This window comes from Schistocerca piceifrons, chromosome 1, assembly GCF_021461385.2.
Source record: "Schistocerca piceifrons isolate TAMUIC-IGC-003096 chromosome 1, iqSchPice1.1, whole genome shotgun sequence".
Classification (NCBI taxonomy): domain Eukaryota; kingdom Metazoa; phylum Arthropoda; class Insecta; order Orthoptera; family Acrididae; genus Schistocerca; species Schistocerca piceifrons.
Genome location: NC_060138.1, coordinates 752384373 through 752456461, shown reverse-complemented (window position 1 = coordinate 752456461; position 72089 = coordinate 752384373). Strand labels below are relative to the sequence as shown.

The 72089-nt window shown below is 39.0% G+C and overlaps 1 long non-coding RNA gene and 1 pseudogene across 1 annotated transcript; one reads left to right on the top strand and one right to left on the bottom strand.

The window, feature by feature from the left end:
* Positions 1-14633: 14633 nt before the first annotated feature.
* LOC124712712 lies at positions 14634-37622 on the top strand. Its single transcript, XR_007005603.1, has 4 exons — positions 14634-14683; positions 18797-18949; positions 23461-23551; positions 37318-37622. It is a non-coding gene; the product is annotated as an uncharacterized LOC124712712 (long non-coding RNA).
* LOC124724679 lies at positions 29738-29855 on the bottom strand (annotated as a pseudogene).
* Positions 37623-72089: the final 34467 nt, after the last annotated feature.

Genomic DNA, 72089 nt, shown 5'->3' with positions numbered 1-72089 from the left:
ACAGATCTCTACATATCACTTGATCCTTGTGACTTTACTCATTCCAAAATGCAAACAAAGAAGAATAATCACAGTGAAAGTATTTTATATGCCAGATTACGTGTTTTTACCAAATTTGAACTTTCTATCTTAACTCTGTGCAGGTCACAAAGAACTCTGTAACACATGTAGTAACTTCAGAAATCCTTACATTACCTTCTCGAAATACGGGTATGTGTGGGAGGGAGAGAAGTGAATGCTGCCTGGCTGAATGTACAGGGACTGGATGATGACAAGACAAGGCTGCCAGGTGCAACATCATGATGGTGTGGGGGAGGGAGGGGGACGGAATGGGAAGCAGAAAAGGAGAGGAGCAGAGATGCAGAAAAGACCAGTAAGTGGGTTGGGACAGAGCAGTGCCCAATGAGGGCAAACGGATGTTAATTGAGAGAAGGTGATAGCACAGACGGGCAGAAAGTGTTGGGTGGAGTGTATGGGGACAGAAGCTGACCATAGGTTAAGGCCAGGATGATTTCTGGAGCAGAGTGTGTCGTAAGGATAATTCCCATCAGTTCTGAAAAGCTGGTGGTGGAGAAGTGGACCCAGATGGTCTGGGTTGTGAAGCAGCTGTTGCAATCGAGCATGTTATGTTCAGTTGCATGTTGTGCCACAGGGTGGTTCACTTTGCTCTTGGCCACAGTTTGATGGCGGCCATTCATCCTAGTGGACAGTGTAGTGGGACGAAATTAAGCGTCACCCATCCACCAAAGTCAGCCCAGTTTGCAGGTGACTATAAGTTTAATTTAGTTTTGTTTATGTGTTTTCTTATTATTTGTAATAAGATGTGAATTATCTAAAAGTTTTGTATTTTTTTTATGTGTTTCATGTACGGAGAGATCGGCGCAACGAACGGGGACAGCATCTTCGTTGCCGCGACCAGAGAGGGAATTGCTGGCCGCTATACGTCGCGGGTCGACAGCCAGGGAGCAACAGAAGATCCTGGAACCGAGTTGTTGCGTCGTGTTTCTAAAAATTAAAAATGAATTTTTATACTCTTTTTGTACAACAATGACATCAAATAGATCTTAGTCTTATTGAAATGTTAGTCACTGTCTGTCAACGCTCAAGTTCACATCTGTATGTGTAGGAAGCTAATAAAATAGTGTATGCTACTAAAGTTGAAACACGTGTCTTGAAGATTTATTTATGAAGAGTTATGTGAACGGATTAATAATATATTTGACAAGATTATTGATTCAGACAGCGTTGGCAGAAACTTTGAATCTAAAAAGTTTATTTAATGTGTGATTCTGATATCGATTAGGTCAAGATAATGGGTGTCGATATAATTTTCTGAGGAGAAACAAACGAAATTTAAATTGGGAAAAGGTTACGAAAACCAATTGGCCCAAGTGATGTAATTCTCTGCACACGACTCAACTGATGTTTTACAGTTTCGTTCAAGAACCATTCTATGACAATTTAAAAAGAATATGAATCATTTTTGAAGTGGGTTGTAACTGACGTAGGTGACGAAGTCTGCACATGGTCATATATCAAACAAAAACCTAAATACGTCGTTACACCGCACCGTGGCGACCTTAGAAACAGGACTTGTGTGCAACTAAGGCACACAGGTACGAAACAAGAAATCAAGAGTCCTTCGGAAGTCAACGCGAGTTTTCGTGGAGCGTTCACCAGCCAGCGGCGACTTCGTGGGTGTGGGCATCTGACGGAGCCGCAGCCAAGCAGTACGGTCACGCAGTTGTTCCACGAGAAGGCGCATCTGTTGGGCAGCAGCTGAACGCTGCAAACCCCGACAACCTTTTTTCTCCCTAAACTAATAGGCCCAGTACGTCAGCTGCGGGGCGTTCCTCCGGCTGGTATTAGAGGTGTTGCTGAGGGCTTCGCCTGTCTACGGCGGTGCCGGGCGTGGTTGCAGCCAGCGACGTTTCCGGTGTTCGACTCAGCGTCCTGCCGGTTGCGGAAGCGGGGTCGCAGCATCTCAGCGGCTGCATCGACGGCTGTTACATCTGCAGCCCATAGCAGCACACTGATCATCGAGAACTACAAATTACAATATTAGTGTCCGGTGAGTTTGTTTCAAGTTGGAAGTGGAGTGTTGTACATAGGAAGTGTGCTTTTATAGGATTGTTGATTACAAGTCTGCGTGTGTAAATAGTTAATATCTTACAATAATGTCGGGAAGTGAAATGTCAGACGAAGAGCAATCTATGTCCGATAGGAGCATGAGATCCCTTTTTAGGGCGATAGCTAAATTAAAACAATCTAACGGGGATTTCCTAGCTGAATTAAAACAGTCTAACGAAGAATCTACTGCTAGATTAAAAGAGGAATTAAAACAGTCTAACGAAGAATCTATGGCTAGATTAAAACAGTCTAACGAAGAATCTATGGCTAGATTAAGACAATCTAACGAGGAATCTACTGCTAGATTGAAACAGGAACTAAAACAGGAATTAAAACAGTCTAACGAGGAATCTACTGCTAGACTTAAAGGGGAGCTAACAAAATCAACAGACAGGTTGCAGGAATATCTTAATGAAACCAGTCGAGAATTAAGTGATAAAATAGAGTCTTCTAAAGTTGAAATGCAGGAAAAATTAGTAGGACTTAGTAATAAGATTGCTGATAATTGTAAAAGGTTAGAAGAACATATCCAGGAATCGCGCGAGGAAAAAGCTCGCATGCGACACGATATTACTGACTTATCCGAGAGACTAGATAGTGTCAATATCTTAGTTGTAAATGAAATACAGAAAAATAACGATATGTTACGAGATGAATTTTCTATGCAAACAGAAACTGTTCGCAGAGAATTATTGAAATCTATTAAAGAGGTCTCTACCAAACCTGTAGAGATTTCTTCAATAGATAATGTAGAATTAGAGACATTAACTCATCAAGTAGAAAAGGACCATACCGAAATCGAAAACATGAAATTTTTAATTACTGAGATATGCAGTAATCTTGAGACTGCCAAAGATAATAATATTGACGAAGGTACAGAGCGTTCACATCGTGAACACAGTGAAGAATCGATATTAGCTAATCGCGTATCCAATACAGAAATGCGGATACAGGAAATTACGAAACGGCTATCGGAATTAGATAATAACGAGAACATTTCAGGTAGCAGAGGTAATAACATAATCAGAGACAACAGTCGCATCGAATTTGCTAGCGCGGATGGCAACAATATGAATAAGGCAGTCACGGCAAGCCAATCCGATGCAACTCCTTCTCTGCCAGCTAAACAAAATCCGACTATTTCTCTCGCAGAATGTCTGGATGACATAACAACAAATTCAAATGTAGCAAGTCGATTTCCTGTATTCAAACCAGGAGGCGAACTGCACCCTATAATCTTTATAAAAGCTTTTGAAACATCATTATCTCCTAAATGGAGTAATGAAAAACGCATTCAATTTGTAATAGGACATTTAGAAGCAGAAGCTGCGGAATGGGCAGTACTGCATAGAAATGAATTCAGGGATTGGGATGATTTTGTTAAGCAGTTTAAACAAAATTATTGGTCAAGGGGAAAACAACAACACTTAACTTTAGAGTTGTTAGACCCTCCTCCATATTCTAAACGGTGGGGAGGTTATAGGAATTATTTTGAATGGCATTTAAACCGTGCTAAATTAATTGAAGAACCAATTATTGAAAGTCATTTAATACGAGTCCTAATTAGTAGGTTACCGTATTACATAAAGGAAAGAATGATAGAAAGAGAATGGTCACAGCCGTGCGAATTGTTAGGATATTTAGAGCAGTTAGATATACTTAATAGAGAAAGGGAAGACGAGAAGTTTAGATTTGGTAGAAATGACAATCCTCGAAATAATAATAATAATAATTCAGAACCACGAAAAGCTAATAACAACAATCATAGCCGGTTCTGTTATATAAAACGTCAATCTAAAGATAAAGAGAGCCAACAAAATCGTGGTAATAACCCTAAAGTGCGGAAATTACACAGTAACGATCATGAGATAAATCATCCTCAAGTAATTAATGAAGGTCAAGTGGTAGGTGACGTCATCATAGAACGTTCGGAAAACTAGTAAAGTCCTTTAGTACGGGTCAACTAAAGGGAACTATTGGTCAAGATTATCCAAGACCCAATTGCAATTTATCATTAAGCTGCCAAAAGGACGATGACTGGCAACAAGATTTACTTCAGGAAGACAATCAGATAAGGGAGAATGTAACATATAAACCCGTTATTAAAGGTTATATTAAAGACACCGAAGTAAATATTATAGTTGATTCGGGTAGCGAAGTAAGTATTTTATCCAAAGAATTATTTCAGCTTAAAAGGAAATATTGGAATTTCCCGACTTTACCTGTAACTGGGGTGAAAATTATAGGAGTTACTGGTAAAAGAAGTCAAAATATTACTGAAGAAGTTTATGTAACTTTTGAAATTGCTAAACAATTAATTGCTCACTCTGTACTCGTCGTAGCCAACTTAAATGTGGCCATAATTTTAGGTATAGATTGGCTGTGTAAATATAAAGCTATATTAGATTTTAAAGACTCTTCCTTAACCATCCATAAGGAGGCATGTACTTTTAAAGTGAGGTTTTCTAACAGTCAAGTACCTGAAAATTGCTATGAATCCTTACAGATTAGGTACGCACCGACCATGAATCTATTAACAGATTTTAGTGATCTTGGGTATGCAGTATACCAATGTCAGGCTAGTAATAGTATCGAAACCGAAGAGAAAGATAACCCAAAGGGGGATTTATATGGAAGAAACTTTGCTCTTAGGTCAAAAGGAATTTTGCATATTTTAAATTTACTCGGATAGTAGGAACCAAAGGGGATGGTTAATAGTTTTAGGGACCATGGGCGTCCAGAGCTATATGGCTCACGAGAACATAGCAGAGTGCCTTTAATAGAGGTTTGCAATAGTGTTAATATAGAACACACCAAACGGGGCTCTCTCGCTTGTTTCTCCTAAATAAATGGCCATTACCCAACAAGGTGTCCGAAGGTAAAGAAAGCCGTGCCGAGATTCTAAAGAGAGTTTTGCTTGATTTCTTCTTGACCTCAGGCATAAATAAGGCATTAGGGAAGAGAATGATGTAAAGTAAATAGTACTATTAGTTATTGTGAGAAACTTATTAGTAATATACATTCTTAGAAAGAATAACTCTAGTAAATAAATGAAACTATAACTAATCTATCACAATTTGAACGCTCTGTCCTAATGTACAACGTTAAAGAACGTACTAAATTAGTATTTATTAGCAACTATTAACTGAAGAGGAGCAATCTCCCTATATTCGGTTACGAATTACCATAAGAGCACAATTAAGAGTAAATGACAAATAGTCACAACGATATCGTATTAAAAGGATTAAATCTCTCTAATAGCAAGGACTCTAGGTTACGTAAAATGTGAGGAAAATGTATTAACAGCTAAATATTGTATATTGAACAGTTTTAATTCCGGTTAAAACCTGACAAACTGAGCTTGTGGGTGGGGTATGTAGTGGGACGAAATTAAGCGTCACCCATCCACCAAAGTCAGCCCAGTTTGCAGGTGACTATAAGTTTAATTTAGTTTTGTTTATGTGTTTTCTTATTATTTGTAATAAGATGTGAATTATCTAAAAGTTTTGTATTTTTTTTATGTGTTTCATGTACGGAGAGATCGGCGCAACGAACGGGGACAGCATCTTCGTTGCCGCGACCAGAGAGGGAATTGCTGGCCGCTATACGTCGCGGGTCGACAGCCAGGGAGCAACAGAAGATCCTGGAACCGAGTTGTTGCGTCGTGTTTCTAAAAATTAAAAATGAATTTTTATACTCTTTTTGTACAACAATGACATCAAATAGATCTTAGTCTTATTGAAATGTTAGTCACTGTCTGTCAACGCTCAAGTTCACATCTGTATGTGTAGGAAGCTAATAAAATAGTGTATGCTACTAAAGTTGAAACACGTGTCTTGAAGATTTATTTATGAAGAGTTATGTGAACGGATTAATAATATATTTGACAAGATTATTGATTCAGACAGCGTTGGCAGAAACTTTGAATCTAAAAAGTTTATTTAATGTGTGATTCTGATATCGATTAGGTCAAGATAATGGGTGTCGATATAATTTTCTGAGGAGAAACAAACGAAATTTAAATTGGGAAAAGGTTACGAAAACCAATTGGCCCAAGTGATGTAATTCTCTGCACACGACTCAACTGATGTTTTACAGTTTCGTTCAAGAACCATTCTATGACAATTTAAAAAGAATATGAATCATTTTTGAAGTGGGTTGTAACTGACGTAGGTGACGAAGTCTGCACATGGTCATATATCAAACGAAAACCTAAATACGTCGTTACACCGCAACAGCTGGTTGGTAATCACACCAATATAAAAAGCCATGCAATGACTGCAGCAGAGCTGGTATATGATACAGCTACTATCACAGGTATTCTGGTCTCTGCTAGGAACAATATACCTGTGGCAGAACTGGAATAGAAAGTGTCACAGGCTTATCCTGTCCCATCAGAGGCCGTATCACCTGTAAAAGAACCCATGTATTATCCAGCTCTGCTGCAATCATTGCACAGCTTTTTATATTGGTATGACTACCAACCATTTGTCTACCAGGATAAATGGCCACCACCAAACTGTGGCCAAGAGAAAAGTGGACCACCCAGTGACACAACATGTAGCTCAACATAAAATGCTTGATTTCAATAACTACTTCATAACCCAGGTGATTTGACTCCTCCCTTGAGGTGTTTCTCTTGTTGTGAGTTGATTTTAAGTGATTGATATATTGCGAAATGCCAAGACTTTACTCATTCCCTGTAATAACAGTTACCTTCTTCTCCAAATTTCCCAGTCACCATCTTGTTTTCCCTTGGTGATGTGCTCCTGTTATGCAGTGCCATGTATTTAATTGTTGACTTCTTTTCCAATTCCAGAGAGGCGAGGGCTATAAGAGAGGTTCTACATTTAAACAACTCACTATGAAATCACAAAACATGGTTTTTGTAGATCTTCTATATTCAAATAAGTTCTCAACTCACAACAGCTGATAATTAACAAAATTATGGACTATTGGGTGGAGTAGTAAATAAGTAGCTTAAGAGGAAGTCTAGTGAGTAAGCTGTGTAGGTTAAATGCGGCCTCTCAACTGTGTGATTTAAGTCACTGGTCACTGAACACTCCATTAGTGGAAACTGGTTGCATAAATATGATATGATGTTCAGTCTGCTTGGGAACCTGTGTAGACTAGTTTTAAGTGGAGAAAAAAAGGGGGGGGGGGGAAAATCTTCCAGTAGAAGGAGGTTGTGCACTGCCACTCCTATTTTGTGAGTAAGTCTGTGGGAGTATAGTGGTAAATCATGACAGCAGATGCTGACAACTGGCAAGTGTGAGGTGTTGGCATTACATTAATAGTAAAAGGGCCATTTATTCATTGTGAGATGAGCCAGGGTTGGCTCTGCAAAACCTGCCAGCACAGTGGTAAGACACAATTCTTACAATACAGGCAAGGGGATTTCTCTATTGACAGGCTTTTGTGGTATTATCAAAAATGACTAGAAGCTGTACACTGGCATAAGAAGTGTGATGCTATCTGGATATAAATAGCAGCCATTTTGTAGCAGATTCATTCGCAGCCCAGCAGTATTCTTAGGATGGGGAGGCTGTGCCTGATAAATGGATGACACGTCACTACCAGCAGCAGTCATGAGTTCGGGCTTCTGTCATGTTATCAGCTTCCTGTCCTAAGTCTATCTTCCAGACTTGGTACCACAGTGTGGCAAGGCTATCCCAGCGCAATTCCATTAGTGAGCTGTACTCCTGTTCAGGGAGCACTGGGTTGACTCCCAGGCAAGGCAGCCAGCATCCACTGCCACCGGTGCAGGCACTGCCACGCCACAACATCACCCAATGGGACACAGCCCCCCACCTAGGAGCCAGCAACCATTGCAAGAATTCTGGGTGCCTTCAAGCACCACTGATGCCGTTCGCTTGTAGCACACCTCATGTAACCGGGTTGCATGCCACATACTGATCACTGGCGTCAGCAGTCCTGGGCACGCATATGTCAGCGAGCCGTCTGGGCACTAGCTGTCACCTTGCCGGCCATGCAATCCTCACCACATGCTGAGAGGAGCATGTTCACTGCTCTGTGTTGGGAGAGTGCAAATGTCTGCACCGAGCGAGGTGGCGCAGTGGTGTGTTACACACTGGACTCGCATTCGGGAGGACGACGGTTCAATCCCGTCTCCAGCCATCCTGATTTAGGTTTTCCGTGATTTCCCTAAATCGTTTCAGGCAAATGCCGGGATGGTTCCTTTGAAAGGGCACGGCCGATTTCCTTCCCAATCCTTCCCTAACCCGAGCTTGCACTCCGTCTCTAATGACCTCGTTGTCGACGGGACGTTAAACACTAACCTAACCTAACCTAACCAAATGTCTGCATGTCTGCATGAAATAAAGTGTTTACTTTGATAGCCATGTTTCTCCCACCTCCAGCCAGCAACCCCTCCACAGTCATCTGCTGCAAGTCATACTGCACTGAAACCACCCCACTAACCCAGGTTTCAGCTGTAATACATTGATATAAAAAAGTGAGAATCAGGAATTAACAGCTTTCTGTTACAAAAATGTGGCACTGCTATATTCACTAACAGTTTTAACAAAGAGAAGTTGCAATTTAATATCCTCTGTTGAATATCAGCCCTTCTCTATTTACAAGTGCTTCAGTTTATTCTTAAATTATTATCGGTCTTAAAATCATATGGTAACCTATTAAAAAGAATGTCTGTCTGAAGCCTTTTTATAACTTGTAAATCTGCAAAAGTTTTCCCTTCTCCATGTGTTGTAGTTCTGTACATCATTATTCATTGCATTAAGTTCTGGATTTTCACAGACATGATTCTTGCAGGATTTACATAGAGTATATGGCAAGTATTTTATATCTCCTGAAAATTGCTCTATAAGGCTCTCCCTTGTTTACCTTATCTACCACTTGTATTGCCTTTCTTTGTAGTCTAAAAAGCCCGGCTGATTAGATTTCAGGTGTCACACCTTAGGTATTGATACCATATTGCTAATGTGATCCACCAGTTTGGAATATATTTACCTTAAAATATCATGGTTCAAGAAGGCTGAGACCCCATTATACTGAATACATATTTATAGAGACTTTCTTGCAAACATGATATATATGCTCCTACTATGACAGGTGTTCATTGACAGTTATTCATAAAATTTAATGTTTATTTCTATATCTGAGTGCCAGTGAAGGTGTAAATGGAATGACGTTTACATTTACATTATAGTGAAGCAGACACTGTATTGTCACTGCCTTCACTTTATTTACTAGTAGCTTATTTACAGTAAGGTAAGTTGACACAATATTGTAGCTGATTTCATTATTGTTGACAGCAGTTTTCATGTCACTGCTCCAGCTGACAAAGGATGTCCACCCACATGGCTTATGACCTTGCAATTTTGGGGTTGAATTAATTATTAACATTCACAAGAAACAGAAAAGGACTTAATAGACTTCCCTGAGGGATTTCACATTGAAATATCACATAGGCTGATTTAATTTGTTTAGTCCTATTATAAGATGTCTCAAAACACTGTCTGCTGTGTTTTAAATAGAAGGTAAATAGTTTTAGAGCTACTCCTCTCATCCTATAGCCTTGTAGTTTATGCAATAAAATGACATTATTCACAGCATCAAAAGCTTTACTCATATCCAGGAAAATACCTGTTATTTTTTTCTCCTTTATTCAGTTTGTGTGTTATTTCTTGTATCTTCTTCTGTCTATCCATAGTGGACATTGGTGCCCACATGACACATGTTTATTCTAAAAACTGCATTATGTAGTAGTTGATCTGCACTTTGTAATCCAGTCTACTGGTTTATGTTATCCAACCAAGCTATTCTCCTTCACCCTTCTCCTCTTTGACCCTGGATCTTCCCTTCTATTACCAGTTGCAGAATAATATATTGATGTTTCTTGAGACATAACCTAGGTATGCACTTTTTATTGTTTTAAATTATGTTAACATTTTTTGCTATTTGGGTAGTCTTGTATTTCATGTATAAAGTTTTCTGTTCCTGTTGTAGTGGACATAACTTTCCTGGAACAATATGTAGCTTGTTGACTAGATTATATTTGATGAAATGAATTCCTGTACAGAGAGGACTGCTATTTGTACAAACATTGAGTATTCCAAAATATACAAGCACTAGTGAACCCAGTTATGCTTTGCAGTTGCTAAATATGTATTGGAATTGGATATATTTTCTAATCTGGGGTATCCCTGGGAATTGTGTCAGAATGCAAATTTCAGCTCCTCACTGCAGCTTTGCCCACTTTGAAGGAATGGAATTTGATACTATAATTAATAGTAAAGAATGCAAATGAAAAAGATTTGTTTGTTTTCATTTTTTGTTTTTAAAGTTTTTAGTTTTTTATACATAATACAATTACAAAATCTCAGAATACACAACTTTTTGTTTTTGGCTGCTGTGTGGTAAGAGTATAAACAGGTTTTCTGAACTACCAGTTCGTGAAAGGACACACACAACTGACAATATGAGAAACATTCTGATCATAAATCAGTTACAGTGTATTTGAATGTCTGACCTTGAGTCTTCTTTACCGTTACTACAAATAAAACCTTGAGTCACTTAAACTGAATGGGTAAATCAGCTGGGATTATTGGTATGTGTGGTATGAGAAAACATTTCCAATTGCTGGATCTGTGAAGATATTAGCTTCGATGATATTATATCACGTACTTTTAATCAGTGAATGAGTAGCATTACAAAGTTTTGGATGATTCAGATTGCATAGTAGTATTCTAATCATAAGTTGATAAGCTGTAAATACAACTTTCCTAATATTCCAGTTTTCTGTGAAAACAAATTGTGAGGAGGAAAACAAAGCTGCGCATTGTTGTGTATGCAATTTTTATTTAAAATTGCATTTAGGGAGAAACAATGTATATGGGGGAAACAATTTCTCTGATTGTTTAAATACTCTGTTATTACAGTCAAAACCAAGTGTGATAAAAAAAAGTGAAACTGCACATTTTCAGAACACAGCACGACATATTCTTTCTTGCAGTCAGTTTTAAGTGAAAGCCTGTACATTGTTCTTAAAAAAATATATACCCTATGTCCATCCAAACATATATTAAAGTATCATGTAAAAATTTAAAGTAAATTAATCAAGAAATTTTTAATATTTTTCTAATAATATTGCCCCTTTATATATAAGTATAGATTGCAAATGTATTTTGAGAATATTTGAGAAATTATAAATAATAAATAATACTGGTGGGGCAGTTCAAATTTGCAATCTACAGCATGCCAGCCTTGGATGCTAACCACTATGCCATGCTGCACAAACCACAGCTCTTGACATTTCTCTCTTTCTTGGTGAAACAGCAGTCTGCTGTTCTAGAAGTTCTTATGGTAACTGACTATACCAACCTGGACCTAGGCCTTGTAAATAATCCTTTGAATGGCTGTGTTAGCAGATCATCATGTTCTGGTCATCTTGTCACATCCTCTTCACCATGATGAGCATCAAAGGTTACTCCCTCTGAAGAAAGCTTCATGATCATTGAGGAGGTGTTCAGTTTCCTGAATGAGAAGGCCGTACCACTTATCTGCATCTCATGATTATGGTAGGACTTCATACAGAGAGCATGGATGATGTCTTTGTGATTTTGTTTTCTTGATGAAGAGTCATAATCCATCCGCACCACTTATCTGCATCTCATGTTTATGGTAGGACTTCATACAGAGAGCATGGATGATGTCTTTGTGATTTTGTTTTCTTGATGAAGAGTCATAATCCATCCGCACCACTTATCTGCATCTCATGTTTATGGTAGGGCTTCACACAGAGAGCATGGATGGTGTCTTTGTGATTTTGTTTTCTTGATGATGAGTCATAATGCTCAGCTTAATACATGATGTATGATAAGAAGTGAAGGATTTGATACAACCCAAAGTAGTGGTGCAGTAATTTTTCCAATAGGCCCACGTTCTGCATAGGCATAAAAATAGATACCAGATCTCCCAGGCTGTATCTCACAGGCCAGTGATTGGCATTATAGCACACACGAACTTCCTCAAGGGCAGCCAGGGTCCATATGTGAGCCAGCTGTCTTGCTTCTTTGGTCCTGGTGATGAGTAATATCATCCAGCTGAAATGGAAATAGTGTATCTATTGTTGTTTTGATCTTCTGACTGTGGAGAAAAAATTCCGTGAATTCTGTAGCATCTTCTTTTGCCATGTTCTTACGAATGTCACTACAGGCAGTATTGTATCTTAATATCTCTGTTTGACATCATTGTACAATGAGAGCATATCTCCCAATATCTTTTTAAAGCATTTTGTGAGGCCACTTGTCTATGGGTGATAGGCAGTTGTCATCCTGTGGCTGACATCACAACATGAAATTACCTTTGATACTAGCCCCAACAGAAAAACTTTTCCTTGATCAAAAGTGAAATGAAATGATCATATGGCTTTTATTGGCCGGGATATCCCCTTCAGGGTTTAGCCACTGTATTGCAAGTCTCTTTAGTTGATGCCACTTTGGCGACTTGTGAGCCAATGATGATGAAAATGATTCTGCGATCAGAAATAATTACATAACGGGTTCACCTCTCTGAACTGACACATTCTACAAGGAATTTTCAACTTCTGGAGCTTCAGCATTTGGCATAGCTCCTGTGACAGCATAGCGGGCAAGGTAGTCAGTATAAACTATTATCCATCCATAACCCATTTGCCGAATTCAGGAACTTCCCCAAGAAGTTGATTCCAGTTTTGTGGAATGTTTCTGCAGCAGGTGGAATTGATACTGGACATTCCACAGATGATGCATCTGTTGGTGGCATTTCTTACAGGGCTCACATAGTGTCTAATGGATCAGTGAAGACCTGGCCAATGACACCTGCATCTGGTTCTGTATAGAGTCTTCATGAATCTCTGGTGACAATATGTTGGAGCCATGGACACACTTCAGGATGGCTACTCATAGATGAACTGGGATGATGAGCAACCACTTCCACCTCATTATATCATATGTTCTCTTATACAACATCCCATTTATTAATTGAAATTCTCCTGTAGTTAGTTCCTCCTTCTTCAAGGCTTCTGCAGTTTTCAGCCATGCTGGACCTTCCCTCTGTTCATCAACAGTGTCATTTAATGCTGTGATTACTGAGATATCACCCACACTGCTGTGTTCTGTTAGAGGATTCTTTGAAAGGCAGTCAGCATCCTTGAGTTTGCTTCTACTTTTTTGTATCACTGTAACATCACACTCCAGTGGCCTCAGTGCCCATCTCACCAGTCAAACTGAAGGTTCCTTCAGGTTAGTTAGCCATCATAGGGAATGGTGATCCATCACAACAGTGAATAATTTGCCAAATAAATATGGCCGGAACTTGTTGATGGCCCAAACTATTGCCAGGCAGTCCTTCTCAGCTTTACAGTAGTTCCTCACAGACTGGGGGAGCATTTTGGAACCATAAGCTATCACATTTTAAGCACCTTCCTGAATTTGCACTAGAATTGCACCTATCCCATAACTGCTATCGCTGATGTGAAGTACAGTCTCAGCATTCTCATCATGTGATGCTAGGACTAGAGAAGGTGTCAGCATCTCCTTAAGGACATGGAAAGATCTTTCTTGCACCTTGTTCCAGAAAAATTTGGCATTTACGTGCAGCAGTTTTGGCACAGCCGACATGAGCACTGGCGAATTGGTGGATGATCCCCAGTGTTGATAAGATGTTTTACCATGGGCTGGTTTGTCTGTTTCCTCTCCACTGCAGATCTGAAACCATCCAAAAATTAGTGCTGGATGCTAACACTTGCTAACATTATTCTTTAGGCATGACAGATCCTGTTGGCAGTTCAACTGTAACTTGCTCCCCTGCATTGTCTGTAGTGACAGCAGAGCATGATTCTTCAGAAATGAAACTAAACTGCACTTGCCGTACTAATTTGGCTGTCCCTATGCACACATTTTTAGGGGTGGGGTGTGGTTGCTCATGACAATTAGTGGGGCAAAATATTGTTCTTGATCAGCTTCAGTGCTTATTATTGTCTCTGGCATGCAGATTTCTTATGCGAGGCTGAGTAGCTTCACGCAACTGACTGAAGCTTCACAGTTTAAATAAGCATTTTGTGTGACAACTGGGACTCATCTCACTGATGATGGTGAGATAACAACAACTTCAATGGCCAACAACTGCTCAGAGCAATCTTCGTTATGTATGTTATTAGGCCAGCTTTGTCAGTCTGGGGCTCTGATCTTCCACAGTCTATGACTGCTTGTGATGCCTGCAAGAAGTTCCATCTGAGAATAACATCAGTACTACATTCTGTTAAACAAAAAAATTTGAAGGACTGTGTTCTGTCATCGACAGTTATTCTTGTGATATATATTCCTGTCAGTTCCTTCAGCAAAATTGCTTTTGTGTCATGGAATTCCTTCTTTAGCTGGTGACAATAAGTATTTGAAATTACAGAAAAAGAAGGCAATTGTTGACAAGCGCACGCATAGCTTGGCCATCAAAGATGATGCTGTGAGATTTCCTATCATCTCAGTAACTGTCCCCCATGGAATTCTGTGTGGTAGAGGGAGGCATTTTTTAGGTGTGTCACAACTTAACTAATTTTCTTCGTGCAGTCCTTTACTAACTTAGATTAAATATCATCCCATCTGCAAGACATTTTAACTCAAAGTTTTGAAATGACAGCTTGGAGATCCATCTGTGCAATACAATGGATGAAAGCATGATTGGCAAGTGTTTTCAATATTAAAACTGGGAGCCCAGTCACACATTTCAATTGTACTGAGCTTTGGTATGAATTACTCACACACTTCTTTTGGGTAATTTGTTATACCATTGTTTTCTTTTAACTTAATGTATTTGTGTTCATGATATGCCTTCTTCCACACTATTTATAGATTATTTCCCAGGCTGTTTTACTAATACTTTGCTTTCAGGTTAGTCAAAGAGTGTGTCTATTTTTTCCTGAATAGTTTGCATTTTGTTAAAACATGTTATAATTTAGTATTTCTTAATCATACAAAACAATTTTTCATGTCCTCTTTCAGTTCAATGATTTCAGGAGGGAACTTCTCAGTTTCATGATTTATAACTTTATTTAATTCTTTTACTGCAGGACACATTTAGTTTAAAGTTTTATTGAATAAGTTATAGGACTTTCCCATTTCTCATTAATATCAGTTGCATTGTATACTGGTTCCATTTTTCATTCTCTAATACTCTCTTTGATTAATTATAACTGAATTTTATTTTGTATATAAACATGTCAGTTTTTATGATGTCTGCATCCCCTACATAAATTTCCATGGTAAGATATCAGTAGTCAGATTTGTAGTTTTTTAAGGTTAAATGTACTTTCTCTAACACGTTCCACATCATTACAAAGTGTCGTATTCATTATCTATGGAACAAGTACTAATCTAATCTAATCTAATCTAACCTCCCACGTCCATGAGAACTTAATCAGTGCATTTTTTTGTACCATACCTATAGTAATTCTTATGGAAGCTAAGTTTATGTGATTATAATTATAACACTATAATAAATCATCATAACACAGATAATTAACATTATTATTTATGTGTCTGTATTGATGTTTTCAGCAAACAGCATGTATTTTTTGTTTGCTAATGCCTTCTCCAGTAATTTCTCTAGTCAATTAAAAACTCCTTCAGTACTGCTTTCAGGAAACTTATAAAGGATTGCTATAACAAGGCTGTTTTCCCTAGTTTTAAGTTTATTGCTACAACTGCAAGTGCCATTTTGGTCCTCAGGTCATCAATTAATTTCACTTTTTCACATTCTGTATTACTTCTGCTATAGCTGTCTGCCCCACCATGTTGTATATTAATAACTTTGCAGACAATATTAACAGTTACCTCAGACTTTTCACAGATGATGCAGTAGTCTGTAAAGAGGTACCCTGTGAAAGAAGCTGCACAAATATTCAGTCAGATCTTGATAAGATTTCAAAGTGGTGCGAATATTGACAAATTAGTTTCCTGTGACTATAACATAAATAAGACACAATTGAAATTAGTCAACTCATGCAAAAACTTGGATGTAGCAATTTGTAGTGATACGAAATGGAATGATCACATTGTCTCAGTCATATGTAAAGCAGGTGACAGATGTGGTTCAGTGGTGAAATGCTAGGGAAATTTAATCAGTTATAAAGGAGACTACCATCAAATGGGGTGATTTCACATAATTTTGAGGTTGTTTTCACCATAACATGCATAGATTATGTTATATAGCATTGTTTGTTAAAGAAGGGGTGAGGCATTTGTGTAGTGAATAAAATATGCTAAAAACAGAAAGTCAGAATCAGAATCAGAATTTTTATTGTCCTATAACATACAGAGTTAAATCATAATATTTAATGTACAGGGGACTCATCAATAATGCGATTACAATTTATGTATATTACAGAAACAATAATTATTAATTTATAATTTACAGAGACTGTGTGTAGCCTAACAACAGTATTACTGGAAAAAGAGAGAATAATTAATACAGTCATTTATTAGACATAAAACTTCTAAGCTTAATTAACAAAACACTAGCTTTCTTGCACAGATTGTCTCATTATCATTAAGAATTTCTTCTAAGGAATAATAACATTTGTGTACTAACAATTGTCATAGTTTTTGCTTTATTTGCCCCATCTCCATGCTGAGAATTTTTTTTCTTTTTTAGAATGTTGTAAATTTTAATGCAAACATCTTTAATCTTTGAGCGGGAAACATGAAATTCTCCTTGTTCCTAGTACTGTATTGATGTTTAAAGTTATTGTCTATGAATAACTTGGAGTTACAGTATACAAAAATAATCAGATCATAAATGTATGAACATGGAGCACTTAATACTTTTAAATTTCTTAACAGTGGCTGACAGGATACTTTCAGTTTTGCATTAGCTATATTTCTAACAATTGATTTTTGTAATTTTATTTCTAGTAATTTTGCTTGTGCCTCCCCAAAAAAACCTTATAACTGATTCAAAGTAGCTGTGGTAAACTATTTTTCTTGTCTCCACGCTAGTTGAATATGACAGAATCTTCATTGCAAATGTCAGGCTGTTTAATTTATTTGCTAAATACTTTATGTGTGAAGACCAGGATAGATTTTGGTCCAAATGCATGCCTAAAAATTTAACACAGTCTGCTTCTTTCAGTTCTTGGTTTCTACGACTAATGTGGAATTCTTTTATCTTACAATTTTTAGTTTTAAACAGCAGCAAATGTGTTTTCCCAATATTCAGTTTTATATCTTTCTATTTTATACAGGAGCAAATGATGGATTGCACAATCAAATGTTTCCATAAGGTCACAGAATAATCCTCCAACTTTTCTTGACTTGTTTAAGGCAGAAGTGATTTTTTTCACAAAATCATTTATGGCCTCTATTGTACACTTGCGTTTTTGAAACCCATATGATTAACTGAAATTATGTTTTATTTCTCTATATTTTTTTAAGTTTGAGTGACACCTCTTTTTCAAATATTTTTGAAAAAATTGGGAGAATAGAGATTGGGTGGTAGTTCCCCATATCTTCTCTTGAGCTTTTTTTAAACAAAGGTTTATCTCTGCATACATCTAGAAAGTGGCCTTCTTTGAGTAATTTATTAATTATTGAGCAAAGAGGATGAGCTATTATCCTGGCAGCTGCTGTAACTACTGTGTGTACCTACATTTGCCTGAGACAGACAAATAAAGTGGCCAAAATCATCCCATGGATTGGGATGATTGTATGTACATGCATTTCTTGAATCTTTATCCAAAGTTACAATGTATATGGGATGGAAATCAGATGTAATTTGAGGTTTCCTAAGAAAAAAATCTGCATTCTTCCATTTGAGTTTAGTGACTTTTAACACATTTTAAGAATGTCCATCACTACAAATAAGTGACAAGGATTGTGGTAACGAATTTTATATATTAAAGGTCAATTTTTTAACAAGATAAATTGCAAACTTTTAAAGTTCTAAATTGAAATATTAAGAATAGAAACAAAGCAAAAAAATTCTACTAAAAGATCAAAGTCAGTTTTCTTACTCAACATTCAAAATTAATTTTCATACACTTCAATCATTGGCCATAAAGTTACGATGACCTATTAGTCTAAAGCATATCTTCTCTAAAAATAAACATCATTCTCTTCTCAGCTGTTGCAGGAAATACTCACAAAACTTGTTCTTTTGGTATTGTGTCCTCATCAGGGACATTGGGAAAAACAAAAACATTTCTGTTGTTGTGTGTGTACAAGAATTTCATACATACTTCCCGTGAACCAACATTTGTGGCCACTCCAACATACTGCTTCGTGCACTCCTTGTTCACGGATGTGTATTTATAGTCTGCAACAAGACAAGCCTCTTCTTTCATCAATGAAACTTCATTGTCTGATGGGCCATTTTCACTTTCACTGCTGCTAGAAGCACTATCACTTGTTTTCACACTGTTTTCATATTCCTGGAAGTCATGGCCCATAACTGATTTCCCAGGAGGAATGTCTAATTTGCAGCCATGAGAACTAGCAAGTATATTTGGAGGATATCAAATTTCTTTGAGTACTTCTTCAAACCTGGAAGTTCATGCCTCTGCATTACTTTGCCAACCCTCCTTATCATTAGGCAGTTTCTGTAAGACAAGACCTTTATCAAATGGTGTGACACACACTTTTTATGTTTTCAGTAGAGTTTCCTGAAATCTTAGTGAGTGCTTCAGAAGAGATGGAAAACCATCCTTGGAAATGATCCCATGAGAGTATTTTTTCCATTTAATTAATACAGCTTGCCATGCAGTTTTCATCGGTCTCAAGAAGCCTACATCCAACAACTGGAGAAGGTGGGTATTATTACAGGGAAGAAGAAGGTATGAAATATCATTCCACTCACACTCTTCAATAACACTTAAAGACATGTGACTGGATAAGTTGTCTCTAATCATCATTGTTGGCCCATTTTGCTTCTTCAAATAGGGCAAAGTGACTGTGTAAAGAACTAGTCTTCAAATATCAGTAGATCAAACCATCCACTCTTACTCCTATTGAAATATGTTTCCTATGAACCATCTTCTTGCCACCCACATTTTAACTGTAACTTTGTTCTCTTTGCTGTGAGCTCTTTTAATATTTTCACTTAGTTGAATGGAGATATCTTCTGAAGGTTGTTCGAGGAATAAATGCACCCTTCTTCTTCTGGTAAACTGCTAGAAAATGTCTTCTCTTTTCAGCCACAGTTATGAAGGTAGTTTGTCACTAAATATCTAATATCAAGTATAGTGAAAGGAAATCCTGAATGTACACCCCTCAAGATATTTTGGTTCTAAATTTCTTCTTTATCCCCATTTAATACTGGCTGTTTTCCCAATTTTTTCGGAAGTATTTCCCATACTTTATTTTGTAGAGTCAATCTAGGTATGCCACACAAGTCACTCATTTTTCTATAAGATAATTTTCTGTACTAAATATCATGGCTGCTTTATCTATTAGTTTCGGATCATAATCACACTGTATTTTAGCACCTTTCTTGCTTTTATACATTTTTGACATTGTCCAAAATCATCCTAGGCAGTACACAATTTTGTAAAAACTATTGGTATTTTATAATTTTACACGAAAAACTTGACAAGCGTGGACAGCAGTTGTCTCAATCTCATAGTCTACTGATCTCGTTGACAACTGCAGTTATAATATTTTTCTGCTGGTCTCAAGAATATAAATTTTCCCCTTGATGATACTGAGTGAACTTTCAGCAATGAGACTCATTTGACATAAAATAAAAGTTATGGAACACAGGAAATACAATCTCACACTTAAAATAATTCTAGTAGTGGTAGTGGTACTACTAGTAGTAGTAGTAATAGAAATCTCTTTTTACAAGGATATAGGACATGTCAAAGTATTTACAATTTTAGACTAATTTTAAAATAAGCTAATTCATATACACATACATTTACAGACTTCTAGTTAGAGACAATCATTAGATTTACTCCTGGTATACAACACTTTTTTACAAATAACTTATTAAATAATGTAATGCCACACTGTTCACTCGCATCTCACTATCAGTCACTGCACACACTATACACACATTGTTCCATAACACTTCACTCACTACACACACACAATTTTCTGTACCACAACTTCCCATTTGCTATCCTCAAAAACTGAGTCAGCATCCCTCTATAATGAGCAAGATGTTGAGCTCAGAAAGAGGAAGAGGTGTTAGTATTATGCAATACATAGCTTGGTGGTAAGTTTTCCCAGAAAAGGAAAAAAGAAGGAAAAAACATTATGTGAAAGTGTTATGTGGAAGTTACGTGGAATGTTGGATGTTTTATAATCATTGTTATTATTTATTTGTATAACATTTTTTACCAAACCCCTACTCTATTTTATGTAAGTAATCCTTCAATGTATAAAATGTATTGCATAACAGGTACTTTTTAGCTGCCCTTTTAAATAAGTTTTCTTTTGCAATTTCTTTTATCTATTTTGGTAATTTATTGTACAGTTTTATTCCTTGGTAGAAAATGTTGTTTTGAATTTTATGTCTACTTTTTCTTGGCAAATGTAAGATGGCTCTAGCTCTTGTTCGATAGTCATGGACAAAACTGTTTGTGTAGTAATTACCAATGTTATTTTTGATGTGTACAACTGACTGGTAAATGTATTCACACAGAGCAGTTAAAATCGCCAGTGTTTTGAACAGATCTTTTCAATGAGCTCAGCTGCCATTTTTGGTTATGGTTCTTATGGCTCTTTTCTGGAATTTGAAAATTGTGTTCTTATTTTGTGCATTTTCCAAAAAAGTATGCCGTTGCTAAGAATTGAGTGTACATATGAATAGTATGTAACAAAAAGACACTGCATGTTACATAATGATGATAGGATTCTAAGGGCATAACATGCTGATGACATTCTGTTTGCAAGTACCGGCACCTTTGTGTGTTCACACCACTTCAACTGAGAATCAATATTCATTCCTAGAAATTTTGCATTTGTTACACAGTCTATAGAGATGCCATCTACATTTAATTTAACATTGTAATTTTCCCTCTTCAAACTGAAATTCATGGCATTAGTTTTCTTTATGTTCAATGTCACTTTATAACTTATTGACCAACTGTAAACTTCCTTGAGAGCTTCATTTGCTTTCTCTGCAAGTAGTTCTCTTGTTTCCTCAGTGACTATAATGTTGCTGTCATCAGCGAAGAGAGTTTTTTCACCATGAGTAACACTACTGGGAAAGTCATTGATGTATATCAGGATTAGTATTACTCCTAATACGCTACCTTGCAGAACCCCTATATTAATGTACGAGGGCCGTTCAGAAAGTAACCTCCGGTTGATTTAAAAAAATACACCAAGTTAAATAAAAATATTTTAATATATACATCTTACAACTACATCTTTGCACTATTTTTCTACATAGTCTCCATAGCGATTGAGGCACTTATCGTATCTCTTCACAAGCTTTGAAATTCCTTCTGCATAAAAATCACCCGCTTGTGCCTGGAGCCAGCCTGTGACCGCATCTTTGAGCTCTTCGTCGTCATCAAACCGCTGTGACCCGAGCCATTTCTTCAAATGCATGAAGAGGTGATAATCACTTGGCGCCAGGTCTGGGCTGTAAGGTGGATGGTTGATAACGTCCCACTTGAAGGACTCAAGAAGGGCCGTTGTTCTGCGAGGAGAGTGAGGACGGGCGTTATCGTGCAAAAAAACGATACCGGAAGTCAGCATACCACGGCATTTGTTCTGTATAGCCCGTCGTAACTTTTTTATTGTTTCACAGTACACGTCTTGTACCACGGCATTTGTTCTGTATAGCCCGTCGTAACTTTTTTATTGTTTCACAGTACACGTCTTGATTAATGGTCGTACCACGTTCCATGAATTCAACCAACAACACCCCATTGGCATCCCAAAACACCGTTGCCATCAGTTTTCTGGCAGAAAAATCTTGCGAGGCTTTTCTTGGTTTGGTAGGCGAATTTCAATGTGCCCACATCTTTGATTGTTCTTTTGTCTCAGGGTTCACGTACTTAATCCAGGTTTCGTCACCGGTCACGATTCTGTTTAACAATGGTTCTCCTTCGTCCTCATAACGTGACAGAAAGTCTAATGCAGAGGCCATTCTTTGTGTTTTGTGGTGGTCGGTAAGAATTTTGGGCACCCATCGTGCACAGAACTTACGGTAACCCAATCTTGCTGTCACTATCTCGTACAAGAGAGTCTTATAAATCTGTGGAAAACCAGTAGACAACTCCGACATTGAGAAACGTCGATTTTCACGAACTTTTGCATCAACTGTCTGAACGAGTTCGTCAGTCACCAATGATGGTCTACCACTCCTCTCTTCATCATGAACATTTTCTCGTCCACTTTTAAATAAACGTACCCATTCACGGACAACTCCTTCACTCATAACTCTTGGTCCGTACACGGCACAAAGCTCACGATGAATAGCTGCTGCAGAATATCCTTTGGCTGTAAAAAACCTTATGACAGCACGCACTTCACATTTGGCGGGGTTTTCTATTGCAGCACACATTTCAAACTGCCACAAAAACTAAACTAGCGCAGGTACGACGTTCACTCGACCACGGCTTGATGCCGACTGACCTGTTGAGTGCGTGAACGCACAGATGGCGTCGCTACTCCCCCCACAACCCGCACTGTGACCAATCGGAGGTTACTTTCTGAACTGCCCTCATATTTTGGTTCTGATAAGTGATGTGTGGGAGTGAAAATTAGGGGCAATTTGTTGCTATGCAGCAGGAAAGTTCAAATAAAACAGACTGTTCAAAATCTCCCCAGTGTCCAAAATCACCCAGTTTCACAATACATACAAGACACTTATGTGACCCAGCTCTGAATATTGCTCAAGTGTGGGACCTATACCAAATAGGAGTAACAGGGGATACTGAATGGATACAGAAAAGGGCAGCATGACTGATCACAGGTTTGTTTGACCCATGGGATACTGACACTAAGACGCTGAAAGAACTGCAATGACAGTACTTGCAGATAGGCACAAACCATCCTGTGAAAACCTATTTGGTAAGTTTCTAGACCCAACTGTACGTGATGAAACTAGGAATATATTACAGTTGCCTATTGCTTCAATAGGAATTGTGAAAGACAAGACAAGTCAGAAAGATTTAAGCAATCATTCTTCCTGTGATCCATATGTGAGTGGAACAGGAGAAAGCCTTAATAACTGGTACAATACTGCCATATACTTCAGAGTGATTTGCAGAGTACATATGTAGATTTCTGTATCTTTCTATGGAATGAGTTTAACAGTTTGTAGTTATTTATATGTCCGTATGATTCATCTTCTTTGCAGCCGAATCCACTCATTATGAAGAAATGTGGTTAAGGTTCATTTAGGTATAGCCCAAATGCTCAGCTTTATTTATTATATACTGAACATTCTGGTAAGTTATTTTAAATTTGTTTCCTAAAGTAACACAATCACTTGTAGTGGTTAATTTTCTACCCTTTACTCTAAAAATATATACCTATTGCCTTTTTCATGAAGAAGTTTGTTTATCCTGCCACACATAAGATTTTTTTCCTTTGTAATTTTGCTGCATTCTATGTTTAGTATATAAACATCTGTCCATTTTGCGTATATCTACTATTCTACATTTTTTAAAAGAAGCACGCATCAGTTACATTTTAATGTTTGTTTTTCATATCTCCTTACTGACACAAATTGTACATTTGGTTGTACCTATGAAGTTGAACTGTTTCGATTGTGTTCCAATATTTATTACCTCCTAAGAATTTTTTCAGACTTTTTAAGTAATTTTGTGCCTCATTTTTTGAATCATTGGCACTAGCTATGCGTATGATATGTTCGTAGTCTCTTTCACTTTTCTCTGCAGTAAACTTTTTTGTACCTGCTCCTGCAACCAAAGGAATGAAGTATGTAGGGGAGGGGGAGGGAGGAGATCAGAGGTGATGTTCTCATTTCCATTTCTGAAATACATCACACGTCATCTGTTCCTGACATTCCCAGCTTTATTAATTTTATTTATTTATTCATTCATTCAGAGATCATCTGACAATGATATAGGATTTATCAATGGAAATAAATAGCTCAGAAATATATACACACAAAGAATATATGAGAATGCTTTTATGAGGATTGGACAGGTAGTTCACCATTGCACTGATGAAGGGACGATCCTGGTATTTGCCTGAAATTATTTAGCAAAACACAGAAAATGTAAATCAGGATGACCGGATAGAAACTTTATCCTATCAAATATGAGGTCAGTGTCTTAACAACAGTACAACCTCATTCAGTTGGAACCTATCATACAAAGTACTTTGATATACACACAATTTGCTCCAGGTAACTTACAGTTTTGCTCTTCATGCTGCATGCATCAATGATGCCCACTGGTGACTCCTGAATCACAGACGAGTGCTATAACTCTTGAGCTAACTCCATTTCGTTTGGAAAAATGACTACAAGCCTGTAAACATAACACTATGTCCTGTACATGCCTTTATGTCTTCCCCTCCGTCCACCTGAAAAACTGAGTGCGACACGGGTCTCGTAATACTAGGACCCGTGTTGTGTGGCACCATAGGCTGCTGCTGGCCGAGTGACTGCAAGTCGCGAGCAACGCGGCGGAAGTCCTTATCAGCGCTCATTAGAAACCAGAAGTGTGCTTTGATAGAATTAAATGATAAGAGCGCTAAATCTCCATAAGAATAACACAGACCGGAAGTGAATTCTTCTGCAACACGGGTCAAGTAAATATAAGGCACGCTCTGAGGCAGTGAAAAATTCTAAGTCCGAATCAAGGTCACGCGCAGTGAGACGCTTACAGCGCCAGAGACTAAGTCCGAATCAAGGTCAAGCACTATAACACGCTTACACGAACCGATAACGTATTCCACAAATGCAGTAGCAGTAGCATCATAACACGCAAAACCTGCCCACCATCCCCACTCCTACACACAGTAGGCCTCCCAAAAAACAATTGTTTAATATAAAAACCTATATTAATCACCCTGATAAGGATACCTCACTTACCGTGAGGCCATTTCATAGGATGGTTTTCGGCTGTGTGTCTGAGCAGGACTTTGAGGGTTTTATTCTATTGAGGTTATAACATCTTAACCTAAGAATAAATAAGATGTTAAGTTGTTTTAATTGGTTAAAAAAAAAAAAAAAATTTCACGAGCGGTCTGGCGCGACCAAAAACCACCACAATGAAACTTTAAACATAAGAATATTTTATCAACGACAACTCTAATACAGACCAAAACCAAAAAATAAGAGAATTAAATAATGAAACTTTAAACATAAGAATATTTTATCAACGACAACTCTAATACAGACCGAAACCAAAAAATAAGAGAATTAAATAAATACAGGGTTATTACAAATGATTGAAGTGATTTCACAGCTCTACAATAACTTTATTATTTGAGATATTTTCACAATGCTTTGCACAAACATACAAAAACTCAAAAAGTTTTTTTAGGCATTCACAAATGTTCAATATGTGCCCCTTTAGTGATTCGGCAGACATCAAGCTGATAATCAAGTTCCTCCCACACTCGGCACAGCATGTCCCCATCAAGGAGTTCGAAAGCATCGTTGATGCGAGCTCGCAGTTCTGGCACGTTTCTTGGTAGAGGAGGTTTAAACACTGAAAATTTCACATAACCCCACAGAAAGAAATCGCATGGGGTTAAGTCGGGAGAGCGTGGAGGCCATGACATGAATTGTTGATCATGATCTCCACCACGACCGATCCATCGGTTTTCCAATCTCCTGTTTAAGAAATGCTTCTGCTTTAGCCTTTTCCTTAAGATTTTCCAAACCGTCGGCTGTGGTACGTTTGGCTCCCTGCTTGCTTTCTTCGTCGACTTCCGTGGGCTACGCGTGAAACTTGCCTGCACGCATTCAACTGTTGCTTCGCTCACTGCAGGCCGACCCGTTGATTTCCCCTTACAGAGGCATCCAGAAGCTTTAAACTGCGCATACCATCACCGAATGCAGTTAGCAGTTGGTGGATCTTTGTTGAACTTCTTCCTGAAGTGTCGTTGCACTGTTATGACTGACTGACGTGAGTGCATTTCAAGCACGACATACGCTTTCTCGGCTCCTGTCGCCATTTTGTCTCACTGCGCTCTCGAGTGCTCTGGTGGCAGAAACCTGAAGTGCGGCTTCAGCCGAACAAAACTTTATGAGTTTTTCTACATATCTGTAGTGTGTCGTGACCATATGTCAATGAATGGAGCTACAGTGAATTTATGAAATCGTTTCAATCATTTGTAATAGCCCTGTAGAAAACCCGCCCACCTCCCCAGGGGACGTAACCCCTGCAACCCACAGGAAAGAACGCAATAAACAACAGAAAAACAATTATTCTGCAACACGGGTCTCGTAGTACTAGGACCCGTGTTGTGTTGCACCGTAGGCTGCTGCTGGCCGAGTGACTGCAAGCCGCGAGCAACGCGGCGGAAGTCCTTATCAGCGCTCATTAAAAACCAGAAGTGTGCTTTGATAGAATTAAATGATAAGAGCGCTAAATCTCCATAAGAATAACACAGACCGGAAGTGAATTCTTCTGCAACACGGGTCAAGTAAGTATAAGGCACGCTCTGAGGCAGTGAAAAATTCTAGGTCCGAATCAAGGTCATGCGCAGTGAGACGCGTACAGCGCCAGAGACTAAGTCTGAATCAAGGTCACGCACTATAACACGCTTACACGAACCGATAATGTATTCTACAAATGCAGTAGCAGTAGCGTGTTATGACGCTACTGCTACTGCATTTGTGAGTGAGAATGACAAGGCATTTGTATCAAGCACCAGATATCTTGCTACATGATTTTATTGCAAAAGCATTGAAATGTGAAAAAGTATTATGTTATCCCCTAACATTATTAACCACTACTCTGAGTTCTATAAGTAATATTTGATAGTGTAGTATGCATTACTTATGAAGAATAGTTGGCCTGCCTTTTTAAACAGATGTATTTTAGTAACCTTTTGCCATCTGCTTGGGCAATTTATTATACAATTTTATTCCCCGATAAAAAATGTTGTTTTGAGTTTTTGTTTATTTTTTCTTGGTGAATACAATTTGAAACTGGCTCTTGTTCCAAGTTTATGTGTAGAACTATTGGTGAAGTACGTTAGTAAATGCACTCACTTGGTGCAGTAAGGTTGCCCAGTTTTTTAAATGATTCATAGGAATGAACGTACAACTACTTCTAATTATTCTTCTCACAGCATTTTTCTGCAGTTTAAAAATTGTGTCCATGCTTTGCATCTTCAATCCTCAGAAAATAATCCTGTAGCTAAGAACTGCATGTATGGAGGAACAGTATGACACCAGATGATATTGGCTGCTACAAAAAAATGACAGAACACTAAGAGCAAAAAATCTCAATGGCATTCTTTTTGGCAACATCTTTATGTGTTCATTCCATGTTAATTGACAATTAATGTTCATCCCTAAAACTTCAAGTTTGTTACAAAAACTATACATTTATCATCTCTGCTTAAAGCAACAGAATTATTTTCCCTCTTTATGCTGTAGTACTTACTGTTTTCTTTTTTTTTTTAATTTACGTTCAATGTTAATCTATTACATACTGACCAATTGTAAATGTGGTGACATCATGCAGTTACATTTATTTATTTATTTTCTGTCCATATAACAAAAAGATTTCAGACATTGTCAGGAAAATTTAGATTACATTACACATATACAGTAAAATATTTACATTCTTTCATAACAACATATGGATCAGACACTTGTCTGTACACATTATTTTGCAAAAGGGCACTACAAGTAGATTCCTCTATAGTGTAACACGATTTAGCTTATATTTATAATAGTACAGTACACATAATACAGTGTATAATTACATTCTCTCATACCACTGATAGATTGGAGACATTGTCTATATACACTGTTTTCCAAGATGGCACTACAATTTAAAGTCCTCTATAGAGTAACAACACTTCTCTATTAATAATTGCTTCAGTCTACTCTTTAGCATATCTAGATTTACTTTCTTGAGTTCACAGGGTGGTGCATTGTAGAAAATTGCTCCCATTCTGTGTGGGCTGTGGTCCACTGCCTTTTTATTGGTCACAATTCTATGAAAATTTTCCCTTCCCCATGTATCATAGTTGTGTACATTACTGTTTCTTATATTAAATTCAGGATTTTGTTTCACAAACATGACTGTCTGCAGTATATACATGGAGTATACCATAAGAATTTTATATTTTCTAAAGATGTCTCTACAAGGCTCTCTCTTCTTTACCTTGGCTACCATTCTTACTGCCTTTTTTTGTAATCTAAAAAGTCTATCTATATGAACTGCTGATGCCCCACCCCATATCTCAATACCATACTGAAGGTGCGGATGAATTAACCCAAAATATATTTGCCTTAAAGTATCATGGTCCAAGAAGGCTGAGACCCATTTCAGTAGATACACATTTCTACAGATTTTCTTGCAAATATTATCTACATGTTCTTTCCATGATAATTGTCCATCAACAACGATGCCCAAAAATTTACGTGAATTTGCGTATGCAAGACCCAATGGGGATATAAATACAGTATCAGTTATGGCAGCATTATAACTGTGGATGAACTTCATTATTGTCCATCAACAACGATGCCCAAAAATTTATGTGAATTTGCGTATGCAAGACCCAATGGGGATATAAATACAGTATCAGTTATGGCAGCATTATAACTGTGGATGAACTTCATTATTACCATTTTGTCTTTATTTACAAGAAGCTTGTTTGCTGTAAGGTATGCAGACAGAGTATTGGAACTGATCTCGGTACCGTTAGCTGCAGACTGCATGTCACTGCCACAGTTGATGAAGGATATGTCATTGGCATAGCTTACAACCATGCAATTTTGGGGTTCAAATAAGTTATTTACATATACAAGGAACAGAAAAGGCCCTAGTATACTTCCTTGAGGCATGCCACATTGAAGTGGCCTGAAGTTTGATTTAGTTGTTAGGAGCTGCTCATTATTTTGATAAGTTAGCTTTACATAGAGTTGTGTTGCACATACTGTGCGCATGTGTTTACGAACAACTGCACCGTTAAACATTTCGCACCAGCCACCAGAGGTGCTGTGTTTTATATAAGTGTGTTTTGGTTTTGTCATTCTTTGCTTATACTTTTTATATTTTTTTATCTTCCATACATGAAGTTAGTCCATGTATAGTAATGAGACAGATCTGATGTTTGTTCCCTGCATGTTAAGTTATTTACAATCTCAAGCTTGGAACGATCGAACAAGCTATGTATTTTTTGGCCATCTCCTGTGGCTCTGTTTCTTTTTTTTTTTTTTAAAAAAAAAAAAAAAAAAAAAAAAAAAAAAAAAAAAAAAAAAAAACAACTCCTCCTAAACAGGCCATGAAGGCCCAACGGTACTGACTGGCTGCCGTGTCATCCTCAGCCCATAGGCGTCACTGGATGCGGATATGTGGTCAGCGCACCGCTCTCCTGGCTGTATGTCATATGTCAGTTTCTGAGACCAGAGCCGCTACTTCTCAATCAAGTAGCTCCTCAGTTTGCCTTACAAGGGCTGAGTGCACCCCGCTTGCCAACAGCACTCGGCAGACCGGATGGTCACCCATCCAAGTGCTAGCCCAGCCCAACAGCGCTTAACTTTGGTGATCTGACGGGAACCGGTGTTACCACTGCAGCAAGGCCATTGGCTGTGTTAAATAAAACTAATATTAATTGTTTGAGGGAGTTTTTGTGTAGTCTAGCTCTGCTGTATTAAGTACACACAGGTTCTACTGGTCGAACAATAGTCTGCACAATTTGTACTGACAAAGTAGTGACCCTGACGTGATTTATTTGTGCAGTCTCATTGGATTACCGAGCACTTATGGAAGAGATTTGCAGAATGACTGATGTGAATCCCACCATGTCATGATTGGCTGTGAGACTACCACCTTTCTGGCCACATAATCCAGCTTTGTGGTTTGCACAGGTGGAGGCCAGTTTTTTCTATTCTGAAATTTTAGTGAATGCCAATTAGATCACTAGTATGCTGCAGAAGTGCAAGATATAATTACCTCACAACCAGAGGCTAACTATTATGACTGTATTAAAGCAGAATTCATTTGGCAAGTGTCAGCACTGCAGGAAGAGCGATTCCATCAGGTTCTCACTCAGTAAGCTATTGGCAACAGAAAACCTTCACAGTACTAATAATAATAATAATAATAAAGATTTTATTGTCTTTAGGCCATTACAGCAATTGACAACATCAAATGAAGTTCCAATTTATAATGCAGTGTGATAAGGTATTGACTACTGAAATATTTTAGCTTATATTCCAATAAATGTACAGTGGGTCATCTGTTGGATTACTGCATTTTACAGTTGAAGAATTCATTGATATCATAGAACGGGTGGGCAATAAACCATTCATGCAGTCTTTCTTTGAATGTATGTTCAGGAAGATCCTGGTGGGACCTAATGAGCAGAGTAGACATAGAAGCCATCCCAGATGGCTTGCTGCCCACAACATGGAGCTGTTGTTTGCCACTTCCTGTCAAAGCAGTTATAGTGTTCCAGTCTGACATGCCATTGGACGTAGTAGCAGAGTTGGTAAATAAAATCAAGGATGTGATGACGACAGCTGCTGTGAGCACAATTACTGCACAGTGTGATAGCAAGATGCCAACTGTCTCACATGCAGCTTATGATACCTTAGCACTCAAGGTAGATCTATTAATGCAAAAGATTGGTGAATTGTTATCTCAATGTGACCTGGGCAATGACAGAAGCTGGAATCAATACTGCCGACACTTGTGCAGCAGAACATTGATGACCTCTTCTGCAACTGAGCCTGAGCAGAAATGTGCCTTCTGGTATCACCAAAAATTCAGGGAGCAAACATGCAGATACACAACCTCCGGCGCATACCCAAATGGCAGCAACAGTTGGAAGTAGGTGCCTTGTCTGATTGCCGATCAGTGTCTCCACGCCTGTTAGTTAGTTATAGGCTATCCAGCTGGAAAGATTTTATAGAAACTGGATCCAATTTGTACATTTACCCACAGATATGTTGACAGGAAGCGACCCTGCATATATTGTGTCTGACCACTGTGAACAATTTGCTCATAACAATGTGCAGCACTCTGCACTTGGAACTAGACCACAGGCTTAGCAGTGTCCAGATTTTGGCAGGTTCCACTATAATACAGTTGGCTGACAGTGAGTACATGGAGTTGCTGCATGGATTTCTGTCTTTGACATGACCCCTTTGGGCACCTGAGGAGGCAAGGCATGACACTGTCCACTACACATAGATGACCGATGGTCCCACCACATCTTGAAGACCATAACGTTTGGCACCAGCTTCTCTTGCAACTGTGAAAGCAGAGTTTGACATTATGGTTTGTGAAGGTGTAATGTGGCCTTCCAACAGCCCATAGTCCTCAACACTACATCTGGTACCGAAACAGGATGGTGCATGGTAGGCTTCTGATGATTACAGAGCCCTGAATGCCAGAACAATGCCTGTCAGATGTCTAGTGCAGTTGTTACATGACTGCAAATATGTGTTGAGTGGTGGTGTTATTTTTAGCATCCTGGACTGCACAAAAGCACACACACGTATCCTGGTAGCTGAACGAGACAATCCCAGATAGCAGTCAACACTGCTTTTGATTTTTTTGAGAGCAAATTTATGACTTTTGGACTCAGGAATGACACTCAAACATGGAAGTGCTTCATTGACTCAGTGCTACAGGACCTAACTTTTTCTTTTGCTTACCTGGACGAAATTTTAGTTTTTTATCATCAGCAGAGTAACAATGGCAGCATATAACAGACGTGTTTAAGCAGTTGGCATCATCCTAAACACTGCTAAATGTTTCTTTGGCCAGCTCCAAGTGGATTTCCTAGGGCATAGGATAACAGCAGCAAACTACCATCCCCACAAAAGCTATGGAGTGCATATGACAGAGAACTTCTGGTTGTTTATGAGTCTGTCAAGTACTTCAGGCCTCACCTGCAAGCAGAGACTTTATTATCTACACTGACCGCAAACCGCTAACTAACACCATTCATCAGAACAATATGAACTGTTCACCTAGGCAACACAGTCAGCTAATGTTCATCTTGCAATTCAACATAGATGTGCAACACATCTCCGGCATTGACAATGTGGTGGCTGATTGTTTGTCTCTGGTTGGAAGCATTACTAGTACGATCGATTATGCCAAACTCGCTGCCACTCAACTATCACATCAAGAACTACAAGGACTTTTATCAGCAGGAACATTGGCATTGGATATCCAGCTTATCCAAATTACAGGGAGTATGACAAGCCATTCATACCTATTGCCATCAGAAGGAACATCTTTATTATGCTACACGAATTGAGTCATCCTAGAATTTGATCAACAAACTGCCTAATGATGAATGGTTATGTGTGGCTGGGACTACAGAAAGACTACCGTGAATTGGTGAGGTATTGTCTTAAATGTCAATGCAGGAAGATATACTGCCACATCCAAGCACCAATAGGTAACTTTTCGATTATGTCGGCTCATTTCAGTCTTGTTCACATTGACTTTGTCAGTCCATTATCATCATCTGACCGTCAATGTTGCACACTTACAATGATAGATCGTTACACCCACTGGCTGGAAGCTGCACTGGTGGGCAACTTTACAGCAGAAACTCTAGCTTTCACTTTCATATTTTATTGGGTGTAATTCTTTGGCTTCCATTACATGTCACAATAGACGGAGGATGGAAATTTGAATACCACCTATTTAGACAAATTGCAGAGTTTGTGGCACAGCTCTCCACAAGATGACCAGCCATCACCCGGCCAGTAACAGGGCGACTGAGAGATGGCACTGCTCACTTAAGGCAGCACTAGTCTGCCACAACACTGAGTGGACTAAGGCCCTTCCCATTGTACTACTAGGCCTCAGAAACACGTTCAAATCAGATCTAGGTACTTCTTCCGCAGAACTGGTCCATGGCGAGATGTTGAGGCTTCCAGGAGAGTTCATAAAAACAAACATTCTGTCACAACCTATGGGTGATCAAACAGAATTCTTTCACCAACTGCAAGAACACATGATCTGAATCCACCCACACCAGTCTCATAGATATGGTAGAGCTACCACCTTCATGCGTCAAGAATTGAAAATTTGTTCACATGTCATGTTATGCACAGAAGGCACCAAACTGTCATTGCAGCCACCATATTGAGGACACTACCATGTAGTCACGAGGGGAGACAAGACAGTTGACATTCCAACTAACAATAATTGACCACTGTTTCTATAGATGGGGTTAAACTGGCTTATATCTTCCAAGAAGCAACATTGTCAGAACTTCCAAGCCTATGGACTGACCCACCAACTGCCTCATCAATGCCTTCACAGCCACCAGCGCAGATTACATCATCAGCAGACCTGCCAACACATACCTCAAGATCCGGTAGTCGCATTCACTTTCCAGCCCGCTATTATTTGGAATACCATACTACTTTCATCGTGAGGGCTAATGTAGCAACATTGTACTGTTACGTAGTGTTGTATCACACATGCTGTGTGTATATGTTTAAAGACAATCACACCATCAAACATTTCATGCCAACCACCAAGGCTGCTGTGTTTTGCTTTTGTTATTCTTTGATTATGCTTTTTATATTTTTGTATCTCCCATGTATGTAGTTAGTTCATGCATAGTTACGGAATAATTCTGATGTTTGTTACCTGCATGTTAAGTAATTTTTCATTGCAAGCTCAGGATGATCGAACAAGCCTGTGGCTTGACAAATAAAGCTAATGTTAATTGTTTGAGGGAGTTTTTGTGTAGTCTGCTTCCATCGTATTAAGTACACACAGGTTCTAATGGTTGAACGACAATCTGCACAGCACGTACCAATAGAAAACATCCCCGAGGGTTTCATTTGCATTCTATAATAGCAGTTCTGGCATGAGATCATAGTTTTTTGCAGTAAAATTCTTGAATAAATGCTTCACTGAGTTCTTGCCACGTTAGATTTGTCAATGTTGAGCCTTTGCCAACTACCTCCATTGTCATCATCAGGAGATTAGATTTTAGGAGGCTGTTAGATACTTTAGCTGGCATTACTAGTACACAAAGTCTTCCATGTGCTACCAGAGGTCATATTGAAGTCTATGACTGAAGAGCGTTGCTAGCAATACTGATTTTGTCAGATGATGAAAGACTCACATCATTTCTCTGTCACCTTCCAGTATCAAGGAACCATTTCCAGGCACCACTAAGCAAGTAGCCCACATCCCAGTTAAATTTGTTGTTACACGTTCTGATTTGAATGGCTTGTTTGATGACAAAATCCCAGTAAATGGATGCATGGGATAATATTCTCATTTCATCAAATTTAATTGTTCATAAACAAATAAACAATTAGGTTGGTTTGTATACTTGAAATACCACTGTTGATGTTGGTTTGCTATTGAATCGGTTGAGAACTGTTCACAGTAGGTTACTCTCCACCCTACTTTCCCATTCGTAACAAAACCTATTCCCCTTATATCACTGACATGTTAAAGGGACAGAATAGGACTCAATACACTAGTCTGAGGAACACCTGTATTTATATGTGTCCTGTCTGACATTTGTTTTACCAAAAGTTAATCATCAGTAGATGTATGAATTATCTCTGCCTCTTGTACCCTTTTCTAGCTCTTGTACCCTTTTTTTCCAGGTAAGTCGTTTGTTTTAAATCATCAGTCTATCTTTCATGGTTGATTCTATTACTTTTGAGAATTCAGACAGTAGTATAAATGGTCTATAGTTTTTAATACTCTCTTACAGCTAGTGCTTCTAGCTTGTTTAGTAGTATTTTGTGGTCAACAGTGCCAAAAGCCTTGGACAAGTCTAAGGATATGCCTGTAACACAGTCATCCTTTTCAAGACGTTCATGTATCACTTCTGTGAACACTGTAACAGGTGATATGGTACGTCTCCAACTTTGGAAACCAAACTGTGCTTTGTTATATGATCATATTTATTCATGTAACAGCCTTGCTGCAGTGGTAACACCATTTCCCATCAGATCACTGAAGGTAAGTCCTGTCAGATTGGCTAGCACTTGGGTGGGTCAATTCCAGGTCTGCCGAGAGCTGTTGGCAAACATGGTGCACTCAGCCCTTGTGAGGCCAATTGAGACTGAGAAGTAGTGGCACCAGTCATGAAAACTGACAACGGCCAGGAGAGTGGTGTGCTGACCACATTCCCCTCTGTATCCACATCTGGTGATGCCTAAGGGCTGAGGATGATATGGCAGCTGGTCGGTACCATTGGGCCTTCAAGGCCTGTTTGGACAGTGTTCGTTTGTTTTAAATCATCAGTCTATCTTTCATGGTTGATTCTATTACTTTTGAGAACTCAGACAGTAGTATAAATGGTCTATAGTTTTTAATACTCTCTGCATTACCTTTCTTTAGTAAAGCACAGCTTGTTCATATGTTAGGTACTCTGTGAAATACTTGAACTAAAGGATTCAATAACATGTTTTTTAAGGGGCTTGTATACACTCTATTCATGCTTTCAGAACATAGACTGGAAACTCATCCATGTCTGCTGACTTCTTTTTTTATAGTTTTCCTGACTTCAAGTTCTATTGTGGAAAAAAAACATCAATGTGCTTGCTGCATAAGTCATTCTGGGTGCTAAACATGTTTTAGGAAGATTTAATTCAACACTACTGAAGTACCAGTGAAACAGTCTTTAACAAAATTTGTAAGTTCATGGGGATATTCTGTCACTTTACTCTCACCTTGATCTATATGTTGTTATACTTATGTCTGCTATTTCTGGTTTCAAGGTTTAGGATCTCAAACACTACTTTGCTTTTGTTTTCTACATTATGTTTTATTTTTTTGTTTTCTGTATTATATATTATTTTATCACTGAATGAATGTTTTGCAGCAAGCAGTGCCCTCCTGTATATTTCTAATACCTGTGATAGTAACCTAACAGCTGTGGATTAGTGTAATGCTTTAGTAAACAACTGAGAAATTTAAATGCCTGGAAGGACTTTCTAAGCTGTGCAGTTATATGTTTCCCTTAGCTGCTGCTGCTAAAGTGCCTACTCTTGAAAATGTCTCCTCAAAAATTAATTTAAACAGTGTGGTTCAGAATTTAGAGAACTTCACATCTACATTGTTTTCCATATACACTTCATCCCATATTTGATTTGCCAGTGCCCTAGAAAAAGGTATCTATTTTATGTCCCAAGAATATCCTTCTGTAGATTTGCAGTTTTGTGGGTTTTATCAGGCCTGTCTTTATCTTTATTATTTGACATTAATGATCAGAAAAGCCAAGATATCTTATAAATACTATGCAAATTTTCCTTTTGATATGTGTAAGCAAGACTGATGCTAAACTTCCAGGTATGCTAGTAACAGTGTTTACCATTTGTGCCACACAAGAAGTGCTCAACATATTTAGGCAGCTATTACTAATTTTACCTGCAACACCTGTGTTAATATTCATGTTTCTGCCATGTGACGGGACTTCCATATTGAAAATATTTGATATATCGCAAGTACATATACAGAATTTTATGGATTTTTTTTCCTTTACTTATTCTGTGATAGATGCTCGCCTCTAGGACTGCTTCGATACTTTCTTTGTGCTGCATGTGGCCCACAGGGTGCAGGTTGGGCTCTGCTGCTTCATAGAGTTCTCCGTACCTCAGCCCACCATGTGTCCCAACGTAATTCTTTCCTCCCTATCGGCATGAATTTTGGTGACTTCCAAAAATTGCAGAAATGATTATTATATCAAATTATAATCTGTAAGAGGCTCAAAGGTATACATTTATTCAGCTTGGAGGTAAATAATTCAGGTATGTTATTGCTTCTGTTTAGCCCTGCACCTCTTTGTGTTGGTTTTCAGTTGTTGGGGTCACCCTGTGTCCTGATTGTAGTGCTGCCCTCTTTTAGTGTGAAATGCTGCAGAAAACAAATCACCTATTTTTTGACATTAAAATACACATACCGTCATTTGTTACTACTAGTAGGCAAGAATAGCTGCTTTAAGATACGCAGCAAAATAATGTTTACAATTATGAGATGACTGTTTATTTACTGTAATAATTATGGTAGGGCACCAGTTCTAATCACATTTTCTTTATGTCTAGCTAGGAACGGATCCATCTACTTCTGGGGTGCACATAACAAGCAAACAAAAATGTAGTACACAAGTAAATGAAGAGGGACTATTCTACTCTCTGAACATACTATCTCAATCAAAGTGACTCCAGTGACCATGACTTCTCTCATGCGTCCGACGATGATCCAGCTTGCAATCCTCAAGATTAAAGATCCTCTTTGGGCTTAAATGTGGGTGATGATGCCTCCTATTCTGATGAGACTCATGATAGCATATGTAACTCTGATAATTGTATTGGCACTGATGAAAATTATAAGCCAGTTTGGAATCCAATTGAACAAAATATAAACAGTAAGTTTCAGTAGGATTCAGGACTTAAAAATATTTCCTCTCATTTTGATGTCGCTTCTCACGTTTATAAAATATTGGTAACATAAGACACATTTAACAATAAGGCATTGTAAACAAACAGATGCACAGCACAGAAACTGTCCAAAATGCCAGGCAAAAAACATCTCATCTAGCCATTTTGCTTGACACTTCTGAGAAGTAAATAGGGTAGTTTATTGGCATAATGATAGTTATGAGGTAAGTTATAAAAGTCACTATACCTTGTGACTGATTTCTAGCATTATTATCTTACTGGCACTTTGATGATAATGATGCCCCTAGAAACACAAATGACAGAACATACAAAGTACAGGTGTTAGTTGAACAGCTGGAGAGGAAGATGTGTTAATTGATGAATCTATGATTCCTTGGAGAGGAAGATTGATTTTTAGGCAATATATCCTAAGTAAGTCTCACAAGTGTGGTGTAAAACTGTACAAAATTTGTACAGAGGAAGGCTACACTTTTTCCTTGCATATCTATCAAGGGAAAGATAACGAAATACAAGGTGGAGGTCATGCAGAGGCTATCACTATGAGAATGTGTGAGCCTCTTTTTGACAAAGGTCACATTCTCTATGCCAACAATTTCTATACAAACATTTCTCTAGTGGATAAGTTATTAGATAAAAATATGCTTCTCTGTGGAACAATTAATCCAAATAGAGCAGGACTTCCCAAGGATATAGTGGAGACAAAGCTTAAAAAGGGAGGGGTAGGTGGAGTAGAGAACAATAACTAGCTGTGCAAATGGACAATAATCATTTCATCACTTCGTGGACACACTGATGGTTTCGAGCAATGCTTTTCAACCTGTGGGCCATGACCACCTGGGGGTTGCAAAGCCTTGCTCAGGGGGTCATGATCTCAGGAGAAAACAGTTGCAGCATGGCTGATAACATATGTTTCAAGACAATCACCTGCTATGGTATAAATGTCACACGAAAGTGACAAGGTTTTGTGAAACACCTTGCAAATTCGCTAATGTTCAGATCTAATCAATACGAATTTAATTTAAACCTGTTGAAGAGTTCAAATACGCAAACACTTGCAGCAGTGAGAAGCAACACGATGTCTTTCGATCCCTTCCCACTTCTGCAGAATGGAACTAGGGCGGCGAGAGTCACTAAGTCTTGTACAGATAGTATTTACCTCTGAGAGGTTTGCAGGGAGAGGGAAAGGACCACATCAACTTCCAGGCTGGAAACTTTGATGGTTTCATTCTCACATGACAATACTTCACCGCACATTACACATTGAAGTTTATTGTTCATGACAGTAAAACAATATTCCAGATAACAGTCGTCTTGTAGTCTATTTTTTTTTTTCAATTTTGATTTGCTTCCGCCACTGCCACTTGTGACAGACGTGGAGGACTGCACAGATCTTTTAAGAAACTTGTCCATTTTATGCTCGCTCAGTGTGAAGCACAAAGACAATAATCACATCTGTACTTGCTGATGTATTCAGACAACTGATTGTAGTGACCGAAAATATATGACTATGCCCCCGCTGACCCCTTCCCACCCTCACGCCTCTACCATGACAAAGAATATGTCTCTGCCCGCAGAACACTCTGACCTCTTTTCACCTTGCACTTGATTTCTTGATTAGTATAATGTCAATAGAAAAAAAATTAAATACATTGCCTTTGAAATCACTGACACATTTTTGTTATGGTTCTGGGGTCACCAGAATATTTTTACTTGGAAAGGGGTTGCATATTCAAAAAGATTGAAAAACACTGGTTTAGAGGATACCAGGAAAAAGAACAGAAAAGGAAAAGTTACAATAAAACCAAAGGTGTTGCCAGAGTGCAAGTAGATAAAAAAAGGCATTGATCTCAGTGACCAAATGTCTTTCTATTATTCACTATTGAGAAACGAGGTGAAATGGTGGAGAAAAGTTGCAATGGAACTCCTATGAGGAACCTCTTTAATAAATGCTTGGGTTCTGAATTGTAAAAAAAGCAGCTTCAGGAGAAGAATTTCCAAAGTGTTCATTGTCTTGCATTTATTTTAGTACACTGCCTGTGGCAACTTTCCATCAAGAAAGAAAGCCTGTATATTGGGAAAAAAGAAAACTGAGAGACCGGCAAGAAAATTTTAACGACAATGCATGTATGAGTTTTTTCAGAAAGGCAAAAAAGCACAACAAAAACAAGAAAATTACACCCTTATGGAATGACTACCCAGGACAGCCTAAAATGTGCATCAATTGTTCCAATGAAAAACACATCCAGGAATGACTTTTTAAAACTACATTGTTTAAACAGTGCAAAGGTTATGTTAATAAGTATTTTTTGTATTGTTTGCATAATTCATTTCTGCACTTTGCAAATGAAGTAGTAAGGTAAAATTCCCATCAAAAATAAAAAAAAAAACCAAGAGACAATAAAACCAAGAATGACTTTTTAAGATTCCAGTGTAAAGTTTATGTAAAAGATTTTTTGTATTTTTTTCCTGTAAAATATGTCTGTACCAAATAAAGCAGAAGGGCAAAAATGTACAGATAGGAGGGCAGAGAGTGGTGGCTGGAGTTTGGGGGTAATTTCTAGCTGTTCACTACTGCAGCAAACATCTCTGGGGTGAAGTGACAGTGGCTATTGGGACACGTGATCCGAGCCACATCTCAGCAAAGTTTTCCTCTGGTCGCCACTGGGCTGATATGCGCTACAGGCAAGACTTGAAATTATCCTCTGTTAAGGAAATTTTGGTGCAGCAAATTGCATGTTATTATGATGATAGCATTATATGCTGTACTTCACTATCTCTACACCAACACACTGTAATGAACGCCATCTTGTTGTTCAAAGACTGCAATTCAACTTCGAGCTGATGCAATTTATTTTTAATAGATGCACATTTTGATGAAGAATGGATAATTCTGAGCAAATTTCTGTGGTGTTCATATGCTCCAGTGTGATACATTCTGTCTTATGTGTACACACTGAAAAAATCTCTAAACTGGCTGAGATGTTTTGAAGAGAGGGGAGCCTGTTATCATGATATATTCTAAAAAAAAAAAAAAAAACACCTAGTTGACCCATCAAAATGTGTTTGACCAACCTCCCTTTCCCAGTTCTGTTGAAATACAGGCCATGCTTAGTGTTCTCCATCTCCTGGTAATCCCCACTGGTGCCGGTGCAATGCGCACACAGTCAGTAGTCATAAGTGCCCTCTCCAGTTCCACACTGAATCACCATACAGCAGTGCCAAGATGCAGCTGATCATGCCACCAGAACAGCTCAACCACACTCATATTGATGCTACCAGTTAGAGAAGCTCTCTTAGTCAGGTCACTGCTTATGTTGTATGGTCACTACCTATGCTGTTCCCTGGCCTACACAGTATCAATAATAGATCAACTTTTGTGAAATCCTTACACAAAGGCCCTAAACCCTTAATCACCTTGTTCAGCCCAGAACTTGTCTTGAAAAAGCTGGTAACCTGATACACCTTCCCTAACTTCTCCTGTAATGAAGACCTACATCTCTGCCCTGTGTGCTGCCTAATAGCAGTACTCTCTTATTCCTAACATTTGTGTTTTTGCTATCCTTCCTAGTGATGGGCTGAGTTTGCTGCACATTTCCTTCTTATACACCTTCTCAAGGCTCCTGTCTCCTCCTGTCTAGCAATGGGATCTGTTGCTGGTAGACACAACAAAAGTATCAGCCCGTTTCCTCCTCTTAGCCTTCTTTCCAAATTCCACTTTTCAACCCTGCCTCCCCCCAATTCCTCCCCAGCACTGCTTTCCTTAATCCTCACTTCCTCACTAGCTCTATCCTAGCTTCATTGAAATGTGGCTGAAGGAAACAGATCTTCCTTTCTTGTTCCTCTATTAATCTTTTCCTGCTGCATACTCTACAGTTCCAAGACAGGGTCTCTGTGATGTCCCCAGAGCTCTTCTCACTACATCCCCCCCCCCCCTTTCCCAGTAAAACTATTTGTTATAGCTCCAAAAATGCATCTCTCTACTTACTTTCCATAGGCAACTCTCACAGTTTCCACTCTTAGTTAAATAAAATATATACAGCAAAGGAAAAAACTCTAAATATGTGAAACTTAAAGAATATTCTGAGATGTATTGCACTGATTTGACTATAAAGAGTGTAAACTCCAATGTGTCAGGTACTCAGTGAGTGTGAGTTCAGTAATGTTAGATGAATGTAAACAAAATGTTAGACAGAAGTCACATTTAACAGAAATTCAAAACAACATTGATATTTCCTAAAAGTAATACAGAGATGCCAAATCTTCCCTTGTGTGACAAGAAAAAAACACTAGTGTGGCAATTCATAGCAAAAGGTGCTTATAAATACACAACAAAATGTGCACAGTACATTATAACTGTTAGCCCAGAAGAAAAAAAATCAGGCCCAGGTAATAACTATCAGAAATTCAGTGTAAGGTAAACCTTCAACATAAGTACCACTAAATCCACTGAAAAAGATATTTAATATGCAAACAGACAAAAAAGTACAGTAAAAAATGTATGATCAAAACCTATGTTTTGACTAGCTAGCAAGTAGTTTCTTTAACAGTGCTTTTGCAACAAACAGTGACTGAATGCCCATATACCTAATGACTGAGAAAAATGACACACTTGTTAAGGCAATGGAACTTTATTTGAGAGGAGTGGAGTTCAAATCTCTGTGTTGCCATCCCACTTAGAGTTTTCTATGGCTTCTCTAAATCAGTCATGGCAAATGCTGTGACAATTCTTTTGAAATTGAAATGGCTGATTCACCCCGATCATTGTCCCATCTAAGCTTAAACTCAGTCTCTAATGACTCCATCATTAATGGGTCATTAAACACTAATCTACCTCCTTTCTTCAATTTTCTACTCACTGACACTAAAGATGAAGATTATCTTATTGAATTCACTACATAGCTCTTCCATCCATTCTTCCTCTGTGACAGCTTTAATGCACAAAACATACTACAGAACTTAGCATCTACCCCGGAGCCTCAGGGTTGAGAGCCTTGAATATTTAGAAGCTCAGTGCCTTCAGAATATGGAACAGTGCATGAACTTCAGCATTAGTATGAATCCATACTACTCCATAGATCTCTCTGTATGCTCTGCTGCCTTAGCACACTCTTGTCAATGGTAAGTGGTCAACAAATTGCAATCTGGTGACCAGCATCTACTCCGGATACACCTAGGAAATCAATTAGTACCAGGAAGGAAGGCCCAAAACTGGATGCTTAGAGGAACTAATTTGATGCCATACACCACAACAATGACCAGGGATGGGTGGATCAGGTATGTGGTGTGATGTGATACATCACTTCCTGTTGACAGTCACTGTCAGCATGATGCTGATGTATCTGTTTCACTGTCTTCATGTTGCTTACAAAGGCAGATTATTCCTTGGGGAAGTGAGAAGAACTGCTCAGATATCAGGAGCAAGAGTCCTGTGGTGTGAAGGTTCAAATGCTAACTGCAAGTCATGAGGTCAAAAGCCTGTCAAATTATTAAAGATTGCAAGAAGAGGCTGTTTAGGGAGTTCTTGGATTAATCGATTGTGCCAGCAGCTCAGCAAAAATGTGGAGCCATCAGATGTGTTTGTGAAAATATAGTAGGCTATGTATAACAGCTGTAACCACACCTGTACTCGTGGCCTAAGGGTGCCAGCACAGTAGCTCAGCATGATCGATCAGAGAGCTGGTTGGCCTCTGTAATAAAAAAAAAAAAAAAAAAAAAAAAAAAAGGCTGAGTAGAAGGATTAAAAAACAAACCTGAGCGGATGTCATGTGACATCCACAATGTCCAAACACAATGATCAACAACGAACAAAATGCAGGGGGAAAAAAAGGGGTAGCACATTTTATTCATAATCAAAATGTCTTCGGCCCCGGGTTCAAATCCCGCCGCTGCTCAAATTTTAATTAATAATTAGCACTGGTGGCTGAAGACTTCCAGCATAAGAAGTCACTATCATTCTGCCAACAACCTTGTCAAAGAGAACAGAGGAGCAGAAAGAGCACTCTCTTGTCCTTGGGGGTAGGAAACTGCTCCTAAAGGCTGAAGAATCAGCAATGATCAACAGCATGAGGATGCAGAAGACAATGGAAACCACTGCATTAAAGACATGTAATGTTATCCACAGGACAAGTGGCCTATAATTGAAGAAGTATCATGATGATATCTCCATTGGAAAAGGATTCCAGAATAGTCCCCCATTTGGATCTCCAGGAGGGGACTGCTAAGAGAGAGGTTAGCATGAGAAAAAGATTGAATAATCAACAAAAAGGATAATGTTCTGTGAGTCAGGGCATGGAATGTCAGAATCTTGAACATGGTAGGGAAACTAGAAAATCTGAAAAGGGAAATGCGAAGGCTCAATCTAGATATAGTAGGAGTCAGTGAAATGAAGTGGAAAGAAAACAAGGATTTCTGGTGTGATAAGTGTAGGGTAATATCAACAACAGCAAAAAATGGTATAACAGGAGTAGGATTCATTATGAATAGGAAGGTAGGGCAGAGAGTATGTTACTGTGAACAGTCCAGCGACAGGGTTGTTCTTATCAGAATTGACAGCAAATCAACACCAACAATGATAGTTCAGGTATACATTCCGATGTCGCAAGCTGAAGATGAAGAAATAGAGAAAGTGTATGAGGATATTGAAAGGGTGATACAGTATGTAAAGGGGGATGAAAATCTATTAGTCATGGGGGCTGGAATGCAGTTGTAGGGGAAGGAATAGAAGGAAAGGTTACAGGGGAATATGGGCTTGGGACAAGGAATGAGAGAGGAGAAAGACTAATTGAGTTCTGTAACAAGTTTCAGCTAGTAATAGCGAATACTCTGTGCAAGAATCACAAGAGGAGGAGGTATACTTGGAAAAGGCTGGGTAATATGGGAAGATTTCAGTTAGATTACATCATGGTCAGGCAGAGATTCTGAAATCAGATACTGGATTGTAAGATGTACCCAGGAGCAGATATAGACTCAGGTCACAATATAGTAGTGATGAAGAGTAGGCTGAAGTTTAAGACATTAGTCAGGAAGAATCAATATGCAAAGAAGTACTAAGGAATGACAAGATACACTTGAAGTTCTCTAAGGCTGTAGATACACCAATAAGGAATAGCTCAGTAGGCAGTACAGTTAAAGAGGAATGGACATCTCTAAAAAGGGTCATCACAGAAGTTGGGAAGGAAAACATGGGTACAAAGAAGGTAACTGCGAAGAAACCATGGGTAACAGAAGAAATACTTAAATTGATCGATGAAAAGAGGAAGTACAAAAATGTTCCTGGAATCTCAGGAATACAGAAATACAAGTTGCTGAGGAATGAAATAATAGGACTTGCAGGGAAGCTAAGACGAAATGGCTGCAGGAAAAATGTGAAGACATCAATAAAGAAATGATGGTTGGAAGGGCAGACTCAGCATACATTAAAAGGAAGGATTATAACATTGAGAGTGCAACAGCAATCCCACTGTTAAATGCAGAGGAGAGAGTGGATAGGTGGAAAGAATACATTGAAGATAGAGGGGGAAGATTTGTCTGATGTGATAGAAGAAGAAACAGGAGTCTATTTAGAAGAGATAGGGGACCCAGTATTAGAATCGGAATTTAAAAGAGCTTTGGAGGACTTAAGATCAAATAAGGCAGAAGGGATAGATAATATTCCATCAGAATTTCTAAAATCATTGGGGGAAGTGGCAATAAAATGACTATTCACATTGGTGTGTAGAATGTATGAGTCTGGTGACATACCATCTGACTTTCGGATAAGCATCATCCACAGAATTCCGAAGACGGCAAGAGCTGACAAATGTGAGAATTATCGCACAATCAGCTTAACAGCTCATGCATCCAAGTTGCTTACAAGAATAATATACAAAAGAATGGAAAAGAAAATTGAGGATATGCTAGATGACGATCAGTTTGGCTTTAGGAAAGGTAAAGGCATGAGAGAGGCAATTTTGACATTCTGGTTAATAATGGAAACAAGACTAAAGAAAAATCAAGACATGTTCATAGGATTTGTCAACCTGTAAAAAGCTTTTGACTATGTAAAATGGTGCAAGCTGTTCGAAATTCTGAAAAAAAATAGGGGCAAGCTATAGGGAGAGATGGGTCATATAGAATACGTACAACAGCCAAGAGGGAACAATAAGAGTGGATGACCAAGAACGAAGCACTTGTATTAAAAAGGGTGTAAGACAAGGGTGTAGCCCTTTACCCCTACTCTTCAATTTGTACATCAAGGAAGCAATGATGGAAATAAAAGAAAGGTTCAGGAATGGAATTAAAAATCAAGGTGAAAGGATAGAAATGATACGATTTGTGGATGACATTCCTACCCTGAGTGAAAGTGAAGAAAAATTACATGATGTGATGAATAGAATGAACAGTCTAATGAGTACAGAGTATGGATTGAGAGTAAATCAAAGAAAGACAAAGGTAATGAGAAGAAGTAGAAATAAGAACAGCAAGAAACTTATCAGGATTGAAGGTCATGAAGTAGATGAAGTTAAGGAATTCTGCTACCTAGGCAGTAAAATAACCAATGACGGATGGAGCAAGGAGGACATCAAAAGCAGACTAACAATGGCAAAAAGGACATTCCTGGCCAAGAGAAGCCTACTAATATCAAATATCGGCCTTAATGTGTGGAAAATTTTTTGAGAATGTACGTCTCCAGACAACATTGTATGGTAGTGAAACATGGACTGTGGGAAAACCAGAACAGCAGAGAACTGAAGCATTTGAGATGTGGTGCTACAGACGAATGTTGAAAATTAGGTGGACTGATAAGGTAAGGAATGAGGAGGTTCTGCGCAGAATCAGAGAGGAAATGACTATGTGGAAAACACTGATGAGGAGAAGGGACAGGATGATAGGACATCTGTTACGACATGAGGGAATGTCTTCCATGGTACTACAGGGAGCTGTAGAGGGCAAAAACTGCAGAGGAAGACAGAGGTTGGAATATGTCCAGCAAATAATTGAGGACATAAGTTGCAAATGCTACTCTGAGATGAAGAGGTTAGCACAGGAGAGGAATTCATGGTGGGCTGCATCAAACCAGTCAGAAGAATGATGGAAAAAAACACCCATACTTAAGCAAGAGTGTACAAAACAACATTTAGAGACATCATCCAGACAATGACAGAATATTTCAACAAGACTGTTGCCATTACCAGCCTGGATCCAGCATCTCATTTATACTGTGGAAAGTAGATGGATTGGATATCAGATCTAAAATATTGAGTTCTATAACTGCCCTTGTAGAAGTTGCCTACAGTACTCAGGCTTATGATGCAGTGCATAGTGTAGTGTGTTATGTCATACAGCGTTAGTATTCTTTGTTCTGATTGATAAAATTCTAAAAAATGCCATTGACTATGTATTGCTATATCTACACCATTACTTCATTACATTTATTAGTTATTTATTCGTTTATGGGTTCATCTTCCTTTAAAAAAGGGAGGTGCTAGGAAATCTGGTTGGAAATTTGCATGAAATTTGTTGTAATGTAGTTGTTGATTACTATGTTGTTTAGACAACCAACAGATGTGTTTAACAGAACCCTCACTGCAGTACATTGGATCTGTGGATTTTGTACTATCAATGAAAATGAAATTAAATGATTTCAACATTAAATTACTTTGTAAGTATTTTCAGTTAAGTGCAGCTAAATAATTTTTACTTGCTTTCCAGTAAAGTTTACACTCTCCTTTAAAAACATTTGCTGCTCAGTATGCTCACTACACAACACAACCACCTATATTGGTGCAGTAGCTGGAGGGTTCAAATAGAATGAAACAACAAGAAGTAAGGATTAGTCTTACTCAGATGGAGTTGCATCAGATCCTACTAAAGGAGTGGGATGTTACATGTAATGATTTCAATACTGATTTCATGTTGGGTAGTATCAATCAATGGCACCTACAGTTAATGGTGTTTAGCTTGGGCTAGTTCCCCACAGCAGCACTCTCACAAGAATAAAAGTGTATAGCATAACAGTGTTTTATGATTTATTCCTAAATGCAGTTGTGTTTCATCCATTAGCCCAATATAAAAGGTTTGTCTGACAATGTTGGTCAAATAGCACCAATAAAGCATCCACATCATTCAAGTTTAGCTAAGAAACAAAAGGTTCTGTAGTAGTCAGTGTTGCAACCCCTGCTGTTCACCGCACCATCTCAGTTGCTCCAGTGGTGGAGGCATGAACTCAACATCCAATGACATCATGGGTTTCTGTCTGCAGCTCGGCTGGTGTCATGCATGCTGCCTCGGGTGCTAACAGTTTAGGCAAGTGGGTAACCAGAGCACTGTCCTCAGCATCTTGGACACCATTCCAGGAAGCACTCACTGACTGCACAGAATGTTCAAATGGGCTGAGTCACACAGTGGCCTCTGACAGGAGTAAATCCACAGCACTGAAGGAATGGAAAGGAGGTGATTGCTATGGCACCAAAACACACACACACACACACACACACACACACACACACACACACACACAAAATGACAATTGTTGACCACTTCCTGGACCCACTGGTTAGGCCACCAGAAGGCCTGTTGGCTAATGTCACCCACAGCTCCCCATCAGTCTTGACTCAAATGGCAGCATTGTGGCTTGCAGTGGCAATGTCCTCCAGGCAGCACTTGATGTTTCATCGGAGATTGATGATGCTACTCATGAACAAATGGTAGAATAACATAGGTCCCTCCTCTGAACTGGGTGGCTGTAGACTAGCATACTTTCACTGGAACAGGAGTAATATTTATACAGAGCTGTCCAATGAGCTTTGCTACTGTGACATGGCGATGACATCGCCTGTCCTACTTTTGTTGTCTGGTCACCCTGGTTGCAGCTGAGAGATGTTTCTAATTTGCCTTTCAGGAGCAGTGGCAGATGTATTTTGCAGAGTCCATGTACTGAATAGCTACTCTTGAATCCAACTGACATCTTCTTACTCCATTCTACATGGTCAACACAATGATAGCAGCCTCCTCTCTCTATGATCTCATTATATTACATTGGTACTTTAGACATACAGCTGTTACTGTTTGTAGCAATGAACTCTGTGTTGTAGCCATATTACATGCAACATCAGCAGTCCTTCCCTGTTGTTATTCTGCTTGGCTGTTGCATACTGAGCTGCTTTTCTCACTTCTTGTGTCACCAGGAGAAGATTTCTAAAATTTTACTCTGTTGCCAAGCCTACATATTATTTAGGGGTGCTTCAGTTTGCTTTAAGAGAACTATAAATGCTGACTCATTTATACTATTCAGGAAGAATTTATAGGATGGACAATGAGAAAAAAATTACCAAGGGCACATAGTAAATAAAAAAATGTTTCCTAAAAATATTCTTACAACATGAAGCCAGTTTTCCTCTACGATTGTTCAAGGAAAATAACAGTGGAAGCTGAGAAAAAGGAAGACTAATACCTGGGAATGAAGTATCTAGTTCTAAGATGAGAAAACTTCATTCAATGCAAAGGAATGGATCTAATCAAGACTTAAAGGGGCACTACAAGCATTATTGTGAAATTCTTCACTGTGTCATCAACATGGCAGAAATGGTGTATTATGCGCAAAATTTCCAAGAACCAAACAAATGCAGTTTGGAGCATTATTTGGGATGAAATCAACAAACTCAGTAAGGCAAATGAAGTTCAACTTCCAGAGTACATTAGTAGCAGGAGAGATGACAATAAATTCAAATCATTACGCACTGAATTCAATGAATTCTTCTTAATGTTAACTGTAAAAAAAAAAAAAAAAAAAAAAAAAGGCTAGAAAATGCACTTTTGGAAGCAGTTTTGTTAGACTTAACTGTACTGACTATACTCTGCACACTAGACATCAGTTTTGCCACGTCAACTGTTAAAGCAATTATGAAAATTATTAGGTCAATGAAAAGCAGTAATTCTTCTGGTTATGATGGAATTTCAGTGAAAGTGCTAAAATTTTAAGCTGGCTTTGTAGTTTTTATCTCAAGATACAGTCAATGAGTACAGTTGTATTTCTTGATAGAATGAAATATGCAGCAGTAAATCTCATTTATAAAAGTATTGGTAAGCAAATGACCTTTAATCATATAACCATCTCCCTCCTTCTCACAGTCTCAAATTTTTTGTGGAGGTAGCTTACAAAAGGATATTGAAGCCCTTTTGTGGGAATAACCTTTCAACAACTGCTCATTTTAGTTTCCATGAAGATTCTGTACTGAGAAAGTTCATTAATTCATTCACACATTATATTCCACAAATCCCACTTTCAGTGATGTGAAACAAGTTAAGTTACACATTGCTTCTGCAACCACCACTGACTACTGACTAACAACAAATTACGAATAGTGCTAATCTACCCATACTTATAACTGTGGAAATTACTTCTAGATTACTTTTTATATGTATATATAACAATAAGAGAGGAAAAGCTATTTTAAGGAAAAAAATACTGAGTTTTCTATTCTGGGTACTCAACTGCCATTTTGATTTAACACTTCAATCTAAGCATTTACTTTACACAGTCTGTTATCAGGTTTATATGCAGAGTGATTTTCCTAAGTGGGCAAACTACAGGAAATGATCCCTTAGAGGTTAAGTAGCTAAAAAGATAGTATAGACATATGGTCTGAAATGTGTTCCAAGGAAAATACACCTACTTGAAGGTGGATATAAAAGATTTTTGGCAGTGTAGGTTTTTATGATTGAAAACATGAGAACACACCAGGAAGTAGGAATGTTCTGCCTGTAGTTATATTTCAGCTCCACATTTAAGAGGGCAGTGAACTAGGGCACCATCATGTAGCAGTCCTTCATACCATCAAAGCCACGTCTTCCAGCAGAGGAGGCAGGGTCACCTGCAGGAAGAGCAGATATTCTTTGAGGGACTGCAGAAGGATGACTGGTCCCATGAGATGGCTGCCAATAATCCCCATTGAGGCTGAACCTGCCACCACACACTGGGGATTAATTGCAACCCACATATGGGTGTTGTAAAGATTGATGATATTGCCCCTCGTGAAGATAGCTTCATTAGTGAATAGGATGGATGACAAAAACTCCAACACCTTTGTGGTCTGTGTGATAAACCAATGACAAAACCATTGCTGCAGAGGCATGTCTGAAGGTAAAAAGTCCTGCACATGTTGTTAGTGACGTGGATAGTGGCAGCTGTTGTGGAGAATGTGCCACATGCTCATCTGTCTTAACTTATGATGGCATGCTACCTGCCTGGTGCTGATACCAAGGTCACTGTCAAAGATGTTTTCCTGCAATTCATCCACATTTGATAAAATCAACATGTATACTGGTGAAGTACAAGATATGTTTAATACAAACATTAAGTTACCGGTACATGAAATTTACATCTTGATTATAAATATTCTGATAACTTTTAGGAGGAGTGGCTAGTCAGTTATTCTTTTACATTGCTTTTGAAAATCAGGCAAGTTTGTTTATATATTTCCTAATGTATACTAGTAATGTGGTATAGACTTTTTCACCAGAATATAAAAATCAATTGTGGACCCTTTACAGGGATATGCAATCTATAAGAAAATTATTTTGTTCCTATTATAGTGAAATAGGGTAATTTTTTATTTTATCCATCTCAGTTGCATTAATATACAATTTTTACTGTGGTGGTTATCAGTTTTGAGCTGACACATCCATTCTCAAACCACATACCTTGTTATTAATGATAACTAGGCATACAACATGATGCCAAAAGGCTGCACAGAAAGTCCAACTGTAGTAAGTATTCTCACTGACATCATTCTGTGTAGTAGTAGTAGTAGATTCATTCAGAGACAATTTACACTGCATGGATGTGTTTGCCACCTGATGGACACAACCAAACTACTATTGTGGTTGTGAATCCACCCTAAATTCACTTCTGTTATTAACTGCAAACAGCACTAGGAAGTATATGTATTTGCAGATAAATTTAAGAACCCCTTGGTCCATGAAGAGGCTTCTACTAAACACTCTTTTATCAACTTTGCACAATATTCTCATTGTGTGATTCTGCAGAATAAATACTTTTTTGATCTTAGATGCACTGCCCAGAAGATTATGCTGTAGGACAATTCTGAGTAAAGTGTCCACAGAGTACTAGCAATGCTTTCTGGATGTCAATACTATGAAAGTTTTATAAGTGCAAATTACACAGAATTGAGCCTTTTGATTAGCTTATCAACATGCTGGTGACACATCAGCAGATTATCCATCTACATGCCTAGGAACTTCACACATGGAGCTTCATCCAATGTGTATCCATTGATCTCTACTTCTTGTAGCTGTAAATCATTTGTATTTCTTCGTAATTAGACTATATGAATTTTTGCAAGATTAAGAGTTATTCTGTTAGCTGTGAACAAGTTGTAACCTTGTTCCATTGTTCCGCTGATTGTTTCTGATATGCATGTCTCTTAACCTTTCTCAATATTCTTGTATCATCAGTAAATATTTTGTAATCTGAGATTTCGTATATATTATCACATAAAATCGCATCTTGTGCAGCAGGCCATATTTTGCTGATTGTAAACATGGTCTACTATCAAGTAATACTCATTGTAGGCAGTGATTAAATATTACACTTTATCTGAAGCATTAACTTGTAGGTCTAATTTTTGCAGCTCATAAATAATGAAAATTTTTTAGTATAAAGTGTGTTACATGATCTAGTTCTACATTTATGTGTTTAGTCTGAATGCCTGATTAGTGTGGATGTTGCTGTGGGATAGTCAGACTGGGAATGGTATGTGTAGACTGTGGGCTGGAATTCCCGTGGTGTGACCCTAGTGGGGAACTGAATGGTGAACTCGATGAGGATGTCAAATTGATTCCATATTTTTAGATTTACGGAAGGGTTTTAACACCATTCCTCACAAGTGACTTCTAATTAAATCACATGTGTATGATGTGTCATCACAGTTGTAAGACTGGATTCATCGTTTCCTATCGGAAAGGTCACAGTTCATAATAACTGACAGAAAGTCATCAAGTAAAACAGAAATAATATCTGACTTTTCCTAAGGAAGTGTTATAGGCCTTCTTTTGTTCTTGATTTATGTAAACAGACTCTACAGGATTTTTAATACCCAGCCTCAATTCCAGGGCTAATTAAGTCAAAAATCTGCAGGTTCACTGCCTAAAATCTCTAATTCCAATTTACAACAAAACAGTGACATAGGAATAAAGAGTTTAATAAATGACAAGCTTTGTATTTTTCATCAGGATATGATGGGTCTAAGAAACAAAGTGGACCAGTTGTTTGTTTGCATTAATGACATTGATGCATTAAACAATGCCCATATATTATGTTTTACTGAACATCATTTGACAGAAAGAATTGAAATGGTGCAACTATATAAGTACAACCTAGCAGCTTATTATACTAGAAATACAATAGATAAAGATGGAGTAATAATTTATGTTAAAAATAATATAGTGTACAAGTCTGCAGATGTACAAAAATATTGTGTTGATCAACTTTTTTAGGCTTTCTGCATTGAACCCCACATTAATACTTTGCCTGTTTATGTGATTACTGTTTACAGAGCATCCTCAGGAAAGCTTAGTATATTTCTCAAGCAAACAGAATCACTTTTAACTCACATGTTCTCAAAAAAACAAAGAAATAATCACACTTGGCAAATGTAATGTAAAGTTCCTTATCTGCAATAATGATAGAACAGATTTTGAGAATGTAATGAGCTCTTTTATGCTGAGTGCAGTAGTTGACTTTCCCAAAAGGGTGACTAAGAACTGCACATGTCTGAGTGGCAATATTTTTGTAGACAATAACAGAATTGACAACATATGTGTAACACAAATCTTAAATGGTCTTTCCAACCATGATGGGCAGTTGTTAAAAAAGCATGATGTAAGCCTGGGTAACAGGAGTAGTTTTACCAATAGTGCTTTTAGACTAATCAATAGTGAGAATCTGGAAACCTTCAGCAGACATTTGCAGCAATTGGCATGGAACACAGTATATTGGGCTAAAGATGTCAATGATAAAATTTAGCATACCCCTTACTGAATTCACTAGCATTTTTGAAGCTGTATTTCCCAATGGTATTTCAGAAAACTCCAATCTGAGTGATTACAGGAGACAATGGCTCACTATTGATTGACTATATTGATTGACTATATTGTGTTTTCAGTGACCATATTCTTCAAAAAATCCATTGAATGTAATGGCAAATGACTTGAATTTAATATCATCTTTCTCACTATTACTTTGTCATCAGGGAGCTGAATATCATTTACCTCACCAAGATTATTCGTTTCATACCTAATAATGGTATGTGTGCTATGCGCACATATTATGATGTTTTTGGAGAATGAAAATTTCACGTATAAAAATCTACCTGGGTTCTGAAAGCATAATTTTACAAAACCCAGCTGTATTTTTTTATCCATGAGACTCACACTGCCATCGACAATATGTCCAAGTTGATGCCTCATACCATGACTTCAGGTAAGCATTTCATACAGTTCCACACAAAATACAAGCTTACCGAGTATCAGATCAAATTTGTGCTTGGATTCAGGAGTGTCACACAGACTGAACTCAGCACATTATTCTTAATAGAACAAAATCTAGTAGATAGTGCCAGACGCTCCAAGAGGCTATTCACAGATGATGCAGTTGTACATAGGAAGACAACAATGTGAAAAGAAATTTCAGAAAGACCTGAAAAGGATCGGTGGCTGATATAAGGTCTGGCAGCTGGTTCTGAATGTAAATAAATTCAATTTTCGCCTTCCTCTACTAAACAATTACAATCTTGGCAACAAATCAGTGGACCTACAGTGGAGTGACTACATAAAACAAATTGAACAAAAAGCAGGTACCAGGCTGAGATTCACTGGAAGAATCCTAAGAAAATGTAACTCATTCATGAAAGCAGTGGCTTACAAATACTTGTTTGAGTGATTCTTGAGTATTGCTCATGAGTCTGGAAACCTTGATTGGCAGAAGAGAGAGAGAGAGAGAGAGAAAGCATATTGAATAAAGAGTGGCGAACTTCATAACCAGCTCATTTACTTATCATGAGTGCACTACAGAGTTGTTCAAAAAACTCCAGTACCAGACAAGAGACCCATTGCGCATAATGGTGAAATTTCAGTAATGTTACTTCTGGAAAGAGCTGCAGACTGTTAATGAAAGTACAAGCACACAGAACAGGTTTCCAGACAGGTGAGTGGCTTGAAGATTTCTTAAGTAATGCAACCCAGAATGTTGTTCTCAATGGCAAGTATTCATTAGAGATAAGGGTATCATCAGGAATGCCCCCAGGGAAGTGTGGTAGGACTGCTGTTATGTATGTATTTTATATACACATAAAGACATGAACAGGAATCTGCTGTTGTTTGCCAATGATGTGGTGGTGTACAGAAAAGTGTTGAAGGTGAGTGGCTGTAGGATAATACAACATGTCTTAGACAAAATTTCTAGTTGATGTGATGAATGGCAGCTGGTTCTAAATGTAGAAAAATGTAAGTTAATGTGTATGAGTAGGAAAAACAGACCCATAATGTTTGCCTACATCATTAGTAGTGCCCTGCTTGACACAGTCATGTTTTTTAAATATCTTGGTGGAATGTTGCAAAGTAATATGAAATGGAACAAGCATCTGAGGATTGTGGTAGGGTGTGACTGAGGTGAGCAGCATACTTTGCTGAAGTGGGTCATGGAGCTACAGAAGAGATGTGAGTTGGAGAACTGTGTGGGAGGGATAGCAGAGTAGAAGTGCGAGAAGATGATAGAACTGCCTGCTAGGTGCTAGATGATAGAACTGCTGCTAGGTGCAGCATTGCTAGGCTGGAGGAAGGGGGGGGGGAGGGGGGTTGAGATTACAGCTAAGTTGGTAGATCACGTGGTTGCTTTCAAAGGAGGCCCTGCCTTTGATAGTGTAGGAGATACTTGTGACACAATAGGAGTGGTTGGTAGTGGGAAGATGTATGGGACAGGTCGTGCATCTATGTGTATTATAGTGACATGAGCTATGGGACAAGAGTTTGAGAGCAGGGGCCTGATGGAGGGACTCTGCCAGCAGTCAGGTACATCCATCTCCAAGCTCTGCCACAGTGAATTGATTCCAGACATCCAGAAGGGTCTCATCCCTCCTCAAATCCCTTAGCTCAACCCAGAATCTCACCCCTGAGTCTGTGTCTCTCCCCACCACCACCACCACCACCACCACCACTTCCCATACTACTAACTTGTACATACTTCCTAAAGTCCATAAACTAAGTGGCTCAGGATGCCTAATTGTGCCTGGTTACTCCTCTCTCACATATAAAAAGTACTAACCATTTCTTCTATGACTCTATCGTATTCCTGTTCCTTTACCAACAGGTATCACTGTTGACGGCGACTCCCTCTATGCTAACATCCCCAACTCTAACTTTTCCAACACCTGACTTACTCCAAACATACAGCCTCCTTCCTGATCACCATGAACAACTATACCATCACCCACAATTACTTCTCCTTTGAAGACATTATCTACAAACTAGGCTGTGGTGCTGCCATCAGCACCCACATGGCACCATTGTTTGTCAGCCTACTTGTGGGCCATACAGAGGAATCCATCCTAATTGCCCAGAATCCCAGGCCACTCACCTGGTTCAGATTCACTGATGACATCTTCATGATCTGGATTCCCCTACAACCTCAGTACCTTCTCCCCTACCCACTCCACCTGGTCCTCCTCAGCCCAATAAGCTATCTTCCTTGATGTTGACCTATACTTCAAGGTTGGCTACATTAGTATCTATGTCCACATCATATGTGCCAGTCAGTATCAATACCTCCACATCAACAGCTGCCACCCATTCCACATCAGGAAGTCTCTTCCACATAACATCACTTCTCATATTTGTTACATCAGCAGTGACAACGAGGTCCTCTCCAAATATGCCAGTGGTCTCACTGAGTCCTACACAGAACAAAATTACCTTCCCATTCTTGTTTAGAAACAGCTCTCTGCCTTATCTCTTCAGTCCCCTACCACCTCCTACATACCCACCATCCAGCCACAAAGGAGCACTCCTCTCAGTACCACCCAGGACAACTGAATCACATTCTCTGCCAGGTTTTGAGCACCTCTCATCATGCCCTGAAATAAGAAATATTCTCTCCACTATGTCCCTTACCTATTCCACAGTGGTATTCTGCCTCCCATCCAACCTACACATGATTCTTGTCCATATGTACTCCACCCCCACTTCCACCCCATAGCTCATATCCCTGCCTGTTCCATACATCCTCCCACTAGCACCTCCTTCAGTCCTGTCTCAGGCATCTCCTACCCCATTAAGGTACGGCCATCTGTGAAAGCAGCCACATGATTCACCAACTCAGCTGCAACCACTGTGCCATATTCACCATGGGCATGACAACTAACAAACTGTCTGTTTGCAGGAATGCCCACTGCCAAAATGCAACCAAAAGACAGTGAGGTCATGCAGTTGCTGAACATGTCACCCAATGTGCTTAATTCCAATGACAGTTTCACAGCCTGTGCCATCTAAATTCTTCCATCAACACCATCTTTTCTGAATCCTGCCATTGGGAACTCTCCCTGTGACATATCCTTTGTTCTTGTAACCCCCCTGGTCTTAACTTTCACTTTTTCAATGAACACTATATGAAAGAATCATTTTACAAACACTAATGCACTGAATTTAAAATAAAAAAAGTTTTTTTGTTTATAAGGTAATAAACATGTAATAGAACCACTATAATACTTATTTACAATGAACACATTACTGCACTGAAATGGTGCAGAAGTTAGATTGTACGCACGCGCGCGCGCGCGCCCACACACACACACACACACACACACACACACACACACACACACAGACACTTATTTACAATGAACGCATTACTGCACTGCACTTCACTTATACTTCTTGTCCTTCACCTATCTAGCCCCTTCCCTGCTCCCTCTACAGCTCTAGACACACCAGTTCCACCAGTTCACCTACACAGTCCTGTCCCCTTATTTACTTCCCTCCTCTCTCCACTCTTCACCCATATCTGCCCCCACTCCCTTAGCATAGCCTTTCAATGCTGCCCCAAGCAGTCTACCAACCTGTCTCCATCATGTCCCTGCACACTTCCGCAGGCAGTTCTAGCATCTTCTCCAATCCAGGCAGTTCTAGCATCTTCTCCCATCCCTATTGCACTAGTCTTTCCCCTCTCTAACCTAAATCTATTCTCTGCCCCCCTCCCCACTACCCACCCAGAAAAAATCACTGCTCACCTGAAATGCAGTCATAGTTGGGCCACTGTGCCCAAAGATGACAGTATCCATGTGTGTGTGAGTTGTGGATGTGTATGAATTTTCTTTTGTTCACATCTGATAAAGGACAGTCTGATAGCTAATTACGTTGAGCTGTCCTTTTTCATTGTGCCTGCCTGACATTCACTGCCTCCTCTGTGGGAAGAGCAGCTATCATTCCTTTTATTGCTAATATTATGCCACCCTGGATTTCCATTGTTCAATATTGAGTTCTGTATTATCAAAATATAATCACTTCCCAGTTATTCCTACTAACTCTTATTAGCACCACTTTTAATTGCCCACTTAAGTTTAAAAGAAGTCCTGTTGGGGCTTGTAAACTGTCAGAACTACTATCTTGTATTTTCCAGATCTGTTACTGAAGTACAGCACTCAGAGCTGCCCAATACAGCATTCATTGAGGTCTATGACCTGGGACTTCATTACACTTTTATGTATACACTAGTTGACAAACCTGGTATTCTTTTTGTCAATTTTGTATTAGAAACAAAAACAAGAAAAGAGCTGTGTTTGTAGTGTAGTTTCCCAGTTAGTTTCTGTACACTGGGCACAGCTGTTTTGCATGTCTACAATAAAGTTTTGCAAATGTCCCTATGGAAACACCTCTTTATAGATCTACAAATGGCAGTTGTTTTCATCTACAGAAATTTGCACTTCAAAACTGAAAGCTGTCAAATGTGTTGACATGTTAGGGATTTCCTTAAATTGAGTCAACAGTAGGAGTGTCTCAATAGTAAAGAATAAAATTAAAACTTAATGTATGATGCAGCATTTTTTCAGGCATCTCAGTGTTTATGATGCCATATATCCTCAACTATGTATGGTACCATGATATAATTTTGTAGGTGCATTTAGCAGCATATGTGGATACTGTGTGCAAAATTTATTGTGAATAGGATTAATAGCACAGAAGTAATCAATTTGAACACCATGTATGTTGTGGCAGTTTTTCACACATCTCATTGTTTACAACATCATATCTCCTGAACTGTGACATGTAGGTGGTTCTTACCCCCACAGTGATTGTTGACTGTCAGGAAGAGATATGTGTACCAAGCTTGGTTGAAATCGGTCCAGTGGTGTAGGTGGAGATGCGGAATGTATGGACACACACGCACACACACTTTCTCTCTCTCTCTCTCTCTCTCTCTCTCTCTCTCACTCACACACACACACACACACACACACACACACACGCACACACACACACACACATATTTTCACATTGTCTATGGATCCGCACCCTATTTCCTCATAGTGTGTCACAGTAATGTGAAACTATCTTGTAATCATCTAGATGCTTACGCAACTTCCAAATGGTGTTCTGTTACGTATAGTACACACATAGTAATACTTTCAGATTTCTTAATTCTGTATAGTGGTATGAGAACCTCAAATTTCTTATTTAACAAGTCTCTTGTGTCATTGATGGAAATATTGAAATGAATGAGGCATTTCCTATACTGACACAGAAACTGCACATTGTCCAGCACATCAAACAAAACTGCACTTGTTTCTTGTACCATTTGACATCTGTTGTAGCAGCCCACGCTGCCAAAATTTTCCCACCACACAGAGCCATAGTGGTGCAGCATTTTTCTGTCATACTCCTACCTGTTCACTGCAGATCACATTATTCACTGCACCACTACTCCACTGCACTGCTGCACAACTGTCTTGGTATTCCATGCATGTGATCAACATATCCACATAGGAGCAAATTCTTTCTCAAGTCATTTTAAGGAAGCTATTCACTTTAAAAAGTCAATACTTTCACATTTCATAGTCCCAAAATTACAACTTGGCAATGTACTGTTTACCTTTTCTTTATTAGTCATAATTATCATGTTGTTTCAAATTAAAGTAATCCTTTCATAGTCTTACTCAGTTGTATTCATCCACAGATCATTTACAAAATATCAGCCACATCGTCTTAATTAAAAATGGGAACAATTTTTTAAAAAATATTTACTAATTCATACATAGATTATATATGTAACATTTTGTAGCAAGAACTCTGCAAACAGCTGTATTTTGAACTAATTTTATTAAGGCACAACCAGTTTCATGGCTTGTAGCCACATCTTCAGCTGCATATCTGAACAGCAAGAAATAAACAATGATAGTGATTCAACCCCATTGTACACCAAAGTAAATACCAGAACCATAAGCACCTAATTAAGAGAGCAGATAAAAACACAATAATACTTAACAAGCATTAAAACTGAGTAAACAACATGGCAAAGAATATAGAATCCCCAACCTTCTTAGTTAAAACCATAATGTCCATAGGGTGGACAGTCAATTAATAAAAAGTTGGGTGACAGGAAACATCTGCATATCTAAACAACAGGAAATAATCAATGATAGTGATTGAACCCTTATACATCCAAGAAATGCCAGGGCCACAAGAACCTAATTCTGAGAATAGATAAAAACATAAGTGCATTTTTAAACATTGAAACATGATAAACAACATGGTGGAGAGCATAGGAAGCCCAAATTCATAGTTAAAATAATAATGTCCATGGGGTGGATAATCAATGTATAAAAAGTTGGGCAATGGTAAACATCTAGCTCTATGTAACAAGGATGCACCTATAATCAAAGAGCGAAAGTGAGATGCTGGACCAAAAGCAATATATTGTCAAGACAAGAAGAAGAAGATGAGGAAGGCTTACCAGCAGGTCAGCACAAAACAGAGCCACCTAGGCGAGCTGCAGGATGCAGTGGCTGCACTGCACACATGGAGCAACGCAGTGAAAAAAACTGTACACCACACGAGTCACCTGCCCGAAGAGCACCCCTGTGATATGGAACGGGAGAAACCAATACCACATGCCAATGCTCTAAGCATTCAATGAAAGCAGGGGATTTGATACATCAGTTTTGACAAAATAAGTGTAAAATCTTTTAGACATACAGTGTGTGATAGATGTTGGACAATATTTTAAAGTATAGTAATATTAAACAATTATTATAGGTCATTACCCATATAATCAGACACACTGTAAAAGCAATTCTTCAGTAAAAAGGATCTGACAGCTTTTTTAAATGCATTTACTTGATTGGTGTTCTTCATAACTTCTGCCAGCTTACTGTATAATTTTACACTCAAATGACAAGCACCCTTTTGACACAGAGTTGTGCTGGAACATTTTACATTAATATTTTTCCTCAACGTAGTATGGGGCTCATGCACATTAGCGTTTGGGATAAAGGCATTCTCCTCCTTCATCATACAGTTCCTTACAAACAGCAAAATTTCTAAAATTTAAATGCAGCGAAGGTGAAGAATACTTAAATCTCTAAAAAAAATAGCTTACATGAACTTCTAAAATTTTCATCTCTTTTCCTGTAGTTAATTTTGATGAATATTCTTGCAGATATAATGCACATATAATTAGCACTAGAAGGACTGTCTGGTCAATCTCTGTAAAAGACAAACAGTTATTACAAAAACTGAATGGATTATAAACACTTTTACCTTAGAGGACCACAGCCAATCATTCTAACTTGTGAGATATTTTTTATGTTTCATATCTGTAAAGGTGCAACAATGTATTTTTCATCCACTTAGCTTACTTTCTTTCATTTTTGTGATCTTGTTCCCTCTCTCTCTTTACATCTTACTTCTTTTAGTGGAAGAGGGGACATACTTTAGTTGCTGTTCTCTTCAATACACTGTTGTACTCAGCAGAAGTTTAGCACTCCTCCTCATTATTATGGCATGCTAGTATTTTCGTTCAGATGAAGAATTAATTAATTACGTGAACAATTTACCAGAAGAAGATTCTGAAGGAGAAGATGTTCTTGAATGTGACAAGTTGGATGATAAAGATGACACGGATTATAAAGATTACACGGAATATCAGCCCCATGAAACAGAAAAAGGCAAGTCATCTGTCAGAAGATGAATATTCAGAATGTGTACAACAATATACGAATAACCAGTGCTTACACTTTCGATTCCAGTGGCACCACAAGTTCCCACTTGCAGCCAAGGAAAGAAACAGAAAAAAATCACATCCATCTGAGCATTCGGAAGTTGGAAGTGCAGAGACTGCAGCTGATAGAACAGTGTGGACTCGAATTGCACTGGGTATGCATCTGAAAGACTAGGGCATCGAAACATGTTGGTAGAAACTCTGGGCCAACATCTAATGCTGAGAAACTTATAGTCACAGCAGTTACTTGAATGCATGGCAAATGTTGATAGGCAATAATATTCACAGAACATAAAAACTTAACAGGAATTAGAGCCTGAGAACTTCTCCAGGATGACACATGTGTACTTGATATTGCCCAATTAGAATTGGTTGCACTTTGAGTGTGTCACTTAATGTCCCCTTGAAACTGCTCAGGTCTCAAGTATGCAGGCCAGCACTTTTTTCTCGCATTATGGGAAGAAATAAGTTCATAGAAATCATGTGATTTTTAAGATTTGATGTCAAGTACACTTGTGCTGAAAAATTCAAGACAGATGGCTTCGCCTCTTAGTCCATTGTTCAGCATCTTCAGCACATGCACATCTGTTCTCCAGTTATGCATCCCTGGAACTCAAAGTTGGATAGTGGCTCTGACATTAAATCAAACACATATGTAAAAAAAAAAAAAAAAAAAAAAAAAAAAGGTCAGTGAAAGAATTTTTCCCAGCCCTTCTCCCATCACTCAACAACAGTTTGAAGTTAGTATTTCATAGCCTTATATTTGAAATCAGTATTTCAGCAGGAATAAAAAAATGAATGTAACTGGACCATTACAAGATGCCTCCTGTTGTATGAATTACCACAGTATCTACAGCCTCAGAGAACCTCAGATGCACGCCATCATTCCTCAACACTTCAGAATCTCACTTCTTTACACACTGTTTCTTCCTGTCAATTGTCTTAAATTTTAGCTTATTTTTCATAAATACTGTATTGTGATCTGAGTCTGTATCTGCTCCTGGGCATTTCTTATAAGCCATTATCTGATTTCAGATTCTCTTCCTCACTGTAATGTGACCAAACTGGTAACTTCCCTTATCTCCAAGCCTTTCCCCAGTATAGCTCCTTGTCTCAAAGACATCCCATTTCACTGACCATCAAAAAGGCATACGAGTTATATTTTGAATCAAAGGTAGATTAGGGTGAGTGTGGGGTACCACAAAAGTGTTGCTTACATTAATCCCACCATTTAAAAGGCTGGTTGCATGGAACCCACCTAGCTAGGTCATTTTTCATACCACAGTTGTGGAGTGAACCTAGAGACCACATTACAGTTTGCTACTTTTGTTTAATAGAAGTAAAAGAAATCTAAAGCAAATCAAACCACACAAAAAATCAAAACACATCCAAATTTGGAATCTGCAATTCACCGTTTTCCACATTCTGGTTCTTTCCCACTTACAAAACCACCAATGGGGTGGAAACTGAAAGGTGAAACAGACAATGGCAGTGACAAACCAACAGATCATGAAGATCTTGAGTGTACATCATCTGTGGCATGGCTGAAACCACAGCCATTGGCACAGGCAAAATTGAATGACCTTGTAAGATATCTAAATCTTTCAAAGAGGCAAGTAGAATTACTTGGGCCTTGTCTTCAAGAAAAGAACCTTTTACAATCAAACACTATTGTTACATTCTGTAAATGACAGCTTAACCATTTCACTATTTTCTCAATGGCTTAGAGTTTGGAGTATTGTAATGACATAAATCGGCTGCTTACAAAATTTGGGGTGTTCACAATCCGGAAGAATGGTGCCTATTTATAGATTCCTCATAGAGTAGTCTCAAAACTGTTCTCTTACATAATGGGAAACAAAATTGTTTGATACCAGTGGTCCATTCCATTCACTTAAAGAAAATCTACAAGAACATGAGGCTACTCTTGAAGTATACTGGCTATTCAAATCACAAATGTGAAATCAGTGGTGATCTCAAAGTTTTAGGACTATTTCTGGGAATGCAGACTGATTACAAAAAATATTGCTATTTCTTTGTGTCACTGAGATAGCAGGACAAGGAAAGATCATTATGTAGTCAAAGAGTGGCTTTAGAGAGAAATTTTCAACCCTGGTGAAAAAACTGTGTTGCATGAACCCTTCGTTGACAAAGACAGTGTGCTGTTACCACCACTCCATCTGAAATTTGGCTTTATAAAGAATTTTGTGAAAGCAATGGACAAAGACAGCCAAGGTTTTCAATTTTTACTATCTAAATTTCATACAATTAGTACTACAAAAAATTAAAGAAGGAATTTTCATTGGGCCTCAGATCCAAGACTTCATGAAAGATATTATCTTTGAACAACTGCTGACATGCTGAGAAGTCAGCATGGCTCGCTATTCTTGGGAAACATAATGCTTGAGAATTACAGGGAACTGATGGAACACATGCTAGACTGTTACAAGGCTATGGGGTGCAATATGTCTCTGAAATTACATTTCCTTCATTCTCATTTGGACTTCTTCCCACCTAATCTTGGAGATGTGAAAGACAAACATGGTGAGTGATTTTACCAAGATATCACTGCCATGAACAGATAATATTACAGAAGATGGTCTCCAAACCTTTTGGCAGGTTACTGCTGAACACTCCTACAAGAAGTTTCACCACCCACCACCCATAAAAAGTTTCCAGAAAAAGTTTCTAGCTTGTAAATACATTTCAAGCAGTAGTCAGTTTTCTCATACTATTTTCATATTATTTCATGTTTTGTAATACAGTCTATTACTTTTGTTAAATGATCTGTATATTGATCAGCTACAGATTCCTCCTGTTTCGTTACTAAGTTGTTTCATTTCTCAAAAGTGGTATATGTGGTGTATCTTTTTCAACAAAACTGATACATGATGGAACATTTCTGATTTTGTTTTCACAATCAGCATATGTGATTTAGTAAAGAACACATTCTTTCATCTAACAACAAGACACAAAGTTCAGATTTGTCGCACTGCATTATTTAACTATATCATGCATTTAGTTGTTGAATATATTATTAACTTCTAGTATTGATGGCATTTTCAGTGACACAAAGAGTTTTTTTTTGCTACCACGTTAAGTATGACACCATACAGGTTGTTGTAATTAATGCTATGTTACATGATGATGATTGCTTGATTAAACAAGCAGTAAATAAAAGTTGACTTCATCAGCAGCTCTTGGTAGTTCTTAAACACGAGTTTCTTCCAAATGAATAAGCAGGTTTAATACAGTAAATGATAAGAAAAAAGAATCTGAATGTACTTTGAATAGCAAATTATGGATCTTTTATATTTTGTAATTAATGTATTGGATGCAAATTACACTTGGTTTTGACCTACTCTGTGGTAGAATTGCAAGCTGTACCTTTGATGACTGTGTACACTATTTAACGGTTTCTTTAAAAATTTGCAAAAATTTTTGAAGTTAAACTAAAAAATTATTGAAAAATAGATGGAATACAAAGAAGAACATTTTCACAATCAGTTTAAAAGTATGGAAAAGGTCATTACAAAAAATGGTCAGAAGTGCAAGTCTTCGCCGTAAGGAGGAGCAAAAGCTTTTTTTTTTCAACCTGATGTTTTGCTCCTAGGCAAAATAAAACAGTGGAAAATCTAGGATAAAATAATGCCACTATTATGAAAAGAGCAGGCTGCTACTTACCATATAGAGGCTCCTCGGCTCCACATGCATTTGCCATGTCAGCACACAGAGTAGGCTGTGTGTAGAGCTCAACTTGCTGTCCTCTAACAGGAGTTGGATGACAGCTGGTGCTAAGGCACTAACACCCACAAGGAACTCAGTGCAGGCACAGACAGCACAAAATCCTGTGAGGAATGCAGTGCTGATGGTGGCAAGTGCAGCCAAGTCTCAAATACGTGGCTGCTGCTGCTGAAGCCTGGCCGTCGCGGTGGTGCTGCTGGAATACGGCGATGAGAGAAACGAGAATGCCTCTGCCCCAAAACAGCTTACATTTGTTTCATTAAAACCTGGCCCCTAGTCATGTCACCCATAACAAGAGACTTGCCCTGATATGGCGACATCGACAACCTGCTACATCATTACCACTGTGTGGTGCTGTTTTCCGCCAAGCACAGCTGGCCTCGTGCCATAGTCCCTTTACTTGTATGTTATACTGACCCACATGTTTCCACACTGGGCCTACCAGCCTGCAGCTGTTAACATGATGCTTCACAATGGCTTACATGCTACTTCTCATTATTTTAGATAAAAACTGGGTAGTGGCATTACACTGCTCTCTCCACCGGGAAGACCACCCAGCCCCTCGGTTCTTGCTAAGACCAGGCTGCCTGCTAAGATTACTTCCTCCCTTAATCCCTAAACAAATAACATTACCACTAGACTGATTATTCCTACCTACTGCAGAAGATGTGGTCAGTCGGAACCTTCAGTATGCCTACCCTCACATTCTGTTGCCATCCAACACCCGGCCACTGTCACATCCGAATGCACCACAGATCCACATAGTGCACAATTCCACCAGCCAGCCAAGTGGCAACACACAATGAGGCCTTTTCTAAACTCTGTGAGGTGTTGATAATGGTATCTCATACAAGTATGTGGCATCTCCGTGCCCTTCACAGTGGTCACTTAACATCTGAAGCTGTTCAAGCTCCTTATATAGCCTACAAGGCCTGGTAACAACAGCAAACATGATCAATATCAATTTGCTCTAGTCACTTTTCTGCCTGTCACAGAAAAATATAACTGTAATAATTTATATTCTTGCCGATGATGTGCATTTGTATGAAGTTATATGGATATATGACCATGTCTTCTGGGAGATTCACTTTTTCTATCAGGTGGTGTACACTGCCAGAAAAAATGCAACATCCTCAACGACAAGGTAACATGAGAGGTAGTCCATCATTGTAGAAGTTCATGACAACAAATTCAGACCAAATGAGGCCCATATGTCACACAAAGGGGTACTCAAACAGTTGCACCAAAATACAACATACTTCCCTCTGGCGGCAACGCAGGTGTGTATTCTCGTTTGCAAACCATCATAAAGATGCCGAATGGCATTTTGTAATAGGTCGTCCCAGTCATCTTGTGCGTTTTGTTGTGGTTTGGTGATGATCATCGCAGGCCTGGAGAACGAGGAAGTTCCCGCTTCATCATATCCAATATGTGGGCGATTGACTGGAGATCTGGTGATCCTGTCGAAGAAATGGCGGTAGCACAGGTATAACATCATGTGCACTGTAGCGGGCACCGGTTAGTTTACCCTTCAGAAACACCAGATGTAACTGCCAGTTGTAAATGATGGAGCAACACACCATGAAGCTTGGGATGGAACCTGTTGTTGTGGGTGAATGCACTCTGGAGTAGGCAGATCACTTGGTCTACACCATACATGTGTGCATCCATCATTCACATACAGACTGAACCTACTCTCCTCACTGAAGACAATAGAACGCCATAATGCTCTCCAGGCAACTCTTTCACAACTCTAGAGAATCATCCTTGGTGGCGCCATGGTATCAGTGATAACCTGGCCAGAGGCACAAGTGGTCTAAATTGTGCTGCAAGCACACGGTTCCCGAAGATTCCTGATGTCACATAACGTGCAATATGTGCGCGAATTTTGTCTCTGGCTGATGTTTGGTTGGCCATTGCTGCTCAGACAGCGTGTCGATCTTGGCGTGAGTCTGCACAATGCGGACATTTATAACCTAGTCTACAGCTTTTGGAATGTTCGATGCACCACTGCTGATAGTACTCACACCCCACTGAAATATTGTGTCCAACATGTGCAGCAGTCAGTCTATACACTATGTGATCCAAAGTATCCGGACACCTGCCTGGAAATGACTTAGAAGCTCGTGGCGCCCTCCATCGATAATGCTGGAATTCGATATGGCGTTAGCCCACCCTTAGCCTTTATGACAGCTTCCACTTCACAGGCATACGTTCAGTCAGATGCTAGAAGGTTTCTTGGGGAATGGCAGCCCATTGATCGTGGAGTGCTGCAACGAGGAGAGGTATCAATGTCGGTCGGTGAGGCCTGGCATGAAGTCGGCGTTCCAAAACATCCCAAAGGTGTTCTATAGAATTGAGTTCAGGACTCTGTGCGGGCCCGTCCATTGTAGAGATGTTATTGTCGTGTAATCCCTGCGCCACAGGCCGTGCATTATGAAGAGGTGCTCGATCATGTCGAAAGATGCAGTCGCCATCCCCGAATTGCTCTTCAACAGTGGGAAGCGAGAAGGTGCTTAAAACATCAGTGTAGGCCTGTGCTGTGAGAGTGCCAAGCAAAACAACAAGGGGTGCAAGCCTCCTTCATGAAAAACACCACCACACCATAATACCACCGCCTCCTAATTTTACTGATGGCAGTACACACGCTGACAGATGACGTTCACCGGGCATTCGACATACCCACACCCTGCCAACGGATCGCCACATTGCGTGCCGTGATTCGTCACTCCACACAACGTTTTTCCACTGTTTCATCGTCCAATGTTTACGCTCCTTACACCAAGTGAGGTGACGATTGGCATTTACCAGCGTGAAGTGTGTGTGGCTTATGAGCAACCGCTTGACCATGAAATCCCGCCTAACTGCCATAGTACTTGCAGTGGATCCTGATGGAGTTTGGAATTGGTGTGTGATGGTCTGGATAGATGTCTGCCTATTACACATTACGATCCTCTTCAACTGTCGGCAGTCTCTGTCAGTCAGCAGACGAGGTCAGCCTGTACACTTTTGTGCTGTACGTGTCCCTTCACTTTTCCACTTCACTACCACATCGGAAACAGTGGACCTATGGATGTTTAGGAGTGTGGAAATCTCGCGTACAGACGTATGACACAAGTGACACCCAGTCACCTGACCACGTTCAAAGTCCGTGAGTTCCGCGGAGCGCCCCATTCTACTCTCTCGCGATGTCTAATGACTACTAGGTCACTGATATGGAGCAGGCATTAGGTGGCAGCACAATGCACCTAATATGAAAAACGTATGTTTTTGGGGCTGCCCGAATACTTTTGATCACATAGTGTACGCCCATCCAGCTTCCAGCAGACCTGCAATGCCACCCCGTTCAAACAGCTGAAGCTGTTCAGTGGGAGTACGTATTGTATTTTTTCCGGCAGTGTATTGGGAAGATTGCCAAAAATTAAAACTACAGACGCCGATGGGTTCAGAAAAATAACGGATAATTGACACGATAATTGTAGTTTCCTAACAGCTTAGAAAGTACGGACGGAAAACGTATTCGAATTGTTTGCCCTGTCCATCCTGGCTCTATGCTCAAAATCCACATAATGTACCGTTGAATTATAAGAACTGTTTGAAGCTAATTACAAGTTGATAAACAATAATGGCGGTAATTACGGAAAACAAAGCGATCGTGGAACATTTAGGTCTTCAGTTTTGTTTCTGCATTTGCCAGACGGAACACTCAATATTGCTGATACCAGTACTTTGTCAGACCGAAAGAACTATTATATCTTTCGTTGTTCTATGCTAAGAAGCTTGATCACTTTTACTTGGTTTGTTAAAAGCTAACGGAATACATCAGTTAAAAGTTGACAAAAAATACTTCAGCTACAGGTTTTCAGGAGCTGGAATAAGTGGTGGAAGTTTATTTGGTAGCCTATAACATGTTGTAAATGGAGAATATTACACAAACTTCTGAAGATGTGGCCGACTAAAGTATTAAGTATGTTTCGTTACTGTACCCCTAGCTCCAACCTCAGCCGTCCGCACCTTCCAACCCCCCCCCCCCCCCCCCCCGCACCCCTCCCTTCACAGTACAGAGAAGGTACTGAATACTGCAATAGGGAAAACAACTTTGCCGCCAATGTGTCGCTTAAGCAAACGTCTTGCGTAAGACCAAATCGAACGACCACAAAAATATTGGTGATTTCTTCAAAATTTCTTTTTCTCAGAATCAAGCCTTACTTATTACATTTATTGCTACGAAAATGTGCGTTGTCACGTACGTGTTATTTTCAGTTTAACGTCAAAATTTGTCCAAAACGAACCTAATTAAATTATGATGGTGTTTGTCCTTCTGGTCCAAAAATGCAGGCCTGGCAAGTTTTTCAGCAATAAAACTTCTGACTTGTATACTCGATAGCAGTAGGGACTGTAGACGCTCCTGTCGTTTCAGCTACCAGGTGAGAAGTGAGCCCCAATCAATATAAAACACTGCTATGGGAATTCTGTTCACACTTTCGTCACCATGCTAATACATCTACATCTGCATCTACATACTTACTCCGCAAGCCATGGGTACGGTGCGTGGCGGATTATACCTTGTAGCACTACTTACCTGTTCCACTCGCAAATCGAGCGGAGGATAAACAGCTGTCTCTATGTCCCCGTGCGATCCCTAATTTCTTTTATCTTTCCTCTTACGCGACCTGTGCGTTGTTGGCGATAGAAACAATCTTCAGTCAGCCAAAAGTTCCGGTTCTCTAAATTTTCTAAATAGTATTCCGCTAACTGAACATCGTCTTCCTTCCAAGGATTCCCACTGAGTTCCCGAAGCATCTCCGTAATACTCGCGTGTTGATCAGACCTATCGGTAACAACTCTGGCAGCCCGTCTCTGAACTGCCTAGATGTCTTCCTTTAATCTGACCTACTGGGGATCCCATTCACTCGAGCAGTACCCAAGAATGGGTTGCAGTAATATTGCTATATGATCTCCTTTACAGATGAACCACATTTTTCTAAAATTCTCCCAATAAACTGGAGTCGACCTTTCGCCTTTCCTACTGCCATCCTCACGTGCTCGTTCCATTCGTATCGCTTTGCAGCGTTACACCTAGATATTGTCCGCCCCCGGTATGTGAGTGGTCAGTGCGACAGGATGTCAATCCTAAGGGCTTCGATTCCCGGCTGGGTCGGAGATTTTCTCCGCTCACGGACTGGGTATTGTATTGTCCTAATCATCATCATTGCATCCCCATCGATGCGCAAGTCGCCGAAGTGGCGTCAAGTCCAAAGACTTGCACCCGGCGAACGGTCTACCCGACGGGAGGCCCTAGTCACACGACTTAGATATTTAATCGACATTAACTGTCAAGCAGTATACTACGTACCAGTGCTGTATTGGAACATTACGGGATCGTGTTTGTTACTCATCTGCATTAAGTTACACTTTCCTACATTTAGAGCAAGCTTCCCATTCATCACACCAACTAGAAATTTTGTCTAAGTCGTCTTGTATCCTCCTACAGTCAGGCAACGATGACAAGTTCCCGTGCACCACAGCGTCATCGCCATAGAGCCAAAGATTGCTGCTCACCCCGTCTCTCAGATTATTTATGTGAGCGGTCCTGCCACACTTCCCTGCAGCGCTCCTGACTATACCCTCGTCTCTGATGAATACTCGCCGTCGAGGACAGCGTACTGCGTTCCATTACTTAAGAAGTATTCGAGCCACTCACATATCTGGGAACCTGTTTCGTATGCTCGTACCTTCGTTAACAGCCTGCACTGAGAGAGCGCGTCAAATGTTTTCCGGAAATCTATTAATATGGAATCTGCTTGTTGCCCTTCATCCAGGGTTCGCTGGATATCATGAGAACACGACAACCTGAGTTTCGCTGTTTGTCGTTAATCGCAGCTCCAACCACGGCCGTACCAATGTGATACTGCGTCCCTGGCAGAACTGTCCAGTAGAACACCTTCCACCCCTCCTCCAACCCCTCTTTCCAGTACAACTACCTTGCCGCAATTTTTTTCTACACAGGTTTAGCGAATATTATGATCTTCTGAGTAGATTTAATAAAAATGAAGGATTATTGAAAAATGATACTTAAATCAACTATATTGATATAAGATATTTCACACAATAAATTAGTTGTCATTGTAAATAAATTATAAGTTACATAAACTTTCTAAAAATTCGAAATTATGTATTTTATTGCTAAGGCAGCTACTATACAGGGTGGTCCATTGATCATATCTTACGAAATAAGCGTCAAACGAAAAAACTACAGAGAACGAAACTTGTCTAGCTTGAAGGGGGAAAGCAGATGGCGCTAGGGTTGGCCCGCTAGATGGCGCTGCCACAGGTCAAACGGATATCAATTGCGTTTTTTTTTAATAGGAACCCTATTTTTTATTACGTATTCGTGTAGTACGTT